The sequence below is a fragment of the Hemiscyllium ocellatum genome, chromosome 28 (assembly GCF_020745735.1).
Source record: "Hemiscyllium ocellatum isolate sHemOce1 chromosome 28, sHemOce1.pat.X.cur, whole genome shotgun sequence".
NCBI lineage: Eukaryota > Metazoa > Chordata > Chondrichthyes > Orectolobiformes > Hemiscylliidae > Hemiscyllium > Hemiscyllium ocellatum.
The window spans coordinates 15,430,688-15,502,776 of record NC_083428.1 but is presented as its reverse complement, the minus strand read 5'-3'; the positions used below and the strand labels follow the sequence as shown (position 1 = coordinate 15,502,776).

General features: G+C 39.7%; 1 protein-coding gene across 1 annotated transcript; it reads right to left on the bottom strand.

Annotated features, from left to right (window-relative positions):
• Positions 1–11,549: 11,549 nt before the first annotated feature.
• bsg (basigin) lies at positions 11,550–42,858 on the bottom strand. The gene is made up of 8 exons (XM_060846291.1): positions 42,633–42,858; positions 29,872–30,049; positions 28,595–28,683; positions 26,528–26,664; positions 20,485–20,758; positions 14,903–14,927; positions 14,726–14,809; positions 11,550–13,474 (listed from the first exon to the last, which is right to left on the bottom strand). Exons 1-7 carry the CDS (start codon positions 42,700–42,702, stop codon positions 14,749–14,751), a joined length of 834 nt encoding a protein of 277 aa, XP_060702274.1. The 5' UTR covers positions 42,703–42,858; the 3' UTR covers positions 11,550–13,474; positions 14,726–14,748.
• Between the last annotated feature and the right edge of the window lie 29,231 nt (positions 42,859–72,089).

Here is a 72,089-nt window from a genome sequence, read left to right as displayed (position 1 = left end):
ACCCTTCTTATTTCTCAGTTCCATCTATAATGCCTCACTACCCAAGCCCTCCATAGTGTCCTCCTTTAGCACAGCCATGATATCATCCCTGATCAACAATGCAGCTCCCCCCCCCTTATACTTCCCTCTCTGTCCTGTCTGAAGCATCTATATTCTGGAACATTTAATTGCCAATCATCATGCCCTTCCTTCAACCAAGTCTTTGTGATTGGAATAACTTCATACTCCCCGGCATCAATCCAAGCCCTAAGTTCATTTGCCTTACCCACTATACTTCTTGCACTTCAGGCCACCAGTTCTTTTGCATTCATCTGCTCACTGCCTCCTCTTCCCCTTATTAATGGTATCTTCAGGATTCTTACAGTCTCCAGTTTCCAGCTCGCTGCCTACTTCTCTTCAGGATCCCAGCCCCCTGCCACATTAGTTTCAAACCTCCCAACAGCAGTAGCAAAAACTCCCACAAGGACATTAGTTTCAGTCTCGTTCAGATGCAGACCATCCAATTTGTAATCGTCCCACCTTCCCCAGAAATGGTCCCAATGTCCAACAAATCTGAACCGCTCCCTCCTATATCATCCCTCAAGACACATGTTCATCCGGCCTATTATTTAATTTCTATGCTGGCTAGCATGTGGCACTGGTAGTAATCCCAAGATCACTACCTTCGAGGTCCTCTTTTTTAACTTCTCTCCTAGCTCCCTGAATTTCAGGACCTCATTTCATTTTTTACTTATATCGTTGGTGCCTATATGCACCAAGACAACTGGCTGTTCACCCTCCCCTTTTAGAATACTCTGCAGCCGATTGATGACATCCCTGACCCGAGCACCTGGGAGACAACATACCATCCGGGAGTCCCGTTTTCGGCCATAGAACCACCTATCTACTCCCCTCACAGTAGAATCCCCTATGACTATGGCCCTACGAATCTTTTTCCCACCCTTCTGAACAGCATTGTCCACCATGATCTTGGCAACTGCTGCTCTTCCCCTGGTGAGCAACTCCCCCAACAGTATCCAAAACAGCATACCTATTTTGGAGCGAGATGACCGCAGGGAACACCTGCACTGCCTTCCTACCCTTTTTTTGTCTTTTGATCACCCATTTATCGTCTCCCCCAGCAATTCTAACCTGCGGTATGACCAGTTCACTAAACGTGCTATCCACGACCTCCTCAGCATCGCGGATGCTCCACAGTGGGTCCATCAGCAGCTCCAGAGCCGTCATGTGGTCAAACAAGAGCTGCAGCTGCAGGTGGACACACTTCTTGCAAGTATAAGAGTCAGGAACATCAGCTCCCACATCAAGCAAGAGGCGCATGCCACGGGTCTGAGATCCCCCGTCATTGTAAGCCTTAGCTTTATATCATAAAACTAAAACCAAACAATGCACTTAAATATATGAAAAAAGAAAAAAATGAAAACCTTACCTTACAGAGTCTTTTTCTTCTGGGTAGGTGTTGGGGAGGGGGGGGGGGGGGCGGGGGGAGGAGGTGAAGGGAGATACTATACATGTAGTTTAGCCACTGCCCAAATATATACTAAGTCCTCACCTTCCCGGCACTCTCCTGTTCTCCACATCACCTCCGCTCTGTCTCCAGCTGCTCCCAGACAGGAAAAAAGGTGAGAGTTATGCTCTATGTCTGAAGGTGTAATACCATTCTGTCGAAGACCCAGGCTAGATTCCATTTATGTTCTGGCAGCTGCAGTTTGACTATTGACCTGAATGCCTTTTCCTGCAATTTGAGGCAAAATCTTAGTAATAGATTTGTCAAACAAAATCCTGCCCTATGAGGAGAGATTTGTTCGACTGGACTTGTATCCATTAGAGTTTTGAAAGATAAGAGTGAATGTGAAGGAAATTGTGGATGTCCAAGTCTGACTCAGTAATTTCCTTTTAACTTCCCCAACCCATCTCTGACTCTGGAGTTGTTTTTAAGACAGTGAGTATGAACCTTGCACCGAGATGTGGCTAACACCGATTATAAATAGAGATACTGTATATGGATTAAGCCTAGATTTCTTAGAAGAATATGAAGTGATCTCCTTGAAGCATTTAATTTTAAAAGGCTTGGTAGCGTAACATAGAAACTAGGAGCAGCTGTAGGCCATTTGGCCTTTTGAGCTTGCTCCACCATTCGATATGATCATGGCTGATCCTCGATCTCATCTTCATATTACTGCTTTCTTCCATAACCCCTTAATGTCTTTAAAATTTAAAATGAAACTTCACTTTCTTTAATATATCCTGAGATTGCAACATCTGGTTGTAAACTCCCCAACCAGGAAATAGATCCTCCATGCATCTAGTCCGTCCAGCCTGTTAGAATTTTATTAACTTCCTTCACATCCACTCTTATCTTTCAAAACTCTAGTGAATACAAGTCCAGTCGAACAAATCTCTCCTCATAGGGCAGGATTTTGTTTGATAAACATAAAATGTAAAGTTACTCTCAGTCCAGCTACCATCAAGTGGTTTTTAATGTCCTTTATGAAATCTGCCATGTATCCCTGGTGTGGAGACATGTGATTTCAGATACACAGCAACATGGTTGATTCTTCATTGCCCTCTGAAATGGCCTTGTTTAAGGGCAATGACGATTTTGCTCACGCTACCCATGTTCTATGAAAGAATTTTTAAAAACTGAATATTGTTATGAAGCTTTGCAATTCTGTATCTCCAAAAGCTGCAGATGCTTGGTCATGAAGTACATCAATTGAGAGACTTTTGGACAATAGGGAAGGAAGTGATGTAATGATGGTGTGGAAAAGTGGATTTGAAGCCAAGATGTGAATACATGGTGGAGCAGGCTCCAAGGAATGAACGGTCTATTCCTACTCCTATTTCTTATGGCCTCATTTTAATATTGATCTGGAGACTGAACTTCTTCACAGTACTGCGATTTGGAGCTGTGCTCTGTTTTGGCCCTAGCAATTTTGAATGGGATCCTCAGACAGGTAGGAATTAATTGGTGTAGTTGATGATAAGCTTAGACCCGAGGAGAATCTCAAAATCCTGCATATTTACGTTGTCAATAGGCCATGGGGAAGGGTTGCCACCATCATTCTCTATTTGGGTAGGAATCCACATTATCTCACTGATAAGAGTCATAGGGATGTGCAGCACAGAAACAGACCCTTCGGTCCAACTTATCTACGCTGACCAGATATCCTAAATGAATCTAATCTCATTTGTCAGCACTTGGGCCATATCCCTCTAAACCCTTCCTATTCATGGACCTATCCAAATGCCTTTTAAATGTTGTAATTGTACCAGCTTCTACCACTTCCTCTGGCAGCTCATTCCATACACACACCGCCCATTACTTGTAAATGTTGTCTCCTAGGTCCCTTTTAAATCTTTCCCGTGTCACCCTAACCCTATGCCCTCTGGTTCTGGACTCCCGCAACTCAGGGAAACCACCTTGTCTCTGCACCCTGTCCATGCCCCTCATGATTTTATAAACCTCTATAAGGTCACCCCTCAGTCTCCAATGCACCAAGGAAAACAGCTCCAGCCTATTCAGCCTCTCCCTATAGCTCAAGCCCTCCAACCCTGGCAACATCCTTGTAAATCTGTTCTGAACCCCCTCAACATGATCTCCAAACTCATAGTCAATGCTCTGACCAATAAAGGGAAGCATACCAAATGCCTTCTTCACTATCCTATTTACCTGAGACTCCACTTTCAAGGAACTATGGAACCTGCACTCCAAGGTCTCTTTGTTTAGCAACACTCCAGAGAACCTTATCATTAAGTACATACTTCCTGCACTGATTTGCCTTTCCAAAATGCAGAACCTCATTTTATCGAAATTAAACTCCATCTGCCAATCCTCGGCCTATTGCTCCATCTGATCAAAATCCCATCGTACTCTGAGGCAACCTTCTTTACTGTCCACTGCATCTCCAATTTTGGCATCATTTGCAAACCAACAAACTATACCTCATTTGTTCATGTCCAAATAGTTTGTATAAATGACAAAAAACAGTGGTCCCAGCACTGATCCTTATGGCACACCATGAGTCATAAGCCTCCAGTCTGAAAGGCAATCCTCCCTCACTACCCTCTTGGTCTGGTGTGGTAGAGAAAAAACACTTGTTATTTTAATGAACAGAGGTTTTTGTTTCAAAGAATATGCATCTTATTTCATGTCAGTAACTAAGTACAAGTTGTACTAATATGATAATATGAAATTGCAGAAAGTATGAGGAGGACTTGACTCCTGGTTGGTCTTACTTTTTTAGGATTCTCAGCTGTTCCCCCACGAGGACCATATATCATCATCCTGGGTGATTTAAGGCACTTCTTTTGATATCCTTACACCCGTATGATACAATAATTAACAAATGCAATTTAAAATAACTTTTGGAAGGAATAGTAGGGCAGATAACTCATTCTGTTCTGAAGAAATCGTCTTGAACTCAAAAACAGTGACTCTGTTTCTCTGATGCCTGACCTAATGAATTTCTCTAGTACTATTTTTTATTTCCAATCTCTAGCATCCATAGTATTTTATTTTTATTTATTTTGTTCCTGCACTTTATGGAAGCCTGGTTCTCATATTAAAAAATCACCAGGGGGCAGCAGTGTTCAACGTATCATTAACATGGCTCAGTTTTATGATTCTGAAAACAGAAATATTTATAACTTGAACCATCACGGGCTTGATTAAGAATTCAAAGTAATCTGGCTCTGTGTAACTAGGGCGCAGAATACATCCAAATCACCTCTTTAATACTTTTATAACAAACTTTTCTTTCATTTTTACATGAAGGTTATCTCTCCTCATGGGATGGATGCTAATTCTTGTACTCTTTAAACAACTTTTATAACACAAAACGATTGATTGTGCTTCAACCTCTTTTGCATTTCTTCAATTTGACTCTCAATATTAGATCAAAGATTCTGACTATCAGAACTCATCAGCTAATTCTCTTTCATCTTTACACTACATGCGACACCACACCACAGGAATGAAAGGGCACATGGACCTCAACATTATTGAAGAAATCACTGAAAGATAATAATTGCATGGATTAGAGGCCTCACTGACACTTATACATTAAGACTCCAGCCATAATTTTAAATGTCATTGGGATGACATGACAGTTGTCTAGTTGCCTAGTAAAGGTACTGGTGGGCATTCTATCCGAACTACTCCTAATGTTTCTGCCATTCCAGATTTCAGGAATGATGTAGCTGCACTGTTCACTCACATTCACAAAGTAAGCTCCATATCGGCTAGCTCCTGTAACAGAATGTTTCTGGACCTCCACATGTATGTTCCTTTAGATGGTGTTACCGATTTTTAAGCACTGCATGGGTAGGAGATAAACATCCCTGTAAATGCAGTGCAACAAGCTGGTGCACTGAATTGGTACAGTATATTGGCAGATCTACCAATATATGTCTCTTCTGGATAAATGCAGCTTACTGTTTACTTTTGGCAGTTCTCTATACCTACAATTTAAGTTGGCAATAATGCCAGCCTATTTCTTCAAGGATTTACACTTTCCTTGAGATAATATGGTTTGTTTCAATTCTGCTGTATCGAAAGCCACAAGGTATGGGGAAAGGTGACTGGAATGGTTGGATGGGGTCCTGGTGGTAGGGGTGGGGGGAAGGGGGGGGCAGGGTTGGAGGACAGATTTGGAGAAGAGGATCTGTGAAAGGAGGGAAGGGCCTGCAATGAAGGAATTGTAGTTTCAAACATTTCAACAAAGGAATATGCAGCTAATGAAAATAAGGAAAACTGATGTAATGAATTTCTTGCCAGTGATTGTAGAATCTCTAACTTAAGGCTGCAAGAAGCAGGCTGCTGCTGTAAGAGGATAAAATAAATGTCACTATTGCAATTAGTTGTGTCAATTTGGTAATTTTCTATTGAAAAGTTCTATTAAATTTTGCATTTGTATTAACAAATTTCAAAGCCTCTATCATACCACAAGCTGCTTGGGGTACAGTAATTGTTTTAGAGACAATAATGTAACAGTTTAGCTGTGACCTCAATAGTCATTTAAAATGTATATATGTCAAGTTTTTTCTTCTTAAAAAAAAGTGCTTCTTCATAACTTATGCTCATTCTGCAAAGTTGTAGCAATTTGTGTCACCTAATGGAGTTAGTGAGAATGGAAGATGACTTTCTGGAATCCAAAACCTAATTTGTGTCTGTGTTGTTTAACAAATTGTGTGTTTAAAATCTCAAATAATCATCACATTAATTAAATCTGTCCATTAGAAGAGCGCTTTGGTCCACTTCCAGAATATTGCCTACAAATATCCACCAGATATGTCATCATACCTGTAAAATCAACTTTTTGAATGCTTCACTTGCTAGACACCAATCTCCATCCTTCATAAAGCAGCTTAGTGATCCACTCTTTAAGCCCAGGCTCAAAGTGATGGATCTTTATGATGGATGGAAAAGTTGGGATTTAATCATAGAAGAGTTGGAAAGAGAAAACAAAGGCCTACTTGTTGCACTCAATGCTAAAGCAAAATGTTTCCCACCACCCAAACATCTCTCAATCTCGGTGGCATGCATTCCCTTTCCCAACTTTGGTTTGAATGTGGCAGTGATCAAGGGATCTCCAAATGTCCAGCTTTAGCGATATTTCCAAACAGCTAAGCACAATGTAGTGCTCAAACAGCAAAATGGGAAGTAAAAGCCATTCTTTCACTTAATTTTAGAAGTGACAATTTAGAACAACACAATTGGGGCCTAAATGGAAGATTAAAGTCACTGAAACATCCAACATTTAAAACAACTTTGGTTTAGTAAAATCAAATGAAATCCCACAAATATAAACTTATTCTTTCAGCACCAGTTACACTGCTTAGCAATGATCTTATCATGGTGTTAAAAGGTCAATCCATTATTTAACAAAGTGCAACTTTTATAAATATTTATTCATGGAATATTGGTGTTGTTGGCTAGATCAGCATTTATTGCCCATCCCTAACTAAGAGTCAACCATATTGTTGTAGGTCTGGAGTCACATGTAGGCCAGACCATGCAAGGATGGTTGTTTCCTTCCCTACAGGATATTAATGAATCAGGTGGCTTTTTTCTTAAAACGAAAATGAATAGTAGTTACTGTCACCATGAGGCTTGCTTTGTTTTAAAAAAAATCAGTTTGTTTCAGTTGAATTAAAGTATCATCTACCGTGGTGGGATTCAGAACCATGTGCCCAGAACATTAACATGAGGTTCTAGATCACTTGGCCAATTTTTTAAAAACTATAGCGAGATTAACACAGACTATAATTGATCTATTAATGTCCAACAAGTAATTCTCACAGGCAACAGACACTACACTTCAGTTAAATCCCTTCACAGAAAACACAATGGAGGTCAGGACATAAGCACAGTATTGTTGTGGCCAGAGACTATGAAGCAAAATTCCAAAGGAAATTATTGTATATTTTTATGTTTAAATTGTTTCATTTAAAATGGACAACCTTGTTGGATTTATAAAATGGCTGAGGATAGTCATATGATTGTATTCCGGAAGCTTAATTAAATTGTACAGCCACTCCAAATAAAGATGACAGAAATGGTTTGCTAAGGACGTGCTATCTACTTCCAGCCAGCTCTGGAAGAAGGAAAACATCAAGACCCATAATGCTGAAATGAATGCTAATACATTTACAGTCACCTTGTCATAGTCAGAGACATACAGCACAGAAACAGATCGAGATCCCTCGGTCCAACTCATCTATGCCGACCAGATATCCTAAAGTAATGTAGTCCCATTTGCCAGCATTTGGCCCGATTCCTCTTAACCCTTCCTATTCATGTACCCATCTAGATGATTTTTAAACATTGGAATTGTACGAGTCTCCACCAATTCCTCTGGCAGCTCATTCCATATATGCACCATCCTGTGTGAAAAAGTTGCCCCTTATAAATCTTTCCTCTCTCACCTTAAACCTATGCCCTCTAGTTCAGGACTTCCCCACCCTGGGGAAAAAAAAAGACCTTTGCTATTCACCCTATCATGACTTTTTAAAACCTCCATAAGGCCATCCCTCAGCCTTCAGCACTCCAGGGAAAATAGTTCCAGCCTATTCACCTCTCCTTATAGATGATGCCCTCCAACCCTGACAACATCCTTGTAAATCTTTTCTGAACCCTTTCAAATTACCCATCTTCTCTAAATTAGGGAGACCAGAATTGAACACAGTATTCCAAAAGTGGCCTCACCAAAGTTCAGAAAAGCTCTTGAAACATTTTTCTGGTCCATTTACATCATTGACTTGGCCAGCATTTATTGCCCATCCCTAGCTGCCTTTGAAAAAATGGTGCCGAGCTGCCTACTTGAACCACTGCGGTCCACATACAGAAGGTCGACCCACAATAACCTGAGGGAATTATTCTCTAAAAAGAGAAGTAAAACAAAGCTGCAAACTTAATATCCTTTCAGTTAACCTACGAGCACTTGGAATGCCCATCCTTGTCACAAAAGTGAAATCACAGTCGTTAAATTGCTTCAATTTATTAATCTGAGATTCTAAGTCAGTTGCTATTTTAACTCCATAGAGAAATCAAGACTCCAGGCTAGGTTGGCTAGAATGGATTTTGCCTCCACAAAAAAAGGGAAACCTACTGGCAATTTGTCACGTTTCCTCCCGTGTTCCTTAATTTCTAGAGTGCTCCTGCATACAAATGTAGTAGTAAGGCAATTCCTCATATACAGTCATAGAAATGTACAGCTCGGAAACCGACTCTTCAGTCCAACTCATCTATGCCGATCAGATATCCTAGATTAATCTAGTCCCATTTGCCAGCACTTGGCCCATATCCCTCTATAATTCTTCCTATTCATATCTCCATCCAGATGCCTTTGAAGTAGTATAATTGTACCAGCCTTCACCACTTCCTCTGGAAGCTTATTCCATACACACGCCTCGATATGCAAGAAGAGTTGCAGAGTTGTTTATCTTGGTAGAAAGACAATCATTGAGAGATAGTTATTATGGCACAAAAGGATGTTAGCTGAAAATGTGTTGCTGGAAAAGTGCAGCAGGTCAGGCAGCATCCAAACAGCAGGAGAATCTACGTTTCCTTCCTGAAGAAGGGCTCATGCCCGAAACATCGATTCTCCTGCTCTTTGGATGCTGCCTGACCTGCTGCGCTTTTCCAGCAACACATTTTCAGCTCTGATCTCCAGCATCTGCAGACCTCACTTTCTTCACAAAAGGATGTTATCCAACCAATTGAGTTCATTACAGCTGTCAAGCAATCGAACCAGTTCTACTCTGCTACTTAATCCCTATTGTCCTGCAAACTTGTTTCCCCAATTAGAACCAAAAGAACTACAAAGGATGTAAATCAGAAACAAAAATAGAAGTTGCTGGAAAAGCTCAGCAGGTCTGGCAGCATCTGCGAAGAGCAATCAGAGTTCATGTTTCAGGCCCAATAACCCTTACTTCCCTCATATGCCAATCTAATTTCCTTCCAAAATAATGCTCCTTCTCTGCTTCTAACACCCTCTTAAACAGAGCTCCAAGTCATTAGTTCTTGTTAAGTAAAGGAGCTCTCCTTCACATTATCATTGGAACTCTTACCAAAACCTTACATTTGTGCATCCCTTTCCAGATCTGAATATAGTACTCCAGCTATGGTCTAAGCAAAGTGCTATAATTTCAGAATAAATCCCCTACTTTCCCATTCAATACCGCTTTTTAAAATTAAGCACAAAATCCTATGTTTTGCTGATTTCTCATTAAATGTCCTTTCACTTTCAAAGATCTCTGGACATGTGCCATCAGATGGGCAATGGGCCAATGAGTGGGAGATGGGAGTTTAATTTAAATAAATGTGTGGTGTTGCATTTTAGAAAGGCAAATCAGGGCAAGACTTCTACACTTAATGATAAGGTCCTGGGCAGTGTTGCTGAACAAAGAGACCTTGGAGTGCAGATTCATAGTTCCTTGAAAGTGGTGTTCCAGGTAGATAGGATAGTGAAGGCGTCATTTGGTATGCCTTCCTTTATTGGTCAGTGCATTGACTGTTGGAGTTGGGAGGTCATGTTGCGGTGTACAGGACGTTGGTTCGATCACTTTTGGAATATTGTGCGCACTTCTGGTCTCCCTTCTATTAGATGGATGGTGTGAAACTTCGAATGTTGCCAGGTTTGATCTAAAGGGAGAGGCTGAATAGGCTGGAACTATTTTCCCTGGAGCACCACAGGGCTTAGGGGTGACCCTATAGAAGTTTATAATATGATGAGGGCATGGATAGGATAAATAGACATGGTCATTTACTTGGGTTGGGCAAGTCCAGAACTGGAGGGAATAGGTTTAGGGTGAGGGAGGGAAAATTTGAGATCGAAGGGACAACGTTTTCACATAGAGGGTGGTACCTGTATAGAATGAGCTGCCAGAGGAAATGGTGGAAGCTGGTACAATAACAATGTCTAAATGCATTGTTATTAAATTGGGTTTAAGAGAGATATGGACCAAGTGCTAGCAAATGGGACTGTATTAGTTTGGGATATCTGATTGGGATGGTAAGTTGGACCCAAGAGTCTGTTTCTGTGCTATACATCTCTGTGAAGTTTATCAGTCTCTCTCTATCCATTCAGCATAAATGCATCAAGTTGCACTTTCTTGAATTTAATTTCATCAGCCATATCTGCCCATTGTGCTTGCCTATTATCAACCGCAGCCAATCAGCATCAGCTCCACAATCAGCCACAATTTCCAAGTTTGGAATTGCTGCGTTAGGTAATATCTTAGACACTTCTTGGGGATGCCAATGCTGCATGCTATTTTTCCCATGCAGGGATTTAAATCTAAATATATCCATTTAAATAGTTCTTTGGTGCCAACAAGAACCTTGGAGGTCATATACTGGACATGTCAATAGAATACTAAGCATATTTTAACATTTTCTCCGTAGGTTTTTGTAACTCATTGATCACAAATGCAATCAACAGGCAGCAACAACACATCCATGATGGAGCATTTAACCTTGTGCATCACTTGAAAATTATGGTGTGATATTTTGATTAAAGTACAGGCTTTATGAAGGAGAAAGTAATGCTACGGGCAAATTTGTTACAGGTTTTCAAATTAATTGACCATACACAAAAAAGTTAACATCTCCAGAAGTACTCTCGCAGACAGCCTTTGAAATCTGAAGAAAGCAATGGGATTGATTAAGCTAGATAGTTTTGAACATGAAATTTCTTCGTCATTTATGAAATTATGACTATCGAGTATGCAGATCAGAAAACTTAAACAGAGCTTCAGTTTCTGTAGCCTGCAGTGAACTCAGCGATCATTTAAGCACGGTCCATGATTTATAAAACCGTAACTTAATCAACATAGCATTGTGACTCATGTCCATGCAGCAGGGAAGGACAGACATTTCAAATTCAACCTCCAGAAAGTGTGGTCAACCTGCTGAGTTGTCCAGGCCCTATAGTTATAGTTTTGTAATCAGATTTCAAATTTCACATTAAAAGCATTTTTATTCCTTCATCTGAATTGGGGGGAAAAGGATGTTCAAGAAATATTAAAACAAACAGTTTTGCAGATTAAGTTGATAAAATCAAAGGAATTTTTATTGATGTGAATTCTGACAATGGTATCACATACTGCTGAGGCGGTGTGGCAACATGAAAAAGTTTATCAAGTTTCATTTTTAAAGAATTATTATATTTTAGCAGTACAGATTTAGCACAAAAGTTAGTGCATTACATATAACATGACCAAACATTAGTACAGTGTAATGGCCAAACACCATAAACTAGCCCCCCATCTATACAAAAATGGTACAATCCAAACCAAATACATTTCTAAGGATTTGTCACTCAAGGATTCCAATAAAAGTATAACTCTCAATAATCATACTGTGCCTATCATTTTTAAAGAAATTAATTATGGAACAAGTGTGACTCGAGCAGAATGATTTCAAACTTCGATCAAAGTTGATCCTTCAGAGGGGCATATTTTGAAGATTAAAAAGGTGAAAGTCACAAAACAACAAAGTGACCATATTGATTGGGCCTTTTCTTTCCTGGACAACAGGACCACAAAATATTGGCAAATCAAGCTCCATCAATATTACCACTAACTGGACAGTAGCAAAATTGTATTATAAATATACTAGCTGCAGTCTATTGGGAATTGCAATCCAGAAAACAAGAAACTAGCTTACTCTAAACATACTATATATAATCATACCAACAATACTGAGGTGTGGGAGATGACAAACACTTTAAGCTCAATGATGAAAAGCAGTCGCAAGTGATAACTCTAGTACATTTTAAACCCCGCCATCACTTAAATGTCTCAACAGGAAACCAGTGCTACAAAGTGAGTCTCTTGGGATGTTTCTTCATTAGGTGGAAGACAGTCAGCAGAATTTGCAGACTCAAGTTAAACCAAACCAGCAACACACAAGTTCCAAAAAGATTGCTGGATTCAGACAAGGCAAACTTTGGTGGTTCAAGTCCAAAGTAGAAGCATTATGGAGCCTGGGAAAAATCTTGCATGTTCTGGTCCTATAAAATTATATTTGTAGCAACTTTTGAGGGCTTGCAATTCCTGCATGTTGTATTACTGAGCAATGTTTGTGGTATGTGAGCTCTATTTACACAATAGGGCCTTGATTTAAACATAAAATATTTGCCTGATTCTGGTAACCTCCTCAGACCTACAATAAAACCAATAGCAGGAAGCTTAAAAACTATTATGTTTATTCACTTTGATTTTAATTTCCACACCATCCACTTTCCAGACCAGAGAAATAAAATGCGCCATCTTAGTTTCAGTTACCTGTAAATATGAAGGTGGGGACTACAGTATTATTCTGTCATTTTAAAAAGTCTCTATTCACGATGATAAACTTGGTTAATGGAAGACTCCTGCAAGCACAATTTAAAATATCAAAACAACATTTTCTGAGGAAAGTACCACTATAATAACAGGAACAACCTGAATACATTAGAACAGCACCATACTGTGAACTGCAGAAGCCAATTTTCACTCTAAGCATGCAGAACTGAGACAGCACACCTATTGGACTACATTTAAAAAGTTGGAAGGTGAAACATTTGCATTCACAAATTCCAACTGCATCAAATTAATTATGACGACAATTTGCAATTGATAGAACTGAATATTAATTATCACTTACATGTAACAGAACACAAATTTCTGTCTAAGAAAAAGCAAATTGTTACCAGGAGCATTTTAGTCCAGTTTATACAGGTGAAATAGGCCTAGAATATGATATACTGTCCCTTTAACCAATTGTCTGCTAGTGCCAATGGCATCATACACAGTGGGTTGAAAGGTACTAGCAGTTAAATTGTTTAAATTTAATTTTTCTGTAGAGATCCAAATACTTTAGGATCTGAATAGATCAATACTTTTAATCGTGTTGAAGATGACATTCTCTGACATCTACAAAACCTGTCCATTCTGTAGTCTTGCTTAAAGTTGCATAGGCTTCTCCCTAGGAAAACAAAAAAAAAATTTCAATTCCGTATTTATTTGAATAAATGGCTATAATTAACAGAACACCAAAGATAATGAAAATCTGAAATAAAAACAGCAATAAGTCAAAATCCTAGAAATACTCAGGTTAGGCCACACCTCACCACTAATGGTCAAATTTGAGGATGGTGTGAATAATTTTTCGCTCTTTCTGTATTAAACTGCCATTCACTTCAAGAAAAAGATAAATTAAGTTGCCACCTGCCTTTATGATGGCATAATATTTCACTGGAATGGTATACCTATATAAAATATTCATGGCATTACTCTTTTCCCACTTAAAATTCTCATTTTCTGAGCAACTAACCTACATAGTTTTTGCCAATGGAACACAACCAAAAGAATCTTGGTGCCCAACTGTTTTTGGTGTTATAGTAATAAGCATAAACTCATAGCTGTATTACATAAGGTACAAAATCATTGAAACAGTTGTCATACCACTGAATTTTCATAGCGTGGAGAGCTAATTAAGCAAAATCACCCTGCATTTAATTATTATTTATCAACTCGTTAGAACAAGTTCTGACATCTCCATGGCAGGTGTGACTTGAATGTGGACTAATGCTCTCAAACTCTTGAGCCAAATTACGGTCCATGAGAATTTTAATCAATGCAGTGAACGGAAACAGTAACAAGAAACCTTTCACAAAATATCACAGTCAACATGAAGTCCTCTATACAGGTCATGAAACACTTACATTTATAACATACTTTCCTAAACACACTTCTCAGCAGGATAGCACCATAATCCTTGTGCTGACTCAAGTTTGTTCCTAATCAAATTCAAAAGTAAATTATCTGGTCATAATGACATTACTGGCTGCCATTTTTTTCTTAAAATTGGTGCCTGCAAGGCACTTTGGGACATTCTGTGGGCATGTAACGCACTATGTAAACACAAGACTTGTCCACTTTAAAAACATTATGCGCTAGTATTCATTCGGTTGAGTATTCATAAAACATTTAACACACGCTAGGTTTTAGGTCAATAGGTGCCAATCTGCCTTGTTATGCTCCATATGCAATTGACAAAAATGTTAAAACAAAAGAAAAATGCAGGCTGCATTGTGCAGTGCCTTTTTATGAAGGTATCGAAAAATAATTATCGCCACACAAAGGTGAATGATTCAGCGTCAAGAACTTGGTGAAACAGGGAACAGTTCACATGAGTCAGCAAAGACTTAGCTATTTAATGGAAGTCTCTCCTGACCTTTCCTGAAGGATGAAACCAAATCAGTTGGAGTTTCGCTGTCTGATATTTTTATCCTTGTGATTCATGGATGCATTACTTTTCCTACAGGTGAAAGAATAAAATCCAGTTATAAGCTACTTGCATTAGCTTATGTAAAAACAGATTTTTAATATGAAATTATTTGGACAAACTTACAAGGGTGCAGATCCTTGTTCGTCATCTGGTTATCAAATCAGCATGCAAACGAAAAACAAACAAGTGTTAGTAAGGATATATGAACATCTTTAATAAATTCACAGTTAACATTTTATTTTGTCATTCAATTTCTTAATATGAAATTTTTGTTCAGCTTTGTAACAAATGTTACTCTGGTCAAGAGTGTAAGATTTTAGACCATAGACAAAGGTACCTCAACACCATAATGTGGCAGACTATCAGCAGTTCTTGGTGTTGAAGCTACAGGATAAACCACTAACATTGAAAGACAGAACAATTCCAGAAAGAGGCCAACATCACTATCGTGGCATTAACACCTGTTGAGATAGTACTGAAACCAGATGTATAAACCAGCATTTAGCATTTGCTTTGCTAGGTTCCCTAGAAATTGCAGGGATTTTTCATTGCTTTCTCAAGGTCCTCAGCAAACCAAGCGACAACACTGCACCTTAATTTCATAATGCACCATTTGAGAAGTTACCTTCAGGTGTCAAACATGTTTATTGCTGTAAGGGATATATTCTCTAAAAACAGATGATTTCCCATTGGAATATGCCTTGCCATTGCAGCTGTGATTTGTGGTTTTCAAACCTACCACCTTAAACCTGTAAGCAAAAAAAGCAGCAATTTCTTACTCCTAAAACCAGCACTAAAATAGGCAGAATTCTAAAATTAGCACCAGAGTACAGCTGCGAATCAGCAGCAGCCTTGTGTTGTTGGCAAGCTGTTTAGCAGTGCTCATCCTAAATGAGGTACAAGTTTAGGCTCAAGGTCTTGGGAGTCTCCAAAAGCCCTGTCAGAATATCCACTGAAATGCATTTTTTGTTTGAATTACAATGTTGACTCAGTTATTTTTTAAACCAATATCCAATGACAATGATTTGGAGACATTCTGTGATTATGGGAATGCACCTTTTGCCTAATCCTGTTTGCTTCCATTTTAGCAGTACTGTAAATCGAAAAACTGATTACAGCTTACTGACAAAAGCTGATTACAGTTGCATATAAAAACACAACTAAATGCATTGCCACAGGGTTATGATTTGGAGATGCCAGTGTTGGACTGGGGCATACAAAGTTAAAAATCATACAACACCAGGTTATAGTCCAACAGGTTTAATTGGAAGCACATTAGCTTTCGGAGAGGCGCTCTATCAGGTGAAGGAGCAGCGCTCCAAAAGCTAGCGCTTCCAATTAAACCTGTTGGACTATAACCTGGTGTTGTGAGATTTTTAACTTTGTACACTGTAGAGTTAGCCTTAGATGAAACTTACTTTATCAAACAAGTAGATTGGGATGGGGAGAGGAAAGGGGGAGGTATAATTTCTGCAGTATTTAAAGAGCTATGTGGAAAGTGCAGAAAGTGTGATCGATTGGATAGCTTTACCAAAGAACACACTAAGGAATAACAGGCTGACTGGACTTCATTCTATCTTGTATCATTCTATGAATCCATCATTCCCATTTCATTCCAATATTCCTGTGGGATTATGTCTTCCATTCTCCCATCCAAACAAATTTTCCCCTGATCTTACCAAAACATTTTCTTTATACTTATGTTACATGGAGTTATTTATGGTAGCAAGAGGAGTAGTAATCACTGCAGTAATATTATAATTTGTGACATTTGGTTTACAAAATTGAAGCCCTCAGAGGACTTTACCATGAAGTTCATAAAATAGTAAACATTTGCCATCTGTAGGTCATGGTGCAGTGCTCTATGATTAATGGAATGGGTCAAATCAAAAAACCTACATGACACGCAGTATTCGGTTCTATTTTGAATATAAATAAAATAGTATAGGATGCAAGGACGTTTACAAGTATCCTTATGTCTGATGTTATGACTTTGGATACTTGTTATATTCGATATCACCCATTCACAATCAATCATTCTTTAATTTTAGAATGATGTGCTGAGAAGCAAACATAGTTAAGCATGATATGTGGCTTTACAGCATTCTGAAGTGACAGCTAAAGGCCATGTTGAACCAGCAATTTGTTCGATTTACAGTAACTTAATGCTAAACATATCAAAAGCACAACAGTGCAGTGACGTCAGGAACCTGAATTCTGAGCGACTCAGGTAACACAGTATGTCGCTTCAGACTGACATGCATTTTATTCCACTTACCACAGGATATGAACCAGCAGCACATGAGAAAGAAAAGATTTTTCATCAAGGAATAGCATTTTGCTTCAACTGCTTAGAGAGAGACCTTGTACTTAACTAACAGCAAGTGAACAGAAGCTTTAAAATGTCAGTGCTCCAGTGTTTCAATTGCCATACTATCTTAACCAAATAGCTTAGGGTTGAAATTTGTCAAACAGTAACACAAAGCAGGTTTATAACCAATTTTACATTATGTCCAATTTTAATTTCTACTGCAATTTGATGGAAACAAAACAGTGCTATGAAAATGAAAAGAGGCCCGGGTAAATTGACTATTGATGCGCTATGACGCAGTTTCTCTCTCTTGGTAAAGATTAATTTCATTCTCGGCTCATGTGTCCTAAAATAGCAGAACCACAGAGGTAAGCAAATTCTAGTGCCTCTACCTGTTGAGCAACAAACATTTAGTTCTAATACATTATATAATAAATACATTAGAAGGTACGTAAACAGAAAGTGAAGAAACTTCGCAGATTGGCAGCACTTGCAGAGAGAAAACAGCTAATGTTTCAAGTCCAGTGACCCTCCTTTTCCTGAAAAGAATGCTTACTGGACTGGAAACATTACTACCTTTCTGACCACAGATGCTACCAAACCTGCTGAGGACCTCCAGCAATTTCTGTTTTGCTTCAGCTTTCCAGTATCTGCAGTTCTGTATTCCTTCAGATGTTCTCTATACTGTATTTTGAATCACATGAACCTTAATCAAAGCCAGCCATGCAGATTGTGGCAACCAAAATGAGTCTTCACTGAAATTAAAAATGTGTAGATCATCAGAATTATGTTTTGACAATTTTGATTTAGTGGGTGTGGCAAGTGTTTCCTGAGGCTTGAAGAAATTGGGAAATTAAAGGGATGTGAGAATTGCTGCATGGCATAGGTCAATGTTTCTTCAGCAACTTTTGCAGATCAGATGGAAGTGTGCTTCTCCTCGGTTTGTTTCTCAAGCTAATCTATTAGTTGGCTAACTCATATCACCGCACCATCGTGACTTCTCCCACTGCAGCCTTCCTGACCCAGTCTCAATATTGTCAGCAAAAAAATATAATCGTTTAAATAAAAACAGTTCAATTGTTATCTCAGCAGTTGGCATGGGCCTCACATCATCCTTGTAGCTACAGCGGTGACTATATTCAGTTCGGAGTAATTGAAAAATGCACAAACCCTTACTAAAATTGCAAATCTAAACTTTCAGACATTCAACAATAGAAAAAGCAACACTGGACTCCTTGTATCAATGTACTGCACTACTTTTCAAACAGTTATTTCATTGTGTATTTACAATGCATGGGGAATGCATTTACTATAAAGGCTAGTTATTGTGTAAGGGGAGAGACAAACAAGGCATGGTCAATTTATCTGAAACCAGATTTCAATTCACTTCATGCTGTGGTATATGCCCAAGCCCATACCATTACATGGTTTGTGGCTAACTAGCTAGTCCAACTGAAGACCAATGCACTAATAATAAACACAGTGGAGGATGACATGGTGTTGTATAAACGATGTCCTGCAATGTGAATAAGATCTCTCACTTGCTGTACAATCAGAAGAAAATATGTTGGAACTTTCAATCTTATTCGATCAATTTTCTTTTCTTAGAGAATCTGTATTTTATACAGCCTACTCCTGACGAAAGGTTTCATACAAACCATTAACTTTTATTTTACCTTTAAATAAAAAAACAATCAAATGTGCATTTCCAGCACTTTGGTTTTAGTTTAACAATGGTTTCTGGTCAAATCAGATTCCACTGAACAGAAATTAACATTTTGGTCAAATTAAGTGACCCGCTCGTACACATAATAAAAATGACATCTACACATTTTCCATCTGTAATTCACTGAAAATTAAAACAGTATCAAAGGGTAACAACATTAAATTTGATAATTACTTTTGGAAGCTTACATGTATCTTAGTTATGTAGCAATGTCAAAACGTTGCAAGCATAATGAAAAGAATACCTAGAATACTGGGTTCAAGGGGAGCTCTATGACAATTTCATAACATCACTTCCACTTCTAACTAAATACTCCTGTAATTCATATTCTGAAATGTGTCATTCCCCTCAACTTTTATGATACTCCTTAAAACCAACCCTACTGATCACATTTACGGTTAGCTGCCCTTACATCTCCCAGGCTCGCCACTGAATTTTCCAATTACGCATCTTGTAAAATGAATGGACTGTTTCAAGTCAAAAGGAACTTGTACATGTTGTTTCAGTTTCAATGGAAAATAAATATCTAATTACATTCTCGGACTCTGACAAAAAGAAATAAGATAGAGAAGTTTCTATTCAAACAATTTCTAAAAATCTTAGGATCATGTCCTTGCCAGAATTTGAATCTTGCGATTTTTCAGGGAAAAAGAAATTGGAACCTTACTTCAGTAAATAGGAGACATGAAATCAAGTGAATACATTTCTAGGTGGTACCAAGGGTAATTTGAGCCAAAGCAGAGAAAATGACCAACATGCCAATCCAATAACTAACCTAACATGCTGCCAATATACCATCTAGCCAAATTATTCTGCTAAGTCATTTTGAATTAACAATTAAAACTGACAATGTATAGCAATTTATAGAAATGTCCAAATTTTAGCCAACCAGAATGGAGACTACTGCAGGATGTTTCATCTTGCTTGCTACTTACCCTAAGTTGTGCTGTTACGAGCAAAACATGGTATTTCAAAAACCGAGTGACTAAGCAGCAAAATAGAAGGAAGGAGATTGCAGTTGTAACAATTTTTTGGGCACTCAATGTTCTCCTCCTTAATGGAGGAGGCATCATAGGTTCATTCCCTGCATGTTCCTAGTGTTATATAATGTCTAGCATCATTCAGTGGCATGAAAGCCAACAAGAATGAAACAGAAATTCAGTGCATATCTTCGGTACTAGCTAGCTTTTTGAGAAACTCTGTTCATAAATGAAATCAAATGCACTTTTAGTTAACTGTGCACCAATTTCTTCCCCCAAGCCATCAGACTCCTTAACACTGTATGGTCACATTCTATCCCAGTTGCAATTCTTTGCACGACTTTTCGAATTGCTGCTAAAACAATGGTTTATTAATGATCATTCATTATTAAACTGTGAGTCGTCTACCATTGTGCCTATTGTTTTGTGTCAGGAATTATTGTGCTGCCTCGTGTGCCTTGCACTTTATGCTGCCTGTGTATGACTGTACTCTAGTTTAATTTGTGTTTTACATGTAGCACCTTGGTCCTGGAAGAACACTGCTGTGTTTTTACTGTATCAAGTTATACATGGTATAAATGACAAATACAGATATACTCTTGACTCTGGTAAGGATAAAGTTATAAATTTCAAGAGAGCAGAAGCTCATGTATATCAAAAGTGATTAAAAGGCATGTTATTAACTTACCATCTGAAATTTCATCAGGCTTTCTCCTTTTCTCATAAATGAAGATAATTGCAACAAGCACAATCACCTCTGCAACAATTCCCAAAAAGGGCCAAAGAGCAGCTAAACGGCCACGAACTCGAAGGTGAATGGTTACTGCTCGGTTGCCAACCTCATTGGTCGCATTACAAACATAATATCCTTGGTCTTCCTCAATAGTCAGAGAACGGATGCGCAACTGTGTCTCATGTGCTGTATTCTTGATTTCAAATCTTCCTGTTGAATTGGTAATTACCTACATTGGAAACAAACATTCCATTAAACCATTAATTTCAAATCGCAAGTACTACTCAAATATTCACAATGTTCTCAATGCTAATAAAACACTCCCATATATATTAAGACACATCTGGTTTTCAAATATATCATGGTTTCAAATGGTGGATGTCTGCTTTTTAAATGATTTTTTTTATTCATTCACTGGATGTGAGTGCACAGTTGGGCCAGCATTTATTATCCAATTGTTGTTGCCCTCATGAAAGTGGTGGTGACCTGGCTCCCCAAACTTATGATGTCCATTTGGCAAAAGTAGACCCACAATGCTATTTGGAGGGAGCTATAGGTTCTTCACAACAACAGTGAAGAAAGAAACAAATTATTCCCAAATCAGGATGGCGAGTGGCTTACAGTGGACTTACAACTGGTGGGTTTTCCACATATCTGCCATTCTTGCCCTTACTGCTGGTGGCATTCTTCAGAAGGGGCTGTCTAATAAATCTTGGCAAATTTCACAATGCATCTTGCAGATGATGCACACTGCTGATATTCAGTGGAGGGAGTGAATATTTGTGGACAGTGTTCAATAAATGGGCTCTCTCCTGGATAGTGTCAAGCTGGGAACATCCTCCTTTCTCACCTTACAATGAAAGGGAAGGTCACTGATATAGCAGCTAAAGATGGCTGGATTGAGGACACTACCCTGATGAACACCTGCAGAAAGTCTCATATAGCTGGGAGTATATATCTCCAATGACCACAATCATCTTTATTTTAGCTAGATATGACCAGTTTTTCACCCTCACTACTGCTAAATGCCACAGGCTCTAGTTTCGTTCAGGCCCCTTGTGATCCACCTCCTCTGGAATGCAACTTTTATGTCCACATTTGAACCAAGGCTGTAGTGCAGTCAGGAGCTAAGTGATCTGGTGGAACCAAACTGAGCAATAATGAGCAGATCACTGCAAAGTAATTGCTGCTTATTAGCACTTCATAATACCATCTATTACTTTTCTGATGATAGAGATAGGTTGACTGGACAGAAACTAGTAGAGTTGGAGTTATCCCGATCTGTGTGTACAGGAAATTACTTGGCAACATTCCACATTGTTGCACAGATGTCAATGTTGTAGCTGTATTAGAATATTAGCTAGAGGGACAGCAGGCTCTGGAATGCATGTCCTCTGCACCACTGCCTAAATGTTGTTAGGCCCATAGCCATAGAATCTCCAGCTGTTTCTTGATATGTGGAATGAATAGAATTTGCTGAAGACTAACCTCCAGTGATGCCCAATATCATAGATGAGGCAGAGATAGATCAACCACTCAGTAATGCTGGTTGAAGATTTTTGCAAATGCTTCAGAGCCTTCTCTTTTCCACTGATGGCTGGACATCTCCAATGAGTATGGGGATATTTGTGGAGTCCTGTCCTCCAGTCAGTTGTTTAATATCCCACCACCATTCATGATAGGATGTGTCAGGACTTCAGAGCTTAGATCAGATCTCTTGGTGGTAGAATAATTTAGACTTAGTTATCAGTCACTTCTTACACTGCTTGGCCCACCAATCTCTTTTTCAAGCTTCAATAAGTGGACATGTCACTTTTAGAATGTCCTTCTGCATTCTCCATTGCACCAGGATTTTGAGAGGACTTGAACAGAAAAGCAGAAATGTACCTCTGAGGCTGTAGGAGGTTCTAGTCAGGCCACATTTGGAGTAGTATGCACAGTTTTGGGCCCATATCTCTGGAAGATGTACTGGCTCCAAAGCATGTTCAAAAGTTCACAAGAATGGTCCCAGGAATGAAAAGTTTAACATACAAGGAACATTCAAGGACTCTGGGTTTACACAATGGAGTTTACAAGGATATGGGGGGTGGGGGGTAGAGAAATCTAATTGAAACATACAGAATACTGAATGGCCTGGACAGAGTAGCTGTTGGGAAGATGATTCTATTCGTAGGATAGACCAGGACCCAAGGGAACAGCATTCAAGTAAAGGGAAGACCTTTTAAAATGCAGAGAAGGAGAATCTTCTTCAGCCACAGTGGTGAATCTATGGAATTCACTACCACAGAAGGTTATGGAGGCCAGCTCAGCTGAATATATTTAAGATTGAGATAGATTGATTCTCTTGGTGCTCAGAACCTAAGGTGCTGGGGAGAAAGAGGATGAGAAACTTATTATTATCAGTCATGAATGAATGGCTGACCAAGCTCAATGGACGAAATGGTCTAATTTCTGCTATGTCTTATGGTGGAGGCAGCTATGCCCTTTAGTACTTGACCACTTTGGTCAGCAGTGGGGCTGCCAAGCTACTTTTAGGTGATCAGTCACTAACTAGAGTACATTCTGTTCCCTTGTCACTCTGTGCTTCCTCCACATGGAGACATAGGCTCGACGCAAGGTTGGGTTTTCACAAAGTGTCGAGTGAACATTCAGGACTTCCTGGACAACTCCCTCCTGACTATTTACCACTTTCCTGCCATCTCTGCTGAACCTTTCCTGTTAGTGATACATGTCATACCACAGAAAGATGATGGCATTTTGACCAGCTGTTATATAGCTCTCCCAAGTTTGGAATTAGCTCCCAGACATCAATGAGGAGAATTCTGAAGTGTTGGCAAGGCTGAATTTGCCATTTTGTATTCCATAGAATCCAGACAGTGTGGGAGCAGGCCATTTGGCCCAACGACTCTGAAGAGCATCCCACCCACATCTCCTCACTCCCCCACCCCTACCTACATTTCCAAAGGCTAATCCATCTAGCCTGTAAATACTTGGACACAATGGAAAATTTAGCATTGCCAATCCACCTAACCTGCACAACTTTGGGAAGATACCAGAGCACCCAGCACAAACACAGTCACCAATTGCTGGAATTGAACCAGGGTCCCTGGTACTGTGAGGCAACAGAGTTAACCAATGAACCACAAATTCTTGGTCAATACCAGTTATCTATCTGGTTTCACTACTTAAGACATTTTTACCATTGATACTTTTTATTCATGAGGGGAATGTGGACACCACTGGATGGGCCACATTTCTTACCTGTCCCTAGTTACCCTTGAGAAGGTGGTGGTAAGCAGCTGCCTTGAACTGCTGCAGTCCCTGTGCTGTAGTGAGACCACCAATACTGAAGGGAAAGAATTCCAGACATTTACCCCAACAAAATTGAAGGAATGGGAGTACGCTTCCAAGTTAGGATGGAGAATGACTTGGGGGGGGAGAACTTGCAAATGTATCTGCAATTCTTTTCCTTCTAGGTGGCCATTGTTTTGCAGGTGCTGACTAAGAAAACTTGAATTTCTGCAATGCATTGTGTAGATAGTACACACTGCTCCAATTGAACATTGTTGGATGTGGAGTCAAATCAAGCAGTCTGAATTCACCCTTAAGTGTTAAGCTTCAGGTGTTGTTGGAGCTGCACATATCCAGGCAAGTGAGCAGTGACTAGGGAGAGAATAGAGTCCCTCAAAGATCAGCAAGGCAGCCTTTATGTGGAGCCGCAGAAAATGGGGGAAGATACTAAATGAGTATTTTGCATCTGTATTTACTGTGGAAAAGTATATGGAAGATATAGACTGTAAGGAATTAGATGGTGACATTTTGCAAAATGCCATATTACAGAGGAGGAAGTGCTGGACGTCTTGAAACAGGTAAAGGTGGATAAATCCCCAGTACCTGATCAGGTGTACTTGAGAAATCTGTGAGAAGCTAGAGAAATGATTGCTGGGCCTCTTAATGAGATATTTGTATCATCGATAATCACAGATGAGGTGCCAGAAGACTGGAGGTTGGCTAATGTGATGCCACTATTTAAGATGGGTGGTAAGGACAAGCAGGGGAACTATAGACCAGTGAGCCTGACGTTGGCGGTGGGCAAGTTGTTGGAACAAATCCTGAGGGACAGGATGTACATGTGTTTGGAAAGGCAAGGACTGATTAGGGATAGTCAACATGGCTTTATGCATGGGAAATCATGTCTTACAAACTTGATTGAGTTTTTTGAGGAACTAACTAAGATGAACAATGAGGGCAGAGCAGTAGATGTGACCTATATGGACTTCAGTAAGGTGTTCGACAAGGTTTCCCATGCGAGACTGGTTAGCAAGGTTAGATCTCACGAAATACAGGGAGAACTAGCTTCAAGGTAGAAGACAGAGGGTGGTGGTGGAGGGTTGTTTTTCAGACTCGAGGTCTGTGACCAGTGAAGTGTCACAAGAATCGGTGCTGGGTCCTCTACTTTTTGTCATTTACATAAATGATTTGGATGTGAGCAAAAGGAGGTTCAGTTAGTAAGTTTGCAGATGACACCAAAATTGGAGGTGTAGCGGACAGTGAAGAGGGTTACCTCAGATTACAGCAGGATCTTGACCAGATGGGCCAATGGGCTGAGAAGTGGCAGATGGAGTTTAATTCAGATAAATGCAAGGTGCTGCATTTTGGGAAAGCAAATTTTAGCAAGACTTAATGGTAAGGTCCTAGAAAGTGTTTCTGAACAAATAGACCTTGGAGTGCAGGTTCATACCTCCTTGAAAGTGGAGTCGCAGGTAGATAGGATAGTGAAGGTGTTTGGTATGCATTCTTTTATTGGTCAGAGTATTGAGTACAGGAGTTGGGAGGTCATGTCGTGTACAGCCGCAACATTGGTTAGGCCACTTTTGGAATATTACGTGCAATTCTGGGTCGGGTGCTGGCAGGTGGGACTAAATTGGGTTGTGATATCTGGTCGGCATGGACGGGTTGGACCAAAGGTCTGTTTCCATGCTGAATATCTCTATGTATTCTATCACACTGACTTGTGCTTTGTAGATGCTGACAGGCTTTTTGAGGAATCTGTTGTTCAGTTCCTTGTTGCAGTATTCCTACTTTCTGACCTGCTCTTGTAGCCACTGTATTTACGTGGCTACTTCTGTAAAGGGTCTGGTCAAGTTAACTCTCTACAGGTTGACGGTGGGGTTTTCAGCGATGGAAACCCAATGCCAAGAGGCAGTGGTTAGTTGTCCCTCAGTGGAGATGGTCATTGTCTAACATTACTGTGGTACAATGTTACTTGCCACTTATCAGCCCAAACTAGATACTGTCCAGGTTTTGCTGCATTTGGACATCGATTGCTTCAGGATCTGAGTCATCGCAAAAGGTGCGGAAATGTTTTCTAGTCATCAGTAAATTATCCCAACTTCTGATCTAAATTCATGAAGCAGCTGATGGTTGGACATAGAATACTGATGAATTTTTGCAGAAATGTCCTGAAGCTGGGATGACTAACCTCCAACACCAGCTGTCTTATGTCAGATATGACACCAAACCAAGTCCAAAATTACATAATGTTGTTCAATGTAACAACAGTACTCCAACAGCTCCCTGACAATTCAGACTGATATTCAGTAAAAGACTATTGGGTTTAAAATATATATTACATACATTTCCTTTAGCGATATGCTTAAAATGATATTTTAAGCAGCTGTTAACCACAGGTGATCTCGATTACATTAGAAAAGCATACAACGTGCTCATGAATCTAATTGCATAACTATGAGCAAAACTGTGAACTGTGATACAAAAGCTGAATCACTAGAACTCAACAAATACTTCTGCAATGGCTGCACTTCAATCATGCTTAGGGACTGAAATATTTTAATAGTTGATTAAATATGTTGATGCTGCATTTCACAGCAAAATTAAAAATGCTAACGGTAAAGGAGTAATACTGAATAGGTGTAATCAAAGTATAGAAATATCTTAAGACAGTCATGAACAGTTAGTTAATAATGCCCTTGTTTACCTCATGACCGTCATCAGTCTTTCGAGACCACAACCAGTTCTCGACTGGTGGATACCCGCTGCTTTTGCATGTGAGTACACCAACATCACCTTCGTTCCCATGTTCAGATTTCTTGTCACTGCTTACACCAGGTGCAGCTAGGTTAAAAAAAACACTTTTTACACATTTCAAAATGAGCCCAATCAGCATTCTCCATTTCTGCTGGAGTTTGTATCAACTGCATTCACCCTCTACCCAGCAAAGAACTGACCTCACCATATCATCATGGCACATCATGGACTAATTTAGAACACATTTCAGCAGTTCAATACTGAAGTTTGCAGCACAATGAAACCTTACATTTCAATGTGCTGCTGGACTGCTATGTTCAAGGACAGGCACCCATCTCATACATCAGATCAGTCCGCATTTTAGAGCACTTAGCTTGATTTCTTAGTACTCATTTGAATGTTCTTGGAATCTCTGCCTTGCCTTTTAGCGCCAGAAAGCCAAGTAGCCCGCCATGTTTGCCAGATCTGATCTAGAGGGCTGAAATGTTTGTGATACAGTGCTGTACACCCTTACAACATATGCAACTCTGCCTATGGTTCAACCATATGGTCATGTCCAAAGTCTAAAGATTATGGAATTCAATGTAGGTAAGATGGAGTTCAATGTAGATTCATGGAGTTCAATATAGGTAAGTGTGAAGTGATTCACTTTGGTTAGAGTGACAAGAAGATGGAGTACTGGGCTAATGGTCAGATACTTGGTAGAGTGGATCTTGGTATCCATGTAAACAGATCTCTGAAAGTTGCCACCCAGGTAAGTAGTGTTGTGAAGAAGGCATATGGCGTACTGGCTTTTATTGGTAGAGGAATTGAGTTCCGGAGTCCCGAGTCCAGTTGTATAAGACTGGTGTGGCTGCATCTGCAGTAATGTGCGCAGTTTTGGTCGCCATACTATAGAAAGGATGTGGAGGTACTGGAACGGGTGCAGAGGAGGTTTACCAGGATATTGCCTGGGATGGTAGGAAGATCGTATGAGGAAAGGCTGAGGCACTTGGTGTGTTTTCATTGGAGAAAAGATGGTTTGGGGTGACTTGATAGAGGTGTACAAGATGATTAGGGGTTTAGATAGGTTCTCATTGTCAACCCTTTTTCCACGTATGGAGTCAGCTATTACGAGGGGGAATAGCTTTAAATTAAGGGGAGGTAGGTATAGGACAGATGTTAGGGGTAGATTCTTTACTCAGCGAGTCTTGAGTTCATGGAATGCCCTGCCAGTAGCAGTGGTGGACTCTACCTCTTTACGGGCATTTAAACGAGCATTGGATAGGCACACGGAGGATAGTGGGCTAGGGTCGGCGCAACATCGAGGGCCAAAGGGCCTGTACTGCGCTGTATTTTTCTATGTTCTATTAGTCTTTAGTCCAATCAAGGGGCACTATGATCAGTGAGAGGGCTGGTCCTCTCGGTCAAGAAAGGTAATAAAAGGCAAAGTGAGTGAGTTGGACACTCAGAAGTTAGTTCGGGGAAAGAGTGGACAAGAACTATTGTGGGAAGATAGACCATGAACCATGGGAGTCAGATGCAATGGCAGTGTTAGAATGAGTATGAGATAACAGAAATAGTGGGACTTACAGTTGTGGAGCACAGGCCATTAACCTTCTTAAGAATTTCTGCAGAGTCCACTGGAGCAAGGCCAATGCTGGATGGTTATTTTAGACCAGACTAGCAGCATTTGAAACTGTGTATAGCCAGAGTGGTAGCTATGATGTGCAAAGCATGAATGCTACAAAGTCCCAGCACTGGTAAGCACTCTATGCCACAGCAGAGTCATAGAGATGGGGTGTGTAGGTGAGCAGCAGGGAACCGTGTAAGTAGCCAAGGATCATGGAGGGAAACCTTGCAACAAACTCCCCAAAAGTGACGCAGCCGGAATATGGGAAAATTCATCTGATGTTTTTCAACAATTCTTTTGTAATTACATGCACATCTATCACAGAAACTGGACATGACTCCAATCTATACTTTTATTTAGCTTGTTCACACTATCATCAAGGAATATGCATGTAAAATTCTTTACCTTTCACATAGATGCTACGGTTGACAACAGGTGTAGTGAAGTAATGGCAGCTGTACTCTCCTGAATGTTTTGCATCAACACCAGTCAGTCTAAAGAAAAAAAAAGTGAATGCAGTCAAAAGGAAAATATTTCAATTAAACACACAAGATTCTGTTATGAACAATAACAGATTTTCTGGGTGAAATATTTATTCAAATTTACCATGTAAGCGTTTTCTAAAATAAAAATTGTAAACTGGCTCTTAATCCTGAAGGAGGCTGATGAATCTTAAAATGTTCATCAGATAGACATAACTAATGAAGCCGATATGATGTGACTACTTCCTAAAGGCCATGTACACCACAAACAGAAAATTAAATGCTTATTTTGATTCTAACTCTCAAAGTAACCACATATAATTTAAACCACTAAGAAAAAATTATTTTAATCAACTTTTAACTCAACATTTCACACAGTTATATATTCAGTTTCTTATGGATCCTGTGTGTAAACTGTACAAAACTTTTTACTCCATTTGACCCACCGACTTTTGATGTTTTATTTATCATTAAATACATTTGGCATCTCAAATTAACAAGACAGAGCATCCCAAAATTATGATTGCAATCAAGAGCTGAAAGTTTGGTATCCCAAAACTGTTGCCATGGAGACTGGACAGTTATAACAGCCATTCTCCTGCTTGCACAGTCACCATTCCTATCCCATACTCTGTTTTCACGATTAGCTTTTATGCAAAGGCATAGATAAATATTAATTAAAAATTGGAGCAACTGCAAAACATTGTAGCAACAGATACCTTCAACAAATTGCCAAATAAAGCAAGAATCACTGCAACATCTTTCCAAAACTCTGTATATTCATAAATAGTATGTAAATATCTTGGATGAGTGGCACAAAAGGTTTGAAAGAAAGAAAAAAAAATTCAGGAAACTTTTTAATGCAAAGTTTAAATACTCAAATTCCTACAATTCAAACTTGAAAGACGTTGTGACAATAAATATAAGAGCAATTTATACTGAAAGGTTCAATACCTACGCCAAATACTAATATGAAACAGGACTTTGCTCATGGACAAAAATCCCTCCTGGGGAGGGGGCAAAGAGAAAGGAGGAGAGGATAGGTTAAGAAAAACAGTAAAACAACAAAGCATTACAACAATGGGGTAATGGAAGAAAAATATCCGAAGTGGTAATTCTGACATAAGTTATTGACGTGTTTTTTTTCTTAAAAATAGAATTTTTCAGGAGCTAGCTGACAGTAAAAACACTGATACGTACGTGTATTCCATAATTGTTGAATTCCCACTGTTACTGGTGTCTGAGATATTCATGCCATCCTTTTTCCACACATGCCCCTCAATAACAGAGGGTGGATTTGTCAGGTTGCAGCGAAGTATTGTTTCTGATAAAGATTCCCCCAACTCCAAGACAGGAGGATCCACAAGAATTATTGGGTCTGGTTGTAAGAAAGAACGAGTTGTTCAGCTTGAGACTAAGATTGCCACAAAAAGTAATCAAGCTTTCATACTTCATTCAATATGCATGTATACATTAAAACAAAATGAATGATCCACACAAAGCACTAACAACAATAAACCTCAAATAATTCAATTAACAATTTTACTATTTAAAAGCATGAACTATAAACATGCAAAAACCATTTTCAATTCAATATATGGCTTTCAACTCAAACAATAGTCAAGTGAAAGCTTGCACTGTGAACGGAAATATTATTGTACAGTTTTTAGTAGTATTACAAAAAGTATAATTGCTTTGTTGAGACATTTGCACAAATTGGTTTCAAAGGAGGAAAGTAAACTACTAAAGCTCTTTACAGCAGCAAAATGCAAACCCTCTACAAACCCTCCCCAAAGGATGGTCAAAAATATTTTTTCCACTGACCACAAAAGTACACGACCTGCCCGGAAAGTTGATTATCAACTAAGTTGATGAGTCAAATCACATGTAAATAAATCTCTATGATCTGGTTTCTAGAAAAATGAGGTGCAGGTTCAAGTCCCACCCTCTCCAGATGTGTGAAATTACATCTGAACAGATTAAGAAAATACCTACTTCATTGTAACCAAACTACTGTTTTGTTGTCACAAACTTCAGCCTACACAAAACAGATAGGATACTTGAGCTATCTGCTAGTTTGATCTCTGCACAAAAAGATACAAAGTTGAATAAAAGTGTTGAAACAGAGACCATTCTGTTTCAAAAAAGGTCACGTACCCTCAACACTGTATAAACCCATTGGTAACATGCCAGTATCATCTTAGAGAGACTAGTTGTTGTTCGTAAATAAGGGTACACAATAACCAATTCATTCATTGGTACGAAAGAAAATGTTACAACCAAAGAAATCTGATCAGAGACTGAGGTTCCTGTTTATTCTCATTTTCCCACACATAATAGGTTTGCACTGTAGTATTTTAGCCACTGTAACAAACTAGCAAAATGCAAGGGCACTACAGCACAGGACATGGCAAGGAGAAGGTTAAGGAGAATTCTATGCACTCAAAGTCAGAATATGGATGAGGAGAACATGGCAACCATTACAGATATCAAAATGACAATCACAATGTAGCCGTTCAGACACCACCGAATAATCTATGCCTTCCTAAAGTTTTCAGGTGCCATCTTCTAACTTTGAAGGTAAAAGTGCAAAATCCAGTAACAAAGTGTGAGATTGCAACATTACAAAAGGAATTTTTTAAGCAAAACCTTTCTTATTCCAAAATTTGGTCCATAATGCTTTGGAGGGGTAAACAAGTTTAAAGTGTTTGTTTTTTTCATAAAAATGTGCAGTTTCCACCAGCTCTTTAAATATTGTGCCTGATCAGTTTCATTCGACAGCTAGAAATCCATTAATTCAAGAGTTCTTCTTGTGGGAGTCAAAATAACTTAAATAATTTTTTCTTCAATATTCAAATGCTGTGAAACAATCTCACAACCTTGCACCAAGTCACTGGATAAAAACAGGTAACTGCCAAGGTGGAGAAGGGTTGGTAAGGCTTTGATCACAGGACAGCGGTGCATGTGCCAGGAGCTTTTCTTGAAAGGATGGCAAAAGGGACACCAATATGCATACCAGGCTCTTGGGACAAAGCTACTGGTACACATGTCTGCCTCAACTTGGCAATCACCACTCACGTTCAATGACTATTAATGTCGCCTGGGACCGTATCCACTTGACTTTTGGACTCTTTTGTAAATCATTACGGTAGGGGTCATTACTGGCTCTGCATTCATATATGCCAGTGTCCTCGATACTTAGATTCATTATCTTGATAGAGCTCTTGGCATCAATGTTATAGCTGGAGTTGACTTTGACTCGCCGTTGCCATGCACCATCATAGAGCTGTGACATTACCTCTGAATCATTGCCCTCTGTGGCCCACCACTGAATTTCAGGTGTGGGCTTTCCAGTTACCTCACAGTTCAATTCTACATCCTCTTCCATTAGCTTTACTTCAGACAGAGGTGACTTTGTAAAGCCAGCTGCAATAAAAAGGCCATTTGCAATAAAAGAAAAAGTTGAATACATTTAAGCTGCATACATTTATGTTAATGAACATATTCAATAATATTAAAGGAATATACTAAAAATGTTCTCACAAAGCATTACTCTACTTCTCCAAACAAGCATACAGGTGCTTTTGGCACACTGATAGTGCCCAAGGTTCAAGTCCCAATTATTTCAGAGATGTGTGATAAACTTATATTGATTGATTAAAAATGAGTTTGCCTTTAAATTTCATAATTAAAACACACCATCAGCTAGTAATGTTATGTCACTGCAACTCTCGTGTCAAGATATGTTAGCCATCAGCCTCGGCCATATTCACAATGTACACTACTCACTTGTTTATGAAATGTGTTTAAAGGCAGGATTTTGAAACATTTCAACATACACACTTATCTGACAGTCAATTAATTGATTCAAATCTTGGAAGGGAAAGATCAGTAATAAAGCTGTCTGTCATTGAATTTCAGTGCACATCCAACAAACATTTCACAGATAATTGCACAAGTTAAAAATACCGAAAGTTGTTGAAACAATGAATAACCATTTCAACACTGCACAAGTTAAAAGAGTTAACTATATTTTAGTTAACTTAGGTTAAACATAGAACAAAAATAATCTGCTTGGTGATATTCTTTCTCAAGATTATTAACTTTGAGAGAGGGGGGTAAAGCAGGTAGTCAAGTAAAAGGAGCAGTGAAGTCTAAAAGGCACATTAATACACCAAACATGAGACTATGTACATGATGACAGCACAAAATATATTGTGTAACATAAGAAATGTTAAGTCTGCATAAAATTACTTTTCATTCCTTACTTTTCCTTAGTTTTATTTGACTGTTAACAAATGAGAGGAAAGAAATTATATTTATGTAGCACCTTCATGTCCTTCAAATGTCGCAAACTTCTTTGCAGCTGAAGTTTAGTTACTGAAATTTGTGAAACATGAATGAGCTTTTGTAAAATCTACATTGGTGGAGCTATCTACAAGCAGTTGGAGGAATGAATGGTACTAGAATATACATAGTGGTTGATGCAATGTGGGCAAGTTACTGGAGCCAAAGATGAAGAACAACAAAATATTGTCACAGGAACAAAAAAAAAAGTTAAAAAAAATGTTTCGGACCATTTGGTGAAAAATAAACTAAATGGAGTCCCTACAAATATCTATCCTTGTAAGGGTGGAGAGAGAGAGAAAAAACAACTTTTCAAGAGCATTCAGGACTGGGGGAACCGATGCTCCTCAAATGTGCAACCGCTCCACTTTTTCAATGAATATCAGTCTGTAAGCGGGAAGGCAGAAAAAGGTACAGACTCAATGGCCAAAGGGTCTCTTCTGTACTGTATGATTATATGGTCATAAAAGGCATGGTAAACTAGTGAACCTAGATCGTACAAGTGAAATAAAATGGATGCAAGAAAAGGCCAAATATTTTGACCTTAAAAAGTGACAGAAAGATGGCCAGTGTTGCACTCATAGGATGGCACCAAATATTTAAATATTTATACTTCTATCTAAAAACAGTTGACTTTGATGTGTTGGAATACTCTAATATTAATCAGTGGCTTGCTGAAGAAAAAAAATCTCTAATACTAGTAATAAATACACTCTTAACTCTTAAGCCTCAACAGTCTCTGTTCACAAATGAAAAAGGCTTGTTGGCCAACCAACTATTGTTTTGTTCAGAGTCACCTTGGGCCCTTTACATGCACAACCTCAAGGGCATCCAATGAAGCCAAATCGTAACTGCCATTAACTCCAGAGAAGACGACATTTAAAAGTTTTGACAAAACCAAAATATTGAACTATTTGGGGCAATATCAATATTCTAAATAATAAATGACATGCTGCCTAGAATCTCTGAATCAGTATAATAACAAAACAATATCCATAAAGTGCACATTTTTATTCCAATCTTTACACATAGCCATTGACAAAACAGAAATGAGAAACAATGAAATCTGTGTTACGGATATGGCAGGAGCCATATCTTCATTTATTGTTAGTAAAGATCAGATCTTTGCATTAGTGTTATGTAATTCAGCAGTTATTCAGAACAAACAAACATCACGTACAAGTTAGGAGTAGGCTATTCGACCCTGCTCCACCACTAGGATCATGACTGATGTGAGGAATCCACATTCCTGCCTACATTTGAAAATTTAATCATTTGAGCTCACCAATAACATCCCTTAAATGGTTCTGCTTCTGCAGCCTTTTCAGTGAGAGCTCCAAATGCATGACCCTCAGAATTCTACTCAACTCTGACTTCAGTGAGCAACTCTTCATATTTTAACAGCAACTCCTTTTTCTACAGATACCCATAAGCAAACCTGTTCATCTCCTATATTCGTCTAGCAAACTTTTTCTAACTGTTGCCAACGCATTTATATCCTTTGGTAAATAATGAGACCAATAAAGTACACAGTACTCCAGATATACGTTCACAATAATTAATAAAATTCTATTAGTTTTCCCAATGCTCCTATATTCTAACATTTTGCATTTCACGTACAAGGACATTCTCATAGTTCTGCATCTCAAGAATGCTGCAATCTTTCACCATTTGGATAAAAAGCATTTTATTCTTCATGTAAATCGAAACTCACTTTAGAAACATTTTTCTCTCTATTGAGAATTGTACTTTCAGCTTTAAGGTTGCATGGGTGTAACAGCCCAAATGCCATGATTCTTTAAGCATTATTAGGTGTTAGAGATGTGAAATGGTGATAGGCCAATGAAGTTAAAGTACAGCCACTGAACTGAATGCAAAATAGGCTCAAGGGGCTGAATGACCCACTTGTTCTGGTAGAAATTTTATTTCAAAAGATACAGAATTTGCCATATATAAAATATAAAAATGGAAAAATGCAGATTCCAGAAACTTGAGCATATTATTTGGTGTTTTTAGGAAAAAGTGCTAACAACGTTTTGCCAAGTACAGTGTATATGGCTTTCCAACATTTAATTGAAGATAACATGGTATTATGAAAGTATAGCATTCAGCAAAACAGGCCTTTTGAAAAAAAAAACTACCATGCAACATTTCAGACAAAATGGCAGTGGTAAAGTTTTATTTCCCATTCCAGGCTACCTATATAAAAATGCTTTCTACGCATACTTATGACCTTAAACAGCAGTAATAAATTCCAGTTGAATTACTGTAATACAAAGAACTTCTTTTTGAAAAAAAGAATCAGCTCCAATTGAAAATGTAAATGAGACTAAAAAGCAAAAAGATTAGGTTCTTAAGAAGTCATAATGGACTTGAAATGTTAACTCTCACTCTCCACAGATGCTGCTAGGTTCTCCAGCACTTTCTGTTTTTATTTCAGATTTCCAATATTCGTGGAATTTGATTTGACTCAGATTAGGTAGCTGCTGTAGTAACAAATCCTAAAAGACATTTAGAAAATTAGTGCCATCAAGAACGGGATTAAAGAGACTCCTAACAAGATGAGGAGAAAGCAGATTAAGTGAGTGGCTAACATATTTAGAAATCTGAAATACTGACTTCTCACCACAAGGTGGTAGCAAGAATCATTTTTCCATCCAAATAGCTGTTTCAGTTCCTTTGAATGATAGCTTACCAATACATTTTCTGAACTTTCACACTTCACTCCAACTGGTGCTTAAATTCTGCCTATTTTTCTCAATTGAGTAATATAGAAGACATGGGTATGGGCATTTTGCCAGCTACTCTCACCATTATTCTCTGGTAAAGGGTGATAATCAATGCTTAATAAATCATTGGACACTTATAATTTTCCTTTTATTGGTATTATTTTAGTACCATCATTTACTTCCACACATAGAAATTCAGTTCTGTGCTGCTACCATAAGATTTCTCAAACATGGGATTTTTAAAACGTTAACATTCCAAAGCATAGATTTATTCAAAGTGCAGGTTAATATCAATTCGAGTGGACACTTAGCACTGCTAAGTAATCTGCTAATATTTACACTCCAATAGAGGGAACCGTCAAAGGCAGTGTATACAAGTGCCAAATTGAATACAGGTAGTTCTTCTGTAACGTGACGGGTGCGTTCTTGTGCAACCCCACATTATAGAAAAACAGTTTTAGAAACAGTGCTTAAAGTGTTGGCAATGTAATCACATTACAGCCAATGCACATTTTAAAAGTTCACACTTTATAAACAGTGTCCCCAATTTGTCAATTATGTTAATGAAATGTGCATTATAACAGAACTACCCATACACGTTACGGAACTAAATCTAATGTCCAACTTGATGAACTATCCATGTTACCAAAAATAATGGGCACCAACAACATCGAAGCTATCACAGGCCATCAGTGAATGTGTTATACTTAGTGACCAATGAAAAAGAGGAATGATCACCTACATGAAATTCTGACAGAAAGCTCCCACCTCCAAAGGCTATGATCTATCTGCTGAAAGAAATTTGGCAAAGTGTACCAAAAAAAATCAAAGTTATGCAAGTTGCAACAGAATTTGATGTAATGGAGTTCATGCCCATTAGGGTCAAATTGTAATATGTATGAAAGCAAAAACTAAGCTGCCGTGCAGACAAATTCCTAGTCATATAGCACAGAAACAGACGCATCGGTCCAATTCATCTACACCGACCAGACATCTCAATCTGATCTGGTCCCATTTGTTAGTATTTGGCACAGATTCACTAAACTCCTCCTATTCATATACACATCCAGGATTCTTTTAAACGTTGTAATTGCACCCACTTTCACTTCTTTCTCTCGCAGCCCATTACATACATGCACCATCCTCTGCATGAAAATGTTACCCCTCAGGTCCCTTTTAAATCTTTTCCCTCTCACCTTAAACCTATGCCCTCTAGTTTTGATCTCTCTCACCCTGGGAAAAAGACATTAGCTATTTACCTTCTCCACACCCCTCTTTTTTTTTATATATATAAACCTCTCTGTAAAGGTCAGCCCTCAGCCTCAAACACTCCAGGTGAAATAACCTATCTCTCAACTCAAACCATCGAATCCTGGCAACATTCTTGTAAATCTTTTCTGCACCCACTCGAAATTAACAACATTCTTCCTATAGAAAGGCGACCAGAATTCTACAGTTTTCTAAAACTGGTCTCTACATCCTGTACAGCTGCAACATGACATCCCAACTCCGACCAATGAAGGCAGGCCAGCCAAATGCCTTTCTTCACAACCCTGTCTACCTCTGACTCCATTTTGAAGGAAATTTGCACCTGCAACCCTAGGTCTCTTTGTTCAGCAACACTCCCCAGGGACCTACCATTAACTGTATAAAAAACATTTATGGTCATTACGTGGAGCACATGATAAAATTACACAATACAATTCTTTCACAACATTTAGCTTAAAATGTTAAGACATTTTATATTATTTCTCATGAGCTATTGACTCATGGTGCTAACTCCAATATATTTAACCGAACTTAAATCTGGACTATAAAACAAAATTTATACGAAGGAATCAAAGCTCAGAAGGTTATTACTTCCCTTTTTTATCCCTGTAGTTCTACAAATTTCTCCAGAAAATGTTACCCAACTGCCTTTTGAAAGTCCCTACTGAATCCGTTCCGTTATCCTTTCAGACAGTGCATGAACAGGATATTGTTTAAATGCATTTTCAGAGTGCATTATACAGGAATGACATTCAGGGAAGCACATTTTTAAAACACCTTATTTTACTTCATCATTCCATAATTCAATGGTGCAAAGTCTGCACCAAAGCTTCAGCACATCATCATCGGGTACAAGGAAAACAGGACTACAAGATGAAGCCACAACATAAAAGGATTTGGTTCAGAGGTCACTTGCTCTAAACCTTTTGATTTCCTCAACAAGCTTCTCCAAACATGGGAGAAAAAGGATGAACCCTAAGGATGAGGTGAGAGTAACTACCCTTGTCATCAAGGCAGCATTTGAATGAACATGGCCATTAAGAATCCCTATCAAAAATAAAAATGTGAATCAGTGGGAAACTATCCACTAGTTGGAAAATTACATTACAAATAACAACGCAATGCTTATTGAAGGCCAGTCAACACATCCATAAGCCATCACTTCAAGAATCCCTCACGGTAGCAAATCCTTACCTTCCGGCTCAGCCAGCAAACCTACATCCAGAACTACAAATCTTCTCAAAACTCGCTAAATGCTAATCATTTTCACTTGCTACTTTAATGACTTTCTCTCCAATATAAGATGATGATTACCTGAGAATTAGTGCTGAGTAACATTTGCAAATCCTCAGATATTGAAACAGTTGGTGCCCATGTGCATGAAAACCTAAACAATATTCAGGCTTGGACTGATCGATGGCAAGTTAACATTCATACAACTGCCAAGAAACCACCTCCAACAAGAGAAAGTATCTCCCTTCACTTTGGTGACAGTACATTCAGAATGCCTATCGACATCCTAGGGTTTATTACTGACCTTTCATATAAATATACTAGTTCCAAGTGCATGTCAAAGGCTGGAAAATGTTCAGTGAGGAACCAATCTCCAGCTTCCTAAAGCCCGCCCTCCATGTATCAGGTACAAAATCAAGTGTGAGATGGAAACCTCACCATTTGCTTGGAGGAGAGTAGCTCCAAGAACACACAAAATGCTTGACACCATCCACAAGTGACTCATCCCATCACCTTGAATAATTAATGCCTCCACCACTAGCACTGTGACACCATGGTGTACAATCACAAAGCATACCTATCACAATTCACCAAGGCCACTTCAATAAAACCATTAGATCAAATGATCTCTAACATCAAGAAGGAAATGGTTGGAGGTGCATGGGAATATTACCTCTTCCAAAACCCCTGAGCTACACAGCACCCTGACTCAAAAGGATACTGCTGTCTTTGCACTGCACTGCATCAAAATGCTGAACTCCCTCCATAATAATACCGTGGGTGTGTGCAGACTGGCACATTCCAAGGTCCAGGACTACGTGCTGAGGGACGCGCTGAAGCTTGGGGCAGCTGCCGCCAAGGCGCAGTGGGGAAAGACCACCGTTTAACATCTGCCTGTCTAAAGAAGATCAGGGGGCCCATGCAGTCATTTGGGCTCTGCTGACGCCTCAGCCCAATATATGGGCATAGGAGCTAGAAATGCACAGACCTGCATGTAAAAAGGAAAATTCTAAACTGTGTATGTTAATGTGAACATATGTATGGCATTACCCAATGTACAGTGTATCAAATTATTTTATGAATATTTACGAATAAAGTATATTTTTGAAATAAAAAAATACTGTGGGTGTATGCCAGAATTCCAATAGTTCAAAAACTACAGTCACCTTTTCACAGGCAATTAGGGAAAAACCATAAACCACAAAACAATGAAAAACATTATGCAAGGAATATTTGAAATTGCATGCTGGATTATGAATGTTTCATTCATTGAGTAATCCACACATTATTACAAAGATAAAACGATGGATAAAATTAAATACAAATCTTCTCCAAAATCAAAATAAATGCACATTACAAAAAATTCAAATTTTGTCCCTTCCCTACAACTCCAACTCAACCTACCCACTTTGAAGCTGCTGAACTGGTGAAGATCGATACCAAATAACACAAAAGAATGATCACCGAAAGCCCATAATTTCAGAACCAACTGTACCATTGATTCAGAAGCTATACTAAGAGATTCTAATCCACAAGTTGATTCTTGAATGCCTAACACCATTTAACATAAGGCTGATATTTGTTGATATTCTTGCAGGCAATCATACTGAACATGAACCATCTAGTGGAAGTGAACGGAAGTCACAGAAAGCTGCATCATGTCACAAAACACTGTGCATTTCATTTGTGTTAATGCTAATAATGATCATTACATGTTGTAACTTTGACAAAGAACATTTTAATTATTTGAGAAATAAATGGGTTCAGCAAACTCCATCAGATCATATTAATGATAAACCAAGAATGGGGTCTGTTTGTACAGAATATGCATTTTTCTCATTCACAAGCAAATGAAACAAAAATAAAGAGCTGGCATTCAGCCCCCTCAAGTTTCCTCCACCATTTAATAAGACCATGACTGAACATACAGTGGCTTCAATTCCAAGTTTCTTTCCACTCTCCCCACCCCACCCCGCAATAGCTCAACTCCCTTAACTAAAAAATTGAATATGTACACATTTGGATAGGTGCATGAATGGGAAAGTTTGGAGGTATATTGCCAGGAGCAGGCAGATGGGACTCATTTATTTTGGGATTATGTTCAATATGGATTGATTGGACCAAAAGGGTCTGTTTCGCTGTTGTATGAATCTATGACTCTATAAACCAATGACCCTCAGAGAAACATCTCAGGTTTGAATTTGAAATCTCTAGAACTTGACTCCCCCACAAGGGGAACCATCTCAACATTCACCATGACAATAAACTTGCCTCTTTCCAAATTCCCAACCTGCATAACTTTCCTGCAATATAATGCAAACCTAAAACATGAAAATTTCACATTGCTGCAATTTTCTCTGGAAGTGTATCTCTCAGATGCTCATCCACAGCAGAAAGTCAGAATCAATGGCATTTGTTATTGCGACATACCCAGGTATACAGAGGTCCTACATATTACTACATCTTCAACAAGCTTTCAAAGATCCTACAACTCTGTGCAATCTGTTCATATTTGGGTGCCACATAAGTATAGGGGAGGTAAAATGGCAAGTCAAGTAAACTTCAGATGTGTTTGAAGTTAAATGAAGCCCGTAAAACCTGATAACACATCCAGCTTACTATCATAATGTGCAAAAGTTGGGCACTAGAAATAGAGGTTTCCAATTCAAATTTTTTGATCCAAATTATCTGCCAACAAGAGTTCAAATCCCAAATATTTGGAACTTTTTTTGTTAAATCCCATACAACTAGCCTGTAGGCTACTAATTAAAGACATTCCTTCAGCTGACATGTTCAAACATTAGCTTTTTAATTTTCAAATAAGTTTGCATTACTACAGCCTACTTGACTGACCTCATCCAGTAAAAGAATGAAAACTGAACACACTTCTCTCTGATGCATTAGATTAATGTACATTATGTTTTCACAATGCCCCTTGCAATACAAACATTTGTAACCATATTAGAATTTTTAAAAATTTACTAATCCTTAGAACTAAGTTAAGTACAAATTAGAGAAAAAAAATCAGAGTAGGTCATTGCTTCAATGGAATGAAACAAAACCTTTGCTACTCAGATTCAGGTTTATCATGTGGACTTTCACACTAAAGGATTACTAAGTAAAGCTGACTATACTGAAGCTATTACTGACCTAGTTTCAATTTATAACTCAGAACGGTCTAAGCTAAACTTTTGCTACACAGAACAGTACTTATGCTAAATTAAGAGCGAATCATGACTCTGATGTTCATCACCATGGAAATGAAAATTGCATCAGCTCAAAAACGTCAGCTGAACGTCCCTGAAGCAAATAAACCACACATTTCCTGTTCTTTACACTGCAAAATCTCAAACCATGGACTCACCCAATTCCCTTTGGGGGAACATTTACGATAAATCTTCCAGTCAAGCGATAACATACTCACTGTCTCTCAATTATTCAAACTTATATTTCAGCAATGACCAAAGTAGAGAACACCATGTCCGATGGGCATTACTGACCTTGTTCCAGACTATGGGAAACATCTGTAGGTTCAGATTTACGTACAAAGTACTTACATTTCTGTCTATACTTTACACAGTTAACGTTAAAATCATCTTTTTAAATAAAAACCAAACGCCAAGCTTTTATTGATATAACCACAAAATAGATACCGCATTGCTTGAGCTACATAAACGAAAGTCTAGCTCGAAGGCATCAAAACCTGCTGGCAACTGAATGTCAAATGGTGTATGGGGACAGGAAAGAAAAGTGGAGGCCAGAATCAAACCAGCCACGGTTTAATCAAATGGTGGATCCAACGCGAGGGACTGAATTGCCTCCTACTTGCAATTCGGCCCTTCCACGATTTACCAGTAATTGAGAAACAGCTGCTGAAACTCCCGAGGCCGCGTGTCGATTTAATTCGGGTATTTTTCTGTGTGTGTGTGTTGGGTTAATTAGGAAGAGAGGCAGAAGAAGGAAAGTGATATTTGACGAGCTGGTGAGTTATATAATGAGTTGAGAGCGTCGCGACAAAAAAAAAGGGGCCACCATTTCGACGAGGCGGGACGGCGTTTGGTGGCGCTCGGCCGCCGTCCTGGGAAACAGGTTCAGACCAGTTAATCCCAGCCATGACCGGGGCCGGCCGGTAACACACCGTCCGACCGCCTTCACAACGGACACCCCGAGCCCCTCCGACCGTCTGTTAACGATTTTTTTAAAAAAACCCTTTGCTCGCTGAAAGAGAGAGAGAGAAAAAAAGGGGGCGGCCGATAAAAGGCCTCGTTTAATTTTCTTAAAACAAACGGCTGAGGAGCAGATTCAGGTGAAAAATTACACTTTTTAAAAAATCTATGAGGTAGTACGGATTTTAATTTGGAGATGGAATTCATTGTTATTTACCTGTGAAAGCACCGGCGCTGTAAACCAGCAGCATCACGATGCCCAGACTACTCGTCGTCCTCGTCCCCATTCTTCTCCTCGGTGGCTCCCAATGTTTTATTATTCTGCACTTTTTTCCCCCCCCCTTCTCTGTTTTAAACTGTGTCGCTCAGGGCCAGCCCCGCTCGGCTCTTTCCTCTCACCCGTCCCCGTGTCCTCTGGGCTCTGAGAGCCGGAACGTCGCGACGACGTGAAGGAGGGGAAGGGGAGGGACAGGAGGAATGATGGGCAGAATGGTGGCGAACAGGAGAGGCGTGATGGGGAGGGACAGAAGAAAGGGTGGGCAGGATGGAGGCGGGACAGGAGGAGTGATGTCAGTTGGGCCAAGAGGAGTGGTGGGAGGGACAGGCAGAGGGTAGCATTGGGGCGATCAGGGGGAGGGAGAGGAGGGATTGGCAGATTGGGGATGAACAGGAGGAGAAGGTGTGATGTAGGATGAGGAGGGACAGAAGAAAGGGTGGGCAGGATGGAGGAAGGACAGGAGGAGGAGTGATGGAGAGGGATGGGCAGGATGGAGGAGGGAGAGGAGGAGGGATGGAGGCGGGTTAGGAGGAGGGATGGAGGATGGAGGCAGGATAGGAGGAGGGATGGGCAGGATAGGAGGAGGGATGGGTAGGATAGGAGGAGGGATGTAGGATGGAGGCAGGATAGGAGGAGGGATGGGCAGGATAGGAGGAGGGATGGGCAGGATAGGAGGAGGGTCGTAAGATGGAGGCAGGATAGGAGGAGGGATGGGCAGGATAGGAGGAGGCATGTAGGATGGAGGCAGGATAGGAGGAGGGATGGGCAGGATCGGAGGAGGGACGTAGGATGGAAGCAGGATAGGTGGAGGGATGGGCAGGATAGGAGGAGGGACAGGATGAGAAGGAGTGATGTAGCATGGGGAGGGACAGGAGAACAAAGGGGATGGGGATGTACAGGCCGTGGCATGATGGACACAATGTGAACAAGACAGGAGGGGGTGCAGTGGTATGAGGAAGAGGAATAGGAGGGGTGATGGGCAGGAGCAGAAGGAACAAGAGAAGTAATGAGCAGGAATGAAAGTGATAGAAGAATGTGTGCAGGAAGAGCATGAGTGATTGACATGAAGTGGGGAAGAATGGGTGGAGTGATAGGCAAGAGGTGAGGGACATTCGAAGAATGGTGGGCAGCTAAGACTTTGGAGAGGCAGGATGCAGGACTGGGACTAGAGGAATGGTGGTCAGGAGGGGATAAGGGCAGGTAGTGTGATTGTAGGAGAAGAGCTTACGAGTGCTTGTGCTAAGTGATGTAGTCACTATTGTAACGTAGAATGGCTATCGTGCAAAAGAAGGCCATTCAGTCCATCTTTAATTGCCAGTTCATGTTGAGAGCAGCTCAGCTCATCTCCTTTTCCTCAACCTATCCTTGTAACTCTGCAATTCCCTGCTCAGGTGCCTGTCCATTTCCCTTTACAAAGTTATACACTTAGAAGCATAACAGACTACTACTGAAACTATGTATTTCACTGTGACACAACTTCAACAGAATCTTTGATACTCTGTAATCTCTGCTACTTAGAACAGATGCATGAGAACACCGGCTACTATATGTTCCTGTTTAAGCCACAAATAATCTTGACACCACCCATTCAATAAACCACCAGACTCTAAATATTAACTCTGCTTTCTCCTCAGATGCTGCTAGACCTGCTGAGTTCCGATAACAATTCCTATTTTTCTTTTGGATCTCCAACATTCATAGTCCTTTGTTTTATATTATTGACAATATCTTGACTTGGAAATATACCACCTTATGTTTATGATTGCTTAGTCAAAATCTTAGAAACCCCTTCCCTGTGAACCTTCTCAATTGTCTCAGTAACGCACCCTCAATTTGTTTAAATGCGTATACCATTTAGAATGTTTCACTGCTGCTTGTGTTATGTCTTGCTGTGAATGTGTGATACAGTGATGATGCTGTGACTTTGAGGCATATTCTGTCCTAGTTTCTTTCAAGAGAAAGATTGAATGAGAGTTATCGAGCAGTTTGTGGTAACATACAGCTTAGGAGGACTTGGAGTTTTTTAAAAATTGGAATAATAGAAGCAGCCTGCATGGGTGTGGCCAGCTCTGTCCAACAAGGATTTCTGCTTTTTTTTTTGCTTTAAAAATTTGGCAGAAGCTTTGGGAGCCTTGAAGTTGAAGCTTTTTCCCCTCTTGATTACAACTAGATGAGGTTTCTTTTCCTACAATGGGTATCGCATGTAAGAAAATCTGTTTACCTGAATTTGCCTTTTTACGAAGGTGTGTCTATGGGATGTTACTATATTGGAACAGTTAATTAGTAATGTTACGGTGTCTGTTATTCTGTTAAGATTTTTTTCCCCACAGTTAAGTTATAATTTCTTCCTCCTTTTGTATTTTAACTATAATGTTTGAATAAAATGTGTTTTAGCTTAACATTGATTAATTTGACCAGTTGAATTGCATCCAGAACATAGCACTTTACATTTGTCTTTTTAAAAAAAAGAAAAGTTAGGGCCTAGGCTACCACCTTTAAAACATTTTGAGGGATCTGGTCTGGTTCATATCAATACCTCTATGGGACATGCTCATGGTGTCATCACCATATCATATTCTATTGGTATAAAGCTGTCTTCATCTTACTGAGCTCTGTACTCTTGAAGCATAACACATTGAACAATCTGTCCTGCAGTCATCTCTCTTGCCTAGCTTAAGTGTAGACATGAGTTCCTCTAGTCATATACTGTACTTGTGTAAATGCCAGGAGTTATAATAAAAGTTCATCAACATCACCAATATGATGTGAGCTGTGAATCACTTGTTATGGGAGCCAAAGTAAGTACCATAGTAGACAAGCAGGAGGCTGGGAGAATGCAGCATGCCAGGCAGCAACAGGAGATGAAGTCAACATTTCGGGTGTAACCATTCAGGACAGTCCTGAAGAAGGGTTACACCTGAAATGTTGACTTCTTCACCTCCTGATGCTGTCTGGCTTTCTGTTTTTCCAGCCTCCTGCTTGTCTACTTTGGATTCCAGCATCTGCAGTTTGTTTTTTTTTTCTAGCCTCTAGGCTGACACGGCATGATTACTGGCAGATTTTCAGGATATCTTGTCACCTCATGTTACTGCTCATACATGACAATTTGAAGAGGCTGTATTGTTGACAGGCTGGATACTTTTGGGCTGCCATGTGGCTTATAGCTTGGAGGAAATATTGATTCCTACCTAAGCACATGGGTGCCCTAACACCATACAACTGCAGGGTGTTAAGAAGCTTCCTTCAGCAGGGAAATTGGAGATGGGAAATAAACAATGGCAGTAGTTCAGACATATCATGAACATATTTTTTAAATAATTCATTTTGAGTGAAATGTCATTTTAAAAAATGCTTTACTTTGATCTACCTCATTCTTAAAAGGAGCATTGATACGTTTCTTGGCAAGAAATCTCACTATCAATATATCTTCTGTATTAAGTGCTCTGATCATTCTTCCATCAAGTTTTTCTTTGAAATCTAAATGTGGTATCCCATACAAGTGCAATGAGTATTTTGTCAGTATTTACCTTGGAGAAGGATGTGGAAGCTAGAGAATTTGCAGAAATAAATAGTGATATCTTAAAGTGTCCATGTTACAAAGGAGGAGGTGCTGAATGTCTTAAGGCGTAAAGATGGATAAATCCCCAGGACCTAGTTAGATGTATCCTAGACTTTGTGGGAAGCTAGTGAAGTGATTGCTGGGCCACTTGCTAAGATATTTATATCATTGATAGCCATCGGTGAGGTGCCAGAGACTGGAGGTTGGCTAATGTGGTGCCATTATTTAAGGGCTGTAAGGAAAAGCAAGGGAACTCTAGACCAGTGAGTTGCTGAAGGGAATTCTGAGGGACAGGATTTGCATGCATTTGGAAAAGAAAGGACTGATTTGGGATAATCAACATGGTGTTATGCGTGGGAAATCATGGCTCACTAACTTGGTTGAGTTTTTTTTGAAGAACTTAAATAGGAGAAGGCCATCTGGTCTGTTGAACCTGCTCTGCCCATTCAATGAGTTAATGGCTGATCTTTTTGTGGACTCAGCTGCACTTACCTGTCTGCTCACCATAACCCTTAATTCCTTTAATATTCAAAAATCTATCAATTTAACTTTGCTGTAAAAACATTCAAAGAAGTGGCCACAACGTGTTCGCTGGGCAGGGGATTCCACAGGTTCACAACCCATTGGGTGACGTTCTTCCTCAATTCAGTGTTAATGAATGAGTTGCTAGAGGAAGTGGTGAAGGAGGGTACAATTACAACATGTAAGAGGCATTTGAATAGATGCATGAATAAGAAGGGTTTGGAATGATATGGGCCAAATACTGTCAAATGGGACTAGATTAATTTAGACTACCTGGTCAGCATGGATGGTTCAGACCAAAGGATCTGTTTCCATGCTGTACAACTAGACTACATGCCCTTCATTGCATCATCACATCATTAAAATCAACACCTACGTCATTGCCTGCCACCACAACTCACTGTTTCCAGGATTTCCAAATAGCAGAACGCTCAACTCCATATCTTAGTTTTCACTTCCTTTTTACAAGTGATAACTCTCAAAATTGATTGTGATTTAAGCTCTACTTATTGATTCATTTCTTTTTTTTTCCCTCCTATTATTGCTTTCTCTTTAGATTTCAGTATTGGTTTAATAAGAACAAATTGCCATAATCAGAAAATTTATCATAATTATTACACAAAGATCTATATTAGTCTCAAAGAATGGGATGAACATGAAATAATTAATAACATGCTGTTTTAAATGTGAAAGACTTTTAAATGTCAGTCAAATACTGATAGAAAAATTCAATTCCATAATCCCAGATGTTACTTGTTAATATTTTTGAAATAGTAAAAATACACTTTACAGTTAGTTTATGCAAAAATATTTAAGTGATATGTTCCTGTAAGAAGTATTAGATTTATGAAATCTCATGTTTGTATGGCACTTCAAATTTCCTATTTTCTTGAAGATGATGACTGATGCTAGAGCAGTTTGATTGGCCTTGCTGTTATGCTGTGTGTCTGGACAATTGCTCTTCTAGGTGATATCACACCAAAACTTAATTGTGTATTCACTCTGTATCCTTCAATATTTCTGGCAGAGGTCCATATTTGCATTGTCATATCTATGCATGTTATTCATTCTAGATTTTTGATTTTGATTAATTTACTTCTGGAAATGCCATGATCGTGATAAAATATAGATTGATTTTCAAATTTTAATACCTGGGATCTTTGTGAACCAAAAATTTTTAAAAAGGGAAATATACTTAAAATGAATATGGCAATCAATTGACCACACAGGTTAGTCAACTGTCGTGAAACCAACATAGACTGAGCAGAATTATCTGAAATAAAATTAATATTTCTCTCTAGACATACAGTCTTGACATACATGAAGAAATGCTGTTCTTCTATTTTGGTTTACACTTGTATGATAAATTTTACATTGGAGATTAAAGACATTGTCTGGAGGTACCAACTGTGAAAACAAGGAACAAATATATTGGAATGCACAGCCCAGCTGTACTGAAGGGATGGATTTTGGCAGAGCAGAAGAGATGGATTGTAATCAGGACCATTTGGAAAAAGTGTTCTCTCACACTCTCTAAGGAAAAGTGCCCAGTGACAGTTGATTAAAACCAAACTTTAGAACATTGAAAACTCAAAGTACAACTGAAATATTCAATACTGCTGAGGGTACATGACATCAATTTAAAAAAAAAACTGTAGTCTAATTTTTAAACAGTTATTCTCCAAGGACACCCTAAGGTCTGAAAACTGTATATTTCTTCAACTTTTTGAGCTGGATACTATGTACCTGTGCATTTGACATGGTATTTTTACGTTCCCTGGAGTTAGCAAATATTAAAATCATTCTTTCTTTAACTCAAGAAATTGTAGTTGGCTCCTTTACTGTTTCTTGCAAACTAGTTAACTATAAACTGAAGAGACACAATTGTCTGAAAAGAGCATTTGTGTCTCATCTCTGTTCACGTGATCAGAACATATGCATAGATAAACTAGTCATTTAAATGTTCTGGGGCTCCTGTCAAGTTTCAATGGTGTCATGTCATGGAAATCCAGCCTAGAATTATCACAAAAGTTACAATTTTTATCAAAGTATGCAGTCCCCAATTTATCTGTCAGACAGCCCAAAGTTAACAGAAAAAATGGACCAGGTTTCTGCACTTAACATGAGCTATTAATTATTACAAATAAATAGCACCTAATACAAATAAACTGCAAACTGTTGACTTCTAATTTTACTATTTTAAAACTCTCATTTCCTACTTACAATGTCATTACAGACAAAAACATTGACATAAGGGGTGGAGAAAAAAGATGCAGGAGAAGCTGTTCAATAACTCCAATCCACATGATTCAATGGAGTGTTACTTTTGGATGTAGGTTTGCTCACTGAGCTGGTTTGCTTCCAGCTCAGCAAGCAAACCTACAACCAGAACCTCAACCTGAGCTACAAATCTTCTCAAAACTCACAAGTGTTACTTTTGTTTCCCAAATCCTTTATATTCCTATTTTTTTTTACAGGAAATACAAAGTGACTGATTTGCGAATCATAAAATCTGACTTATTGTTAAAAATAAAAGTTTACAGCAGCTGATGGGAGAAAATAAACTAGCTCTCTTCAGGCTTTAAGTATTTTACTGGAGAAAGAGATACACACCATCTGCCCTTTTCAAAGTCCGAATGTTTCTGGCAGTATTGTTCACATTTACAAGCTGTTCAGCTATCCGAGAGCCAAGCAGACAGTCATTGTCATGCTGATGGCCCTTAGCATTCCCAACTGCTCACCACTCCACAAACCAATCAGCAACTTGGTATTGAATTGAATTGAATTTAGTGTCACATGTACTGAAGCACAGTGAAAAGCTTTGTCTTGCGAGCAATACAGGCAGATCATGAAGTTAAGTAGCATTGATGGTAAACCGCGGCAAAAACTTAAAACCACAGGTACAGGCGAATGTTAAAAGTTTGAGTCTATTCAGTATTCTAACAACAGTAGGATAGAAACTGTTGCAAAACTAGTGTGTGTGTTCAGGCTTCTGTACCTTCTCCCTGATGGTAGAGGTTGTAGAAAAACATTGCCAGGGTGGGATGGATCTTTGAGAATGCTAGCAGCCTTTCCTTGACAGCGAGCCTGGTAGATAGATTCTATAGATGAGAGGTTGGCCTTTATGGTTGTCCGGGACAAATTCACCACTCTCTGTAACAGTCTCCAATCTTGAATAGTACGGTTGCCAAACCAGTTAGTTATACATCTAGACAGAATGCGCTCGATGGAGCACCTATAAAAGTTGGTAAGGGTATTTGCCATCATGCCAAATTTCCTCAGGTACCTAAGAAAGAAGCGGCATTGTTGGGCCTTTGTAACCAGTGTGTCCACATGAAGAGTCCAAGAAAGCTTGTTGTGGATGACCACTCCCAGGAGCTTGACACACTCCACTTGTTCCATCTCCGTGCTGTGAATGTGTAGGTGGGCATGAGTAACATCCCGCCGAAAGTCAATAATGAGTTCCTTGGTTTTGCTGGCATTGCACCATTTTTCCAGGTCTTCAACCTCCCATCTGTAGTCTGTTTCGTCACCGTCTGAGATTGACTGACAATGGTGGTGTCATCAGCGAACTTGTAAATGGCATTAGTTTGATATTTGGCGATGCAGTCATGGATATAGAGTGAGTACAGTAGGGGGCTGAGTATGCACCCCTGGTGGGGCTCCAGTGTTGAGTGTTAGTGAGGATGAAATATTGTCCCCAAGCTTCACTAATTGTGACCTGTGGGTCAGGAAAACTGAGGATCCAGTTGCACAGAGTGGGGCTTAGTCCGAGATCACTAAGTTTAGTAATCAATCTCTAGGGGATAATAGTGTTGAAGGCTGATCTGTAGTCAATGAGTAGGATTCTTACGTAGCTGTTCTTGGTGTCAAGATGTTCTAGGGAGGAGTGAAGGGCAAGTGATATGGCATCTGATGTGGATCTGGAATGGTGCAGGCCTAATCTCACCATGCACAGAACCCTCTGAACTGTGTCAGTTCCTCTTGTTAACACTGTTGCTTTGCAAAGGAAGGTACATGATTTATGATGAGTTTCAGTAATTTGCTTTCTAAAATCAATTCCTTTCTCAGTCCTTTACTGAGTGCAGTCCACAGCCAAAAATTAAGTAAAACAAAAAGATAGCCTTTAATCTCTTATTTCAGATGCAAACAATATGTGCATCGGAAATTTCTCATGTGTGTATATATAAAAAAACAGGAAACTGACAAGTAAGGCACACCTTAAAGAGAATGTGGTATGTGCATGGCTTTATATGGTTCCTTCTGCAAATAATTAAACAGTCGGTCTGATACAGTTGTTTCAAATCTAATACTTTGTAGTTGACATAGGTTTTTGTTGTTGACTAGAGTCAAAAATAAAGAAAATTAAAATAGACTATTATCCAAATCTAATAAAAGCAATACAGGGATTTTTAATTATTATATCACAGGTTTGAACAATATTAATGATTTAATTTGAAAATAAAATTAATTTGATCACCTGATAAGAGCCCTGCTCTGATCCACCAGAGGAGTGCTTTTAAGATCTTAACACATTTCCAGGAGTCCTAATAATTTCAAAGGAGTTTTATTGTTTGCTATTTGGGTTATAATAGAAGGTGACATCTATTGTACGTGTTGCAATGTCAGCCACTACAAGGTTGTGGGTAGTATATACCATCATCCTCTTCCTTAACTAGTCTAAAGGCCTACATGGTTTACAGTGGTAGCAGAAACACACTAATGAGGCTCAATGATAAGAAGCTGTTGTTTCGAGGACCCAAAACACCCTCCTGGGAGAAAGCAGCCCATTTGATTGTCACCACATTCACTCTTCCCACCCACTGGCCCAGTGGGATAGCAGCAGTGTGAATTATCCATAAGACATAAATTCACCAAAACTCCTCAGACAGCACTTTCCAAACCCAGAACCATTATTATTTAAAAGGATAAGGACAGTAGATAGTTGGGAACACCATCAGCTGCAAGTTCCCTCCAAGCCACTCACCATCCTGCCCTGGAAATATATTGTTGATTCTTCAATGTTGTTCAGTCAAAATGCTAGAATCACACGCTAACAGCAAGGTGGACAAATCTACACCAAGACCATAGCATTTCAAGAATGTAGAACACTGTCACCTTTTCATGGGCAAGGAATGATAGGCAATAAGTTGTCACCTAGCCTGAGCAATCCACTTGCCATAAATGAATAAATGTTTCTCCTTTATTATGGGAGAGAATAGAACTAGGTGACACAGTTTTAAAATGAAGCATCTCCAATTTAAGACTGATATAAAGAGAAACATCTTTTTTCACTTGGTGGATCATCTGTTGAATTCCCTTTCCCTAGAGCACGGTGAAGGCAGCGTCGTTGAATATTTTTCAGGCTAAGTTAGATAGATTCTTGTTTTGACAAGAAAGTAAAAAGGTAAGCTAGAAAGTAAATTTGAGACTGCATTCAGATCAGCCATGATTACATCAAATATGGCGCAGACGTGACAGGCTGAATGGCCTAACCTTGCTTCAAATTCAAATGATCAGAGACTTTTAGGGTACTTACACAGCTTAGTGCCTAGGCAGCTGAAGGCACGACTGCCAGTAATGGAGAGAAGAAACAAACACAGAGAATGCTGGAGAAACATAGTAGATCCAGGAGCATCTGTGGAGAGACGAAAACTGAGTGGGCACAAGGTGCCAACCATGAAGAAGATGTTTGAGGGTTGCAAGGTTGGAGAAGGTTACAAAGATAAGGGTGAGAACATAGACGAAAATGAAAATCAGAGTGCAAACTTTAAAATCTAGACACTGATGAACCAAGGGTCAATAAAAATTAGTGAGCACCAGGGTAAGGGGTGAATGGAATTTGCTGCGAGTCATGACATGATCAGCAGAATTTTGGAGAAGTTCAAGTTTATGGAGTACAGAAAGTTGAAGTCTGGCCAGGAAATAGTCAAATCTTGATGCAACAAAGAAAGGCATGACTGAAGGTTTCAGCATTAGATAAGCAAATGCAGCAATGGAAACAAATAATATTATGAAAGAAGTAGTAGATTATCTTACTGATAGAAAGAATATGTAATCAGACATTAAATTCTGGGTCAAATAGGAGGCAAATGTGAAGGACATTCAATTCCAGGGTCTTATACATGTGTTGAATTGAATTCCAGGTGGGAAATCCAGATGTAACCATGGCAGTGCCTTGAAGGAGACTTTCAAGAAAAGCCATCTGTTAAGAAAATGGATGAACTCTGTACCTTGACAGAATAAGTGGTTGCACAGAAGGCTCTGACTGCCTGACTGCCCCACTAGGAGAGATAGCTCTGTCTCTGTATATGGTGTCTCCAAGAGGCCACCAATCCTTAATTTATGAGCTCCAGTTGCATTGGACAGCTCCAGTTCCATCTCAAAAATCCAGATACTGTATCGAGTACTGTATTGGTATCCAGATACTGTATTGGTAATAGGCTACACACCACTGACAGACATGTAACTATCAATCCTAGAAGCTGTTTCCCTGAAAAAAGGTCAGAAAGAATGCATGCTGGCAGATTGACATTTTGGCTGGTTGAAGAATTGCTAGCACATCTGCTTCAAATCCTATGCTCACTTTGGGGTGAAGATTCAGCTCTAAATTTGTACCAAGTATATAACTGATCAGAAAGTTTGTACTCAGAGCTTTCCTGGGTTTGGCCCTTCACACTCCCTTTTATTATCACTCCCTGCTATTTTCCCATTTATATCTGGAATTTTTGTCCTATATTCCTCTACCTTATTACATTTTCCTTCACCTACAAAGTACTCTAGAAAAATCCTTCTCATCTATCACAGCTTAGATTAAGTCGCCTAGTTACTGTCTTCATTCCTACTGAGCATCTGAAATCTGCCTACCCAGCCTCTCCAAACTCAGCTTGTCAATTGCTTTGGAAATTTTGCAATGCTAAAGTCAATGTACAATCAGAATTTATTCCAGTGATAGTTTTGGCCTTGGCATTATTCTCGAAGATATTAGAGTACAATGCTTAATGTGTTTTACCTGAAGTTCATTTGTCTTTTATTTTAGCAGACATTAATGTGCTTAAAATAAATGTGCTAAACCCTCATACACTAGATTCCCACAATGTAATTTCAATGCTATTATTTGTTCCTCTCCCACTTTATAAGATCCTTTTGATTTTGTTTGAGACATTTAAACTTGAATTATACAAAGCAACAAGAATCTGAAGGTGACAATTACAATTTGGCACGGCACTTTGAACACAGTTTATGTACAACAATTTAGAACAGCTTCCTATGGTACATTGTTACAGCTGGCAGGTCTCACAGGAAACTACTCCCACCACCTAAGCCAATTTTTCCTTAAAATCTATATATAGAGGTGATTCACTGAAGTGCACAGTAGGGGTGATGCCAAGTATTCTTTTAAGGGTGTATGTGTAATATAAAATATCACTTCATGACTTTACCTTTAACTTTACTTCAGTTCTATATCTCATTTTTGTTCGGGATGTTTTCAAATACATGGTCGATGTCTTGGGTACACCTGCCCGATTTATAGTTACTTTTAAACCTGAGTGAAATTGCTTTCATCATCTTTCCCTTCCCATTCTTGTTAGTTCAGTTTAAATGCCTTATCTATGGTATTTTATGCTTGAACAGGAACTGATATCTCCATCCTAACATGGAGTATTTAGGTCAGTAGCACTGAGAATGAGCTCAGGGATGATAAACACGTTACAAGGTCCCTCATGCAACAAATGATTGATGGTGCTTTCAGACTAGATAAGATGAAATGGAGAGTCTTCTATAAATATCAACTTCATGACAAAATTACTAATGTGAGCACTGACTATATTTAGGTAATACTGAACCTCTGAAAGAGTTCAGCATTTGGATCAAATAGATTAGTGTACTACAACAGAAGAGATAAATGTTTCTCTTCACTATTATGGATATATTAGGAGTAATTAGAAACATAAAAGTAGAATAACTCCCAAACATAATTTTACTGTTCACATTTAAAGTCCCTCTGTGGCTTTACCCCAACCTAATTCTTGAACTGAATTCCTAGTTCCTACCCTCATGTTACTTGCACATCTACCTTTACGGTTTGCTGGAATCAGATCACTTTCAAACTGTTAGTAACCTTGTGAAAGGGAAGTTAACAAAATGGTGATATGCCTTATTTCTTTCATGAAATGTAGGCATCACTGGCTGTGCTAGTATTTATTCCCCATCCTTAGTTGCTCTTCAGAAGGTAGTGGTGAACTGCAGTCTACTTGGTGTAGCTATGTCCACGCAGCTGATAGAAAGGGAGTTCTAGCATTTTGACCCAGCAACACTGAAGGGACCTGGAAAGTTCAATGTGTTGGGTCACCACACGGGTAGGATGGGTGGAAATGTGCTATTTTGTTAGTGTGCGGAATTGGGGGGGGGTGCTGGGAACATAGAGGCTCCTGGGCCAGTGGAGTGGTGTTTTACTGGTGCCTACTGGTGGTGTCTACTAGGAGCTGCATTCTCTGCCATCACTTGCCATTCTGTAGGTAAGTACTGCAATTGAAGGTGGCTTGGTCAACAGGAGTCAATGTCAATTAAATGGGCAAAAGTGCAGATCCACATCTGCTACAGTAGTTAACAGCCAAAACTGTGGGCAAGGATGCCTTTCAGGAATACCTGCTACAGTAAACAGTGCCCTCATACAACATGTGGTGTGTAATTGTTCAGTCAAATTAATCTACTGAAATCACTATAGTCAAAACTGCAGTAAGGCAAATTTAAAAAAGATTTCCAAACAGGCTAGTCCACCTTCAAATGAACATGTTAATTTACTTTTATGGTCTCTCTTACAGTGGAGAGAAGGGCATTTGAATTTGCAGGATTGTCACATACCTGAATTATGCCACATTTCTGCCTCTGGCAGAATTAAGTCATTTTGGACTTCTTATCACTGTTAGCATTAGCCCAGTTGCAGAACATATTATGTATGACAGGAAAAATTATGTGGTCTGCTTGTGGTATCCTGAGAAGAGGGGAGGGGTGAGGGTCTCTCTTTCAAAGGCACTCAACACCTGACCAAGTGATACAACATCACAGAAAGAAACCTATCACTGACATGCTCCACCCAATATTATTGTTGACCTTCCTAAATGCCTTGCACCATTACTTACCTGTGGATGAGTCTTTCCTGAATCCTGAGCCTCCAGCAGATGTTGTTCTGATAGTACTCCCAGCTTTCCCAGTGACATTACCATTCAAAAGAACTTCAGTTCTCTGGTCATCTAGAAACTGCTGCTAGGTGGAGTCTCTGCATTCAGGGTCCTTGATACTGTTGACTGCTGACCTGCCTGAATGGCAACTAATAATGGTGGGCCTTCCCAGAAGAGATCATACAGGTCTCTTGCCAACCATCCAATCAGCGGTCGAGATTTCTGGTTTAAATGGGAGTTAGCACAGTTTAGATCATTACCTATTTTCTGATAGTAAAATGGACATTAGAAAATAGAATATACAAATTCAAAGGCTCAATTTTCAGGGGATCAATATCCACCAATGTTCCGCAACATGCGTAAACCTTGGCATAGTTATCCTGTGTCCATTCTTTTCAAATAATTTGATATTTATTAGGAACTTGCAATCACTTTACTCCATATAGCAATTAACTTCAGATATATAATTAGTTGCATTTTTGCAAACTGAACATTTCTTTTGCTTAAACCAGGGCCAGCATATTAGTAAAATAACAGACAAGCAGATCAGTAATTAAGAACAAAGGAGTATTGTGAGTCACCCAGCTTATACAAAGCTAACAGATCCTGAAATTCTAATGGGTTGTTTGGACATAAAAGCTAGTGGACCTATCTAGAGTTGTGTAATTGTATCTAGGGAAGAGAGCAAACAAATGGTTTTCTGCTTCATCTGAGTTCTGCTTTAACTCTGCCAGAATTGAGGAAAGGTGTTGGATGAGCATCCTCACTTGGAGGAAGCACTGTGGTGGCAAGGACTCAAAATGTATTCTGGGCAGGGATTGCAATGTCCATCATCACAAGTAGCTTGGCAGCAGCATTATTGATCGAGCTGTCAGGTCCTAAAGATGTAGCTACGAGCTTGGGTCTGCAGTAGTTGGTAAGGGAACCAACAAGAGAGAAACACATACTTGACTTCATTCTTGCCAATCTACCACCTGCAGACACGTGTCCATGACACTATCAGTAAAAGTGACCAGCACATAATCTTTGTGGAAACAAAGTCCTGCCTTGCATTAAGAATACCCTCCATTATACTTGTGCTCAATGGGACAGATTTCGAACAGCTCTGGCAAATCAAGATTGGATATCTGTGAGGTGCTACGGGCCTTGAAAAACAGCAGAATCATACTCCAGCACAATCTGCATCCTCATGGCCCAGCATATTTCTTGTTGAATATAAATGAGTATTTCTCATCAGCATTTGCCAAGAAGAAAGGCTTGAATACTAGGGAAGTTGGGGAAATAATTAGTGATGTCTTGTAAAGAGTGCACATTACAAAAGAGGAGATGCTGGAGCTCTTAAAATGCATGAAGTTAAATAAATCCTCAGGACCTGATCACGTGTATCCCAGGACATTGTGGGAAGTAAGGGAAGGATTTGCTGGGCCCCAGGCAGAAATATTTGTATCATTGACAGCCATGGGTGAGGTGCTGGAGGATTGGAGGATGGCTAACATTGTGTCATTATTTTAAAAAGGCTGGAAGGAAAAGCCAGGAGCTATAGATCGGTGAGCCTTACATCAATGGTGGGTAGGTTGTTGAAGGAGATTCTGAGGGACTATGTCTCCATTCATTTGGAATGGCCAGGACCGATTAGAGGTAGTCAACATGGTTTGTGCATGTGAAATCATATCTCACAAATTTGGACTGAGGTTTTTGAAGAGGTGATCAAGAAGTTAGATGAAGGCAGAGTGGTAGATGTTGTTTCACGAACTTTAGCAAAGCCTTCAACAAGGCTCCACATGATAGGCTGTTTAGTAAGGTTAGATCACATGGGTTCCAGGGAGAGCTAGCCAATTGGATACAAAATTAGTGGGAGAGAATTGTTGTTCAGGCTGGAGGCCTGTGACTAGCAGTGTGCCACAAGGATCAGTGCTTGGTTCATTGTTTTCATCATTTATATAAACAATTTGGCTGAAAATATAGAAGACATGATTAGTTTGTTTGCAGATGACACCAGAGTTGGTCGTATAGTCGACAGTGAAGAAGGTTTTCTAACTGGATCTTGATCGACTTAGTCAGTGGGTAGAGGAATGGCAGATGAAATTTAATTCAGAAAAATGCAAGGTGTTGCATTTTGGTCAGAAAAGCCAATTAATGATTGGAGTGTTGTCAAACTGAGAGACCTAGAGATACAGGTACGTAGTTCCTTGAAAGTGGCAACACAGGTAGACAGAATGGTGAAAAGGTGTTTAGCGTGCTTGCCTTCATCGGTCAGATCATTGAATACACAATTTGAGATATGTCATTAGCTGTTCAAGACATCGGTAAGGCATACAATTCCGGTCATCCTGCTATAGAAATGATGTTATTAAACTGGAAAAGGTGCAAGAAAGACTGACAAGAGTTTAACTGAGACTGGAAGCTTTCAGATGTAAGGAGAGGCGGAATAGGCTGCAACTCATTTCACTGGAGCATAGGGGTGACCTTACAGAGGTTTATAACATCATGAGGGGCATAGATAGTGTGAATAACCAAGGTCTTTTCCCCAGGGTAGGGGAGTCCAAAACTAAAGGGTAGAGGTTTAAAGTGAGAGGGAAAAGATATAAAAGGGACTTAAGGGACAAATTTATTACACAGTGGAGGTGCATATATAGAACAAGCTGCCAGAGGAAGTGGTGGAGATGTGTGCAGCTACAACACTTAAAAGACATGGATAGGAAAGGTTTTGAGGGATATAGGCCAAATGCAGGCAGATGGGACTCATTCAGTTTAGGAAACCTGATCATAAGTTGGGGTGAAGGGTGTATTTCCATGCTGTCTGACTCTATGACTCTATAGCCCTTACTCAACTATTACCATCAAACTTGGTTCATTAGAGAGTGCAGGGGGGCATGGCAGGACCAGTGCCAGCAAACCTAAAAATGAAGTGTCAGCCTGATGAAGCTTCTAAACAGGACTCCTTTCATGCCAAACAGCATGAAGAACACGTGCAAGAGCTAAGTGATCCGACAACCAATAATCAGATCTAAGCTCCGCAATCTTTTCACATTCAGTTGTGAATACCATTGAACAATTGAAGAACTCATTGGATGCAGAGACTCCACAAAGATTCCCATCCTCAATGATAGAAAAGCCGAGTGCACATCAGTGAAAAAGATTAGGCTGATGCATTTGCAGCAATCCTCAGCCAGAAATTCGGTTGGATGATCCACCTTGGCTTCCTTTAGTGGTCCCTTGACATTACTGATACCAGTCTTCAGCCAATTCGATTGACTCCATGTGATGTCGCAGAATGGCTGACACTGAAGGCTGTGGGTCCTGACAACTTGCCAGCAACAGTACTGAAGACTTGATCCAGAACTTGCCTCTCCCCTAGACAAGCTGGTCCAGTATAATTACAACACTGGCATCTACCTGACAATGTGGAAAACTGCCCAGATCTGTCTTGAAAACAAAAAGCAGGACAAATTCAACCTTACCAATAACTATCCCATCAGTTACTCTTGATCATTAGTAAAGTGGTGGATGGTGTCATCAATAATATTATCAAGCTGCCCTTGCACAGCAATAATCTGTTCATTGATGCCCAGTTTGGATTCTGCCAGGATTATTCAACTCCTGACCTCATTACAACCTTGGTTCAAACATGGACAAAAGAGCTGATTACAAGAGATGAGGTGAGTTTGACATCAAGGCTGCATTTGACCAAGTGTGTCATCAAAGAGCTCTATAAAAGCTGGAATAAATAAATTGGTCGGAGTCATACTTGGTAGAAAGAAAGATGGTTACGGTTGTTGGAGATCAGTCATCTCAGCTCCAGGACAAGCCTGTGGGAGTTCCTCAGGGTAATGCCTTGGCCCAACAATCTTCTGCTGCTTCAATAATCTTCCCTCCATTATTAGGTCAGAAGTGGGGTTGTTCACTAATGATTGCATAATGTTCAGCACTATTCACAGTTCCTCAGATACTGAAGCAGTCCATATTCAAAGGCAACAAGATCTATACTATATCCAGGCTTGGGCTGACAAGGGCCAAGAAACATTTGTGTCACACAAATGCCAGGCTGTGACCATCACCAGTAAAAAAGAATCATGCCATCACTTCTTGACATTCAATTCGAATCCCCCACTACCAACATCCTTAGATTTATCACTGATCAGAAATACAACTAGACACATAAACACAGCTGCTACAAGAGCAGGTCAGAAGCTGGGAATACTGCCGCAAGCAACTTACCTCCTAATTCCCCAAAGCCTATCTACCATCAACAAAGCACAAGTCATCAGTGTGATGGAATAGTTCCCCACTTTCCTGGATGGGAGCAACTCCAGCATTTAAGAAGCTTGACACTATCCAAGGTAAAGCAGCCCACTTGATTTCCATCTCATCCACTAACATCCATTCCCTCACCAACAACCCTCAGTAGCAGCAGTGTGTACTATCTGCAAGATGCACTGCAGAAATTCACCAAAGATCCTTAAATAGTACCTTCCAAACAGTCAATCAATTCCATCTAGAAGGACAAGGACAGACAATACATGGGAACACACCACCTACCATCCTGACTTGGAAATATATTGCTGTTCCTTCACTTTTGTTGGGTCAAACTCTTAAAACTCCCAGGGGTACTGTGGGTTAATCTGCAGCATGTGGACTGTAATGGTTCAAGAGGTAATTCACAACCATCTTCTCAAGGGCAACCAAGGACTGGCAATAAATGCAAGCCAGCCAGAGATGCCCATGTCCCACGAGTGCATTTTAAAACATTAGTTCAATTTGACAGCTGATCCACACATCCCTGCCTTTTAGTTTGCTTGTAAATTAAGAGTTAACATATAAGCCAGTGCGTGTGACAGGCAGAAGAGGTCATCAAATGGCATTCCAAGCTCTACTAAACTCCCTGGTCATTACTGGCATTCTATTTTCTCTCAGTGACCTCCAACAGAAGGTTTTTGCTGTGTTAACATTTTATAGCATTTTTTGAACATTTCTCAAGTTTTTAATCTATGTATATTTACTTTTATATGTTGCCCCTTCATATTTCATTATAGCCTAAATTGTAATTCTTGTTATACATTTGGCTTCACTTTGCTTCCACTGTTCCACAGACTATCATTCATCAGAGCACAACTCTAATCTAAATTTATAAAGTAGGTCACGGATACTGAGAGGTTATCACTTCAAAGTGACTACACAGACATTAACGCACACTTGGATTGTGGAATATTTGCCTGTGCCCATGCTTTGATACAATTTCAATTTAGTTCAACCTATGAAATGTTGAGGATTTAAACAAAGCCATATGAATAATAGAATCCCTACAGTGTGGAAGCAGGCCATTCTGCCTATCGAGTTGACACCAACCTCTGAATAGCATCCCACCCAGCCGAACACTCTTATCCTATTGCTGTAACCCTATACTTCCCATAGCCAATCCACGTAACCTGCATGTATTTGGATTGTGGGAGGAATCTGAAGGAAACCCATGCAGACACAGGGAGAATATGCAAACTCCACACAGACAGTCACCCAAGGCTGGAATCAAACTTGGATCCCTGGTGCTGTGAGGCAGCAGTACTAACCACTGAGCCACCCCTAATAAATTCAAATTCCACCACCTGTCATGGCAGAATTTGAACTCAGGTTCCCAGGGACATTACCTAGGTCTCTAGATTAACAGTACAGTGATACACCACAGGCCAACATGTCTCCTTGTTTCGAACATTTCCAGATAGAGTGTGCAATTTCAAACAATGATCCTAAATTGGTGTCAGTACTGCAATTTTATTGTGGAGGAATGAATTTGTGTGCATTCAAAGTGTTAGTTTAGCATTAGCATCATTTAGTTTCAGGTTTGCAAATAATGGAACCTTAATATATCTCATGATCAGGCAAATCTTGACATGGAAACCAGAGTGATTACTTGGTGGATTCAGTTCATGCTTGTATCAAACGACCTCCATGTTGGACACGGGACAACAACAGCTCATAGGCTCCATGGACACTGGTCGCACTCACCTCTTGACCATGTATCTTGGCATCTGAACGTGCTGGCATCTGAACATGCCAGCTTCTAAGAACCCACATGGCACCCTTCTAATTAATTTACAGAACACTTCTGCACTTCAATACTCCATCTTGGGCTACACTGACAACTCTCGTAATGCTGCTGCTGAGGACACTGCACACTCAGGAAAATACACCCAGCATATGGACTTGACCAGGCTGCATCTTTGGGCTCTTTATTCACTGTCATTGTACTGACTCATTGTGAACTTACCAGGATACTCACAGCATCCCTGACTTTTTGAACTTTTCTCCCTCAGTCAGGGATTCCAGGCTCATATTACTGGTGGGAGAAAGTGAGGACTGCAGATGCTGGAGAACAGAGTTGAAAAGTGTGGTGCTGCGCTTTTCCAGCACCTCATAATACTGCTGGCTTTCCTGGCTGCATAATGCAGATGCACAGTAAGAAAGTTTATCATAGTTGTCAGTAAGCCTCAGTCAAGTCAGGGGAGATAGCTTTCACCCAGAGGTTCTGACACAGTAAGTCAAGGGCAGCTGCTGAAACTAGTCCAGGGCCTGCTTGCAGCTGTCAGAGTCAGTATCCTCTCCACATAAGGGGTGAAGAGCCAAATGTCAGTCAGCCCACTACCTATCATGATGTTTTCTGCCCGACTGTAGGTTGTTTCTCACTTAGAATGAGAAAGAATCAGATATTATGTATGATGAAAATGGGTTGCACAGCTGTAAGTTTGGGTGCAGGTAGGGAGATGTCCCTAATGAAAGATTAGCCAGCACAGAGATCATACAGCATACCTGATGTTTGAAATTGGTGTGGGTGAAAGTGAGGACGAGAATATATTGAAGACAATAGTGAGAGTGTTATCCTTAATGGGAGGCTGGTACATTATCAGAGAAAGAGATTGTGAAGTCACAGAGAGAAGATGGCGGCACTTACACTGACAGATTACAAAAGGTGAATGCCTTTTTCCTATGTTGTTGTGCGTTCCTCCAAGTTGCTGAGAGTTGCTTTAACCATGGTGGCAACCTCAGACCATGCTGACATGGTCTGGTGTCATGGCCTCCACTGCTGGTCATGAGGAATAATGATATCACACATGTAAATCATTTTGTCCAGCAGGAACCTCCCCCCACTGTCACCACCCAACCCCACCATGAGCTGGCTCTAAAGTGGAGTGTAGATTTTGCCCTGTTTGTAATGTTCGGGGCAAATATTAAGAACCGTGCATGACAACTCCAGACTGACTGTACTTACTGGGGTGCACTACAGGCTTTGAAATTGTGCACAAAAGCTAATGGTGATTTCTGAAATGACTAGTGAGTGGCAAATTGTTCTGGGAATTGTGCCTGGTGAGCTGGGGCTGGAATTGGACTTCAGAGGTGCCTTAGGGCTGTTATAATTAACTAAAGTGATAAATTTGGCAAGGTATAGCAAGAGAACATGCTATAACTCACTATAGCCATGGACTCAGCCAAAAATGGTAAGATGTAACCCATAGACTGAAAAGCAAAGAAGCAAGATTTAGTCAAAAAGTGGTAACACTGTAAACTATGGTGAGTGTAGGTTTATGAATAATGGCAGACTGGAAAATTAATGAGTCTCACACTTTTAAGGCAGTAGGAAATAATGAATTAACACTAAACATGTTGCTATGAGTCCTGATCTCTACACTGTGTACATGCAGGGAAATAACAAAGAACGTGCTAGCACTTTAAAGCTTACAGAAAGAATAAGAAGAAAGTTCAGACAAACAAAGATGGTAATAATGAAATAGAGAAAGATGTAAAAGCATATGATTGAAAGTAAGTTTGGAAACCAGAAACATGAGAACAACCTACTATCAGAAAATGGGTTTCCTTACCGGCACATTCCCACTGCACAAAACTCCTCACGATTTGACATAGGTTGGCATTCTCGAAGATCTTGAGGATGATCAGTGCTGAAAATGGTAGCTTCACCCTGCTACAGTGGTGGATCAAAGTGCAGAGGGTGCTATCCCTTGTTAGGTACCTAACCAGACCCCAAAAAATATATTCTGGACTTAGCCTAGACTCTAACTTCTATATTTTCTAAAAACACAAGTCTAAGATGCTGTGTTCCAGACATGATTCAAGTGGTCCACCGCTAAAGCTTTAATGAAAATGCACTTTATTCATATAACACAGTTAAAATGCGACAAAAGAAGAATTGACATACTTTACTCTCTTGAAATACCTAACAAAACCATGTGTTATTTAACTATTAATCATTATTGTTCCAATATAGGCAGCATCCGACAAGTACATCCTTGGCAAAGGTAATTCGCCAACGCAGTTAGTATTCTCAAGTGCTGTCTCTCACCAGCCCAGTAGAAAGCAACATCGAAAGAAATGATCCGCCCATTTTGATTTTTTTTAGAGGAAGCCTCTCTGTCTAAGACTTCACTCTAGCAGCAGAGAACTCAAGCTTTCAACAGCCAGCAAAACCCACCAACTAACTGAAAGCAAAACCAAAATCCTTTGGGTCTATGTGTAAGCCTTACCATGCCCACTCATGATTCTTTTGTTTTACTTTTTAAAAATAACGCTCAAGGAGACATTTTGGTACCACTGTGACAACACCGTGCTGCAAAAGAAACAGGACAGAATACATCTCTTAAACACACATTATAGTCACACCCCTATTCTGGAATGCACAATTTCCAATATGATAATATTTGAGCATTATATTTAATGCCCATAATTAAAAGTGTTCCACTTGTCAGTGCTAACCTTGAGGAATCCAAGAAATCACAAAACAAAACATCCATGTAAAGAAATGTACACATTTGTATTAATTTGGATTTGCATTCAACTTCAACTCTGGGTGCTCTGGTTTCCTCCCACAGTCCAAAGATGTACAGGTTAGGTAAATTGGCCATGCTAAATTTCCCATAGTCTTCAGTGATGTGTAGGCTAGATGCATTAGTCATGGGAAATGTTGAGTAGTAGGGTGGGGTAATGGGTCTGGTTGGGATTGTCTTCAGAGGGTCACTGTGGACTTGATGGGCCAAAAGGCCTGTTTCCACACTGTAGGGATTCTATGATTTTGCAGCCCTATAACCAAGTTACATAGGAATTTGGAGACTAATATAAGTAAGAGAAAGTTATCTGCTATGAACAGCTATGATAAATATATTGAAAAGCAGAATGCTCATAAATAATATGATGTGAAGGTGCTGGTGTTGGGCTGGGGTGGACAAAGTTAAAGATCACAGAACCCCAGGCTAAAGTCCAACAAGTTTGTTTGGAAGTACCAGCTCTCGGAGCACTGCTCCTTTTTCAGGTAGCTCGTAGGGTAGGATCATGAGACACAAAATGTATAGCAAAATATCATAGTATCATTCAACTGGTACAATATATTGAACAAACCTAGATTCTTTTACAATCATTCCAACTGAGAACATCAGTATTTTTATGTAGCAACAGTGATGCCTACACATGGAGTATATGGAGATGTCAGAGATTCCAGATAGTGCAGCATTCACATTCCGGTGGTACCAGATAAAGCAAACTTTTCTGTAAAACATTTAACATGATACCTGGAATCTGGAAATCATTTCTTGATAAATAGACACTGCATTTTCTGTTCTCCCCTCATGATCTGCTTAAGATGCAGTGATGAGCTTTTATCTTCACCATGATATTTGTACCTGATGAGATGATACTTATGTTTGTTCAGGTAACATAAGAACTTAGTGTAAGTCATATAGAACTGAAAGATTCAATAAATTACAGCTCCTAGTCTTATCTAAATTACAATCACAGGCACTGTCAATTCTGGCCGAGTAATGAGCAATTTGGTTCCAAACTTTAGCACACTTCCCTCAGTATATCTTGCTACAAAAAATCTCAGTAAGATGGAGACTGAAATCTTTATACTATCAGATCACACACCATAAGTTAATGTGCATGTCTCTTAAAGGTACAATGTATTCTAGCTGTGCAGTATTACACAACAACATTTCCTAAAGGATTTCAATTGATATAACCAACAAATATGATTCTGTTTTCCTATTGCCTTAAATATATTTTTAAAAAGTATTCATCACACAATTAACTGAAGAATTGAATGTTCAATAAGAGTTGGTGAATCTCCTAAGACATTGCCCACAGAGAGTAAGGATAACTTGAATTGGCGTTAAGTGGATTACACATGGTGGACTGATTGGCTTACATCTTATGTATTAGTGGTGCTAGTGGAACAAGTATCAGGACCATAAAAAAAAGATATGTATTCATATGGCATCTTTTACAATGACTGGAAAACCTAAAATGCTTTATAGTCAAGGAAGTACTTTTGAAAGTTATAATGTAGGAAACGCAATAGCTAATTTGTAGCTAGCAAATTCCATGAGTACTAGTGAGAGGTTGAACAGCTAATCTGTTTTTGTGATGATTTTTCTTTCATTCATTAATGGATATGTGTATTATCATCTGTTGTTTATTCATAATTGCTTTTGAGTAGATGATAGTGAGCTGCCTGTTTCAATCATTATAGTTCACCTGGTATAGGTATATCTTTGTAACATTACAGAGAGTTTAAGGGTTATAATCAAGCAACAATGAAGGAATGGTGAGATATTTCCAAGTCAGGAGAGTATACGATTCCAAGGGGAATTTTCAGGTGGTGTTCCCGTGTATCATTGGTCTAGTCTTTCTGTATGGTAAGAGTCATGAGTTAAGAAGGTGTTGTTGAAAACTGCTTGGCAAGTTGTCGCAGAACATCTTGTGAATGGCACATAATGCAAAAATGAATTCTCACCACACCTCATCACGTTGAATAAATTATCTGGTTGATCTAGTACCTCTATTCTTTTCCTTGGCAGGGATCTACAGTACCTGCTTGAGCCAGTATATGGTAGTGGAAAACCACTGAGTAGTGTAATGAGAATAGAATCTTGTCTTCAAAAATGAATAGTTTTTGCATGATAGCAATGACATACAAGCTACACTGATGTGATAGGCCAGTGCTTCCCAACCTTTTGAGTAACACAACATACTGCAGTAAAACAAATAATTCCATGGGACACTCTTTTTTTTAACATAATGTCAATTTTGTCCTTTGGCCATATGTTTTTACAGTGTTCATTATTTAGAATCAAAAGACTGATACCGTACTTTTAAACTGATGATTAATTTAAATTTTATAACTTGTAATTTTGGTTGGGTAGATAGTGTTAGATATTGCTTAAGATGAAATAATATTAAATTCTATGTCACACATGGCACTCAAGGCACACCAGTGTGCCATGGCATGCTGGTTGAATCTTACTATGATAGACATTGTTACAGAGACTATGCAGAAAGCCTGGATGTTTTATCTTACTCCTTCAATATTCTAAATTGCACCCCACCATCCAAATAATATTATTATAGTGGGTAGTGCTTAAAGTATGCCTCAGTATTGCCATCCTAAGACCCTTTCAACCTTTTACATCAGTGCACATTGCAGCTTCATTGCATCCCTACTGGAGGGAATGAATATTTAAGATAATTAAGCCAACTGCTTTGAAGAAAGGTTGTGAAGAAAGGTCACTGAACCCAAAACATTAACTTTGATTTCTCTCCCCAGATGCTGTCAGATCTGGTGAGATTTTCCAGCAATTTCTGTTTTTGTTTCAGTTTTCCAACATTTACAGTTCTTTTGGTTTTAAGCTAATCGCTTTGTCCTGGATAATGTCAAGCTTTTTGGGTGTTGTTGGAGCAGGGCTCATCCTGATCAAGACTTGCACCTTGTAGTTAGGGAGTCAGGTAGTGAGTTACTTCCTGCAGAATTCTTAGGCTCTGATCTACTCTTGTAGCCAAGATATTTATTTGGCTCGTCCAGTTAAGCATCTGGTGAAGAGTAAGCCCAGGTTGTCAATGATGAGGAATTCAGAGATGATAGTGTTTTTGAATGTCAAGAGGAGATGCGATTCTCTAGAACTGGAGATAATCATTGCCCAACATCTATTGGCCAGAATTTTACCTACTTGATTGACAGTTAAACAATAGCCAGAATACACTTTTATCATCATAGTGTCCATGCTGATCAAGTTTCCCAAATTAAACTAGTCCCATTTGCCTGTGTTTGGCCCACATCCCTTTAAATCTTTCCTTTTCACGTACCTGTCCAAATGTCTTCTAAATGTTGAACTGTACCTGCATCTACTACTTCCTCTGGCAGTTCATTCCATGTACGAACCACCCTTTGTGTGAAAAAGCTGCTCAAGGAAATCTCTCCTCATCTCAATCCAAGCACGGTGTCTCTTATTCTGAGATTGTATCTCCTAGTTCCAGGATCCCCACACTTGGGGAAATATGCTTCCTATATCTATGCTGTCTGTCCCTTTAAGCATTTTGTAGGTTTCAATGAGATCAGCATTTATTCTTCCAAATTATTCAGAACACGGACCCTATCTCCTCTATCTTTCGTCATAGAACAGTCCTGCCATCCCAAGCATTAGTCTGGTGAACCTCTACTACACTCTCTCTGTGGAAAGTATATCCTTCCTTAGGTAAGGGGACCAAAACTGCACATAATGCCCCAAGGTTCAATACAATTGGAACAAGACATCTTTATGCCTCTACTCAAATCTTCTAGCAATAAAAGACAACAAAACATATGCCGTTCCAATCGATTATTGCACTTGCATGTTAGATTTCAGCGATTCATGAACAAGGACACTCAGATGAAAGAGTTCGATTAGATCTTTTACAACCACTTGAGATGGCATGTGGGGCCTCATCATAATACCCCATCTGAACAACAACAAAAACTGACATGTCGACATCAGCTTTGATGTCCTGAAATGAACTAATGCACTCAGAGGTATGAGGAAAGTGAAGCAAGTTAGACAGGTTTAGGAAGAAAAGTTTAGGCAGCAAACACAGAAATGTTTCTTTCCGATGGGGGAGTGGAAAGAAGGTGGGAAGTATTAAATCCAGAAGATGTTAATTTTAATGTAGGTATTGATTTTGATGTTGAGCTAGAGGAGGTTGGAAATAGAATGACATTATGAAGGCCTTTGCAGACAAAGATGAGAAGTTTGAAGGGTGAGACTTTGGTGAAGAGGAAGTCCTGGCAGGGTTGACAAATGGGGCTTTGAAACAATAAATCAAAACCTCAACGGAAACTTAAAAAGAAAACTTATCAAATTTAATTAATATGTCATCACTAGGGATGATGATACCCCTCAACCCCTGTGGAACCCACCAGTCCCTAAAGGTCAATTGGACATCAGTGGACCCCGCATGGTACCTCTCCTTAGACACCAGAGCATAGACATAACGGCAGAAGATAAGCAAACTTTTGGGCTCCATAGGATGTTGCCTAGACTTGTTGATAGCCATCTTGGCCAGGCCAATGAAGAGGTCTTTCAATCTGCCCAACCTTTTCAATGTAGGTTTTATTAGATCAGAAGCATGGAGTTGAAGTGCAACCGAGCATTTAAAAGCAGCTGTTTTTTTAAAATGAGAACTGAAAATGAAAGCATTTAAATAAATTTTTAATAATTAATTTTATTTATAATATTATAATAAATTTAGGGGAAGCAATGGCTTAGTGGTGTTATTGCTAGACTATTACTCCAGGAAGTGTGGCTCTGGAAAAGCACAGCAGGTTAGGCAGCATCCAAGGAGCAGGAGAGTCAATATTTCAGGCATAAGGCCTTCATCAGGAACGTGTGTGGGGTGGAGGGAGGGGGTGTAATGTGGAAAGGGGGCTGAGAGAGATAAATAGGAGGGTGGGGGTGAAGGTAGGTGGGAAGGCGATCAGTGGTGCTGCTGTCGAGCCATTCTTCACTCCATTCTCTCCTCCGACCTATCACTGTCACCTTCCACCTCATCTACCTATCGCCTTCCCAACTACCTTCCCCCCCGCCCCATCTTCCTATTTATCTCTCAGCCCTCTTCCCCCACCAACACACACACACACACACACACACACACACTCCTGATAAAGGACTTGTGCTTTTTCCAGAGCTTTTTCCAGTGCCACACTTGATCTCTGATCTCTGGCATCGGCAGTCTTCACTTTCTCCTATTACCCTGGAAACCCAGCTCAGGGACCTGGGCTTGAATCATGGCAGATGGTGGAATTTGAATTCAATAAAAATCTGGAATTAAGAATTTGCTGATCACCATAAAACCTTTGTTGATTGTTGGAAAAATCTATCTGGCTCACTAATGTCCTTGAGGGATGGAAATCTGCCATCCTCACCTGGTCTGGCCTACATGTGATTCCAGACCCACAGCAATGTGGTTGACTCTTAGCTACTCTCTGAAATACCCTGTAACAAACCACTCAATTGATTCAATCACCAGAAAGTCTCAACACAGGAAAGAAACCTGACGACCACCTGGCATCAATCTAGGCACCAACAAGACAACAACAGAAACAGCCCTTGTGAAACTTGAAAGGGTTCAGAAAGATTTACAAGGAAATGTTGTGGTTGTGCAGGACATTGGTTAGGCTATTTTTGGAGTAGTGCATACAATTCTGGTGTCCTTCTGATTGGAAGGATGTTGTGAAACTTGAAAGGTTCAGAAAAGATTTACAACGATGTTGGAGGATTTGAGCTATAGGGAGAGGCTGAACAGGCTGGGGCTGTTTTCCCTGGAGCGTCAGAGGCTGAGGGGTGACCTTATAGAGGTTTACAAAATTATGAGGGGCACGGATAGAGTAAATAGACAAAGTCTTTTTCCAGGGGTCGGGGAGTCCAGAACTAGAGGGCATAGATTTAGGGTGAGAGGGGAAAGATATAAAAGAGATTTAAGGGGCAACTTATGGTACGTGTATGGAATGAGCTGCCAGAGGAAGTGATGAAGACTGGTACAATTGCAACATTTAAGAGGCATTTGGATGGGTATGTGAAAAGGAGGGGTTTGGAGGGATATGGGCCGGGTACTGGCAGGTGGGATTAGATTGGGTTGGGATATCTGCACGGCATAGACGGGTTGGACCTTAGTTTCTATGACTCTAAGTCTTTCTTACTAACATTTTGGCCTCTGCCAAAATTGGGAGAGCTGTCTCACAGACCAGTCAAGCAATAGTCTGACATGGTCATACACACGGAATCATACCTTACAGACAATATACCAGACACCAGCATCACCATCCCTGGATATATCCTTTTCCCACTAGGAAGAAAGACCCAGCAGTGGTTGGACAACAGTGGTATACATCCCCACCCCCATTCACCTATTGTACTCTTTGCTACCTTCTCCCCAGCTCTCTGCCCCCCCCCCCCCCCCCCATTTATCTCTCCACCCTGGAGACTTTCTGCCTCTATTCCTGATGAAGGGTTTTTGCCCGAAACATCGATTTTCCTGCTCTTCAGTTGCTGCCTGACCTGGTGTGCTTTCCCAGCACCAGTCTGATCTAAACTCTGATTTCCAGCATCTGCAGTCCTCACTTTTGCCTAACAGTGGTATACAGTCAGGAGGGAGTTGCTGTGGAGTACTCAACATTAACTCCAGATCCCATGAAGTCTCATGGCTTAAAATTAAGCATAGGCAAGGAAACTTCCAGCAGAATACCACTAATCACCCTCCCTCAGCTGACGAATCAGTATTCCTGTTGAACAGAAAGCTTGAAGGAAGCAATGACAGTGGCAAGGGTGCAAAATATACTCTGGAGGCGGGATTTCAATGTCCACCATCAAAAGTGGTTCAGCAGCAGCACTACTAATCAAGCTAGTCAGGGTCTAAAGGATATAGCTGCTAAAGGGAAAAACATATTTGACTTGATCCTCACCAGTTTGCCATCTGTAGATGCATCTGCCCATGACAGAATCAGTAAGAGTGACCACTGCATAGTCCTTGTGGAGATTATGTGAGTGTCCTAGGCCTAACCATTTTTTGCTGCTTCAACAATTATTTTCTCTCCATCAGAAGGTCAGAAGTGGGGATGTTTGTGGATGATTGCATAATGTTCAGCACCACTCTTCAGATACTGAAGCAGATCCATGTTCAAATGCAACAAGATATGGGCAATTTTCAGGCTTGAGCTGACAAGTGACAAGTAACGTTTGTGCCACACAAACACCAGTCAATGGCCATCTCCAATAAGATACAATCTGACCACCTCCTCTTGGTATTCAATCGTATTACCATCTCTGAATCTCT

What these genes read in the sequence shown, in the direction of transcription:
- bsg (XM_060846291.1), bottom strand. Translation starts at nt 42,702, where the DNA reads ATGGGGACGAGGACGACGAGTAGTCTGGGCATCGTGATGCTGCTGGTT. An exon ending in CCGTAGCATCTATGTGAAAG is followed by an intron (nt 26,665 to 28,594) that starts GTAAAGAATTTT and finishes TTTTTAACCTAG; the next exon opens with CTGCACCTGGTGTAAGCAGT. An exon ending in AGACTGATGACGGTCATGAG is followed by an intron (nt 20,759 to 26,527) that starts GTAAACAAGGGC and finishes TTTCCAATGTAG; the next exon opens with GTAATTACCAATTCAACAGG.